We start from the raw sequence: 70701 nt of genomic DNA, 5'->3' as shown, positions 1-70701 counted from the left end.
TTTAAACTTAAGTTTTAGCATGCATGCAAGCACTATTTATATTATAGGTGGTAGTATTGTTTTTTCTTATTGTATTGTAAATGAATCAAGTGACAATGCAGGGTTCTTCATCAGCTGCTGGTAGGAAGTTTTCGAAAGATTGTTTGCATCCTCAGTTGCTGTCCTCTTCTCCATTGCCTAATCCCTTTCTTCAACTTAATAACTTATCAAACGCTTTACTTCACAAAAACAGCTCATTTAATCTACCTTCAAGAACGTATAGAGGAACTATATCAACTAAATCTTGGGACCTTGGTAGATTCTTGAAAACATTGTATTTTTTCAACGGGCCCCCATCTCCAGCTAAGGTATACATATCACGAGAATGTTCAAGTTTCAATTTCGATAATTGCCATGTTGATATTTGTTTGTTTTAACTGATGGGAATTTGTTGTTTGGAAAGTTTGTTGAATTCATAATTGACAAGTTATCGAGTTCGTTGCCCCAAGAACCAGTGAAGAAGATGGAAAATTCAGGAATTGTGCTTGTAGCTGGAGCTACTGGTGGTGTAGGCAGAAGAGTGGTTGGTATTTTGCTGAAAAAAGGGTTGCCTGTACGAGTGCTGGTAAGCTGGTCTTATATCTTTTTATGTTGTTTGCCTTTTGAAGATTTTACTAAGGAAAAGCCGCCTATGTAAATGATTAATTTGTTCAGGCAAGAAATGAAGAAAAGGCAAGAAGGATGTTGGGTCCCGATGTTGACTTGGTAAGAATGCAACCAATATAAATTCAAATTCCCTTTATATCGATGCTTTCCCCTTGCCAGATATAATAGTAGTTGCATTTTTATTTGTAGTTCCACTCTAATTCTGTTGATTGTAGTGTAATCTCCAAACTTTATTCTGATATGCATATTCACCCTTTTTTTGTGATTGATGGTTTGGAATGTTTCTAGTTCATGCTTGCTCATATGGCTTTGAGTATCTGAACCAAGTGATGCAATTTTTCACAATTTTCCTTGAGACCAACTATTCTTGTTTACATGGAATATCAGGTTATTGGAGATATTACCAGGGTTAGCACATTAAAACCTGAGTACTTTAAAGGAGTGAGAAAAGTCATTAATGCTGTTTCTGTGATCGTTGGCCCAAAGGAAGGAGACACTCCTGAAAGAGCAAAATACAGCCAAGTAATACCTCAAGCATTTCAATGTGGCAATCACATGGTCTTCCTGTTAATTTACTTTTATGATTGAAAGATAGCCTGCTACATATTCCACTTGTGAGTTCCTCTCTTCCAAGTTCCATAATATTCAAACATTTTGCTGTGCAGGGAATCAAGTTCTTTGAACCAGAGGTCTGAACCAACTGCTATCTTGTGTCTCTGGAGTCAGATCTGTTGATTGCTAAGAGTTCAATACAGAACTTCATCTGCTTTTACCATTTAATTTCTCAGTTGAAATGACATATTTGTTACTGTGATACTTCATTTGATTGATAAAAACAGATCAAAGGTGATTCGCCTGAAAAGGTTGAGTATTTGGGGATGAAAAATTTGATTAATGCTGTAAAGGGGAGTGTTGCACTTCGAAGTGGGAAATTAATATTTGGATTTGAAGGTACATTATTTAGTCAATGCTAATTTTTGATTAAATTCTTTGCATGCTTGCATCTGTTTAATTACTTCAACCATTTCTTTATTTCTAAATAAATTCATTGTGAAAATGAACACTAAAGAAACAAAGTGGTTAGTTAGGGTGGGGCAAAAGATATGGCATACAATAGCACAATGGGAAGAAAAGTTCATGAAGCTACATATGGTCATTTTTCCATCCTAACTACACCTTGGGTATTTACGAGCTACCTATGGTTTTTGTAGTAATTGAAAGTCATTTTCAACAAGTCTATCCAAATTGGTACTGAAAGGATATATTGTGTGAAATTGGTTAATATGTGCATCCAACATGAAAATCACTATTTTTTATACGTTTTGGTGCTCACATGTATTTCAATTGAGATTTTTTTTTACTTGGTTGCTTGCTGCAGATGATAGTTTTAAAGAACTCCCTTGGGGTGCTTTAGATGATGTTGTGATGGGGGGCGTTAGTGAAAGTACATTTCAAATTGACCATACTGGGGGTGAAAATGGTGGACCAACAGGGCTTTTTAAAGGTTTGTTCTTGTCATACCTCATTGCCTACAATGTGTTTTGGTGTAGTTTAGTAGAACCATGGTCATATGATAGTAATCTTTCTTTGTCTTATACTTTTGAGTGTCTACTTCAGGTGTTGTTTCCACAGCAAACAATGGTGGCTTTACAAGTATCAGAACAAGGGTAAACTGGAATTTTTTTCTCTTACCTTATCCATGTCCTTGCTATGTATGCATCACCTTTTTTTTTACCTGTGCTATTTTAGATTAATGTATCAATAAGAGGGCTCATTTATATTCTTTACCATTTGATTAATTTCATGATTCTGATAGATAACAACATCCTGTGAAACTAAGTAATATGGTTTTACTCAATTTAAACCACTGTAATCTGATTTTATGTAGCTGTAAAGTGAGTATCATGGTGTATTCAGATTAAAGTTTTGTGAAAAACATCCATCTGATATTTTTTAATATCAAACTAATATTCTGAACTTGAATTTACTCACAGCATAAGAATGGTTTTTTTGTCAGCAATTGGACAGAGGTGTTAGTTTTAATGTTTTTTATGAGGCCATGCTTGCTTGGTTTTAGAATTAGCTTGTATCATGTAATGATGACACTATCCTGTTTTGGAAAAAATTAACTTTTTGGTTTCAGAATTTTTCTGAGCCAGAGGATCTTTCTGCTTATGATGGTTTGGAGCTACGTATAAAAGGTGATGGCCGTCGGTATAAACTTATTGTTCGCACTAGTCCTGATTGGGATACCATGGGTTACACAGTGGGATTTGACACTGTGGAAGGCCAGTGGCAATCTGTAAGTAACACTATATGATTATTGAATTAGGGGTGAATACATTCTTTCTTATTCGGTTGTCTGTTCCAGGTACGGTTGCCATTCTCTTCTTTGAGGCCCATATTTCGAGCACGAACTGTACTAGATGCTCCACCTTTTGACCCTAGCAATATGGTGTCATTGCAGGCATGTTTTGTGTTTGCTATATTCACTACATTTGGCTTGTCAGTTATTACTATACCCCTTACATAATTCTAAAATTTTCAGCTCATGTTCAGCAAGTTTGAATATGACGGGAAATTAAATCCCACTTTTGTAGAAGGGGGATTTCAGCTTCCAGTATCGAGCATACGTGCTTATATAAAGGAACCTATCACTCCAAGGTACATATTTATTATCTAGAGTTGCTTATCTTTTATGTGATTGAACATGGTTATATACTAGCCAGGCATAAGTGTTGTGTTAAATTTCTCTTATGGGTGCATCACTTGTAGGTTTGTCCATGTGAGTTCTGCAGGAGTTACCAGGCCTGAAAGGCCTGGACTGGATCTTAGCAAACAACCTCCTGCTGTACGCTTGAACAAGGAGTTGGATTATATTCTCACATTTAAGTTGAAGGTTGGATTCTACTCAAAATGTGTAGTTTAACTACTACGCCTTTACTTGTAAAGAGGCCTACTAATTTTATGAACTTCAACATTTCCAAATCGCTGTTTACAAATTAAAAGCTGAGTTTTAAAACTTAAACTGGTTATTGAAATTCAGACACACCCCATTTGCCAATCTAAAAATATCTGATCAGGGGAAGTGTATACTTGAAAGAAAATATGGAAGGCGATGAACTCTGAACTACACTAGGTGAGATGTATCTTGTGTTCAGGTCAGAAAAAATAAAGCTATGACCAGTATGTGTTTAGACGCGAAAGTTTGGAGTTTGTGACATGAATTAACTATGCTCTTCCTGCCTGCTGTGTTATGAACTGAAGCAAATATCTCTTTTTATTGCCAGCTATCTTGGTCCTCTTCTTTGAATTATATAACTATGTGTAGTTGTCAAACAGGGGGAGGATTTAATACGAGAAAGTGGAATCCCATATACCATTGTAAGGCCTTGTGCATTAACTGAGGAGCCTGCTGGAGCAGATCTCATTTTTGATCAAGGAGACGACATAATGGTATTAACTTTTTCTAGGGCCATGAGTATTGCATCATTGTTTTACATTAATCCGGATATTGCTTCATTTCTCATTATTCACACATCACAAAATTTAAAAATGATGCTAACTTTCTCTTTGAAGTTGAAAACTTTGGAATTTTTTCTTGAATCCCCCTTTAACACAACCTTTTCTGTTCAATTTATGTTTTTACAGGGAAAGATATCTAGGGAAGAGATTGCTCGTATATGTATTGCTGCCTTGGACAGTCCATTTGCATGTGATAAAACGTTTGAGGTCATACAAACTTATCGTACATCATAAAGTGCTTAAGTCCTGCCTGGCTGCCCTGTCTATTAATAGTACATGATGATATATAGCTGTGAAATGGTTACTGGCTTACATTATTCTTTGTATTTCTTATGCCCCTCTGTTCTGTTGCAGGTTAAGAGTACCGTTCCATTTAGTGAACCCTTTACAGTTGACCCTGAAAACCCACCCCCAGAAAAGGACTACAACGTCTATTTCAAAACCTTGAAAGATGGCATTACCGGAAAAGAAAGTTTGGAACAAAGTCCAGTACCGGTCTGATGCTCGCATGTGGAAGGTCCACCTTCAACACTATACCTTGTTAGTACAATTCTCCCATATATAATTTTTGAGCAAAACATTTCTTCTTCAAATTATTTGTCGTATTTTATGCTTGTTATGGATGCCAACGCAATATATTTTGCATAATTGTCTTGTTGCTTCTGCACTTATTATGACTCATTTTAATCAATATTCTGTCTGGATATTCGATTGCAGGAATATTTTCTTACAGCGGTACACCATCAGAGCTGCTTAAAAGAGAACATAGGTTAAGAAGAGAAATTCAGCATCACTAGGTTAATGTTAGTTCATGTAAACATTGTAAAATAAGTTGGTTAAGTAGAAACAAGTTATATCATGTTTGGCATGGTGATAGGTAATGCTCTGTACATTTTCATGTATACATAAGCATGACAATGCTGAAATGGCAAAATTCCAAAACATCATATTTGCTCTTTCATTTCGTTTAATTTCTTGGCTTCATTACGTGCAAAAGATCAGAAAATGTAAAATATGAAGAAGCTTATTGTTAATTGGAGTAGCAAATGTATAATAAAATGACTGGTGGTTGGTAGTTAGAACAGGGATCAGATAAAAGAACAAAATGAAACCAATTTTATGAGTTAAAGAACACAAGGAGATTTTTCTTGGACAAAACAGCTGTCTTGTCCCAAGAATCCAGACATATCTCATCTGCATCTGCATGATTCTCTCATCTCCATATGGCCATTTCCGTACGTGACTCTTCATCTCTGCACTTTTCTTTCACATCTAACTAAACTACCCTTTATTTTAAATTCAACATCAACCTCTACCAATGAAACCAGAGCAAAATGGCAAAGGAAATTGAAAATGGTTAAGTATTTTTCCTACTTAAAGATTCTTAAGAATTAATTATTGTTGTTTCCAACATTTAGAACAAGGGAGAAAGTCAGATCATGATTCAACGCAGCACAGGCATTGTCCCTACAACAAAATTAATGACAGTAAAATTCGAAGAATATTAATATTAACCATCACAATGCATGTAGTTTTCTTAGATTTTCCCGTAGGGAGAGAATTGAAGAGAGACAAAGATGGACAGTTGAGTGTGAAAAGGGGAGCAGCAATGTAAGACTGTAGAGGTTGTCTGCATAAGCTGTAAAAGACTGCATTGAATTTCGGCCACCCACTCATGCACCTTGTTATCCTAAATGAGTAGGGAATCTGCAAGTGTGTGATGCTGGAAGATGGATGAAGGTACAATTTGGATCATTTAAAAGCCTGCTTTGCATCAACAAGTATTCCAGCTGGTGTTTTAAAGAGTTAAGCTAAGACAGACCATGGAGGTGGCTACACTACCCAAATTCTTGGATTCCCCAACCTGATTGCTACATTTTGCTGGCTACTTCTGTTTCTTGCATGCATACTTTCCACTCTTGTAGGACCCACTTGTATATTCCCCATATAAGATGATGCTGTAATATGACCATAAAATTGCTTTATTGATAATAGAATGATCAATTTTGAACAAAAATCTGAATTAAACTAAAACAGAAAACAAAAAATTTGAAATTTGAAGGAATTGAGTTTGAAAAAACAAAGAAGATCATGCAAAGTCCAAAGGAGATGATTTTAATTATCTTGTCATTATGAAAACAATGCTATAATGGTTGACACCACAGCACTTTCCAATTATTATCATTTACTGTATTATTCCATTGTACATTAATATTAACTTGAAATTAACCCTTTTTCGTATAAATCATAAAATTATACGTATTAAATTTTAAATACCTAATTAAATATAAAGATACTATTAAACAATTTTAAATTAAGAATAATATAAATTTAATCACATAATAACATAATATGTTGAGTTATTACTCATGTTCAGATCCATTTCTCACACCTAATTAACTTTATAAAGTGAAAATCAATTCCTAAACAAAATGATTTACACTGCATCAAAACCAATAAAATCAACCTTCTTTACAGATCCCTCAAACCATCTAGGGTTTACTTTTTGCATGGAATATTCATCATCATCTGGATTACTTTATTTTATATTAGTTTGGTGTGATAGACATTTTCTGTAATGATTTCAATTTTCAAGGAAGCATAAAATAATCTGTAGTATGTAAAACCTTGTACTGCACTAACTTGAATCAAATCATGGCTGGACCAGAGATGAACCAAAAACCTTGAAATTTTATATATCCGAAACTACTGTATTCATTTTCATTTCTATGTATTTTCATAGCATGGTAATTTATAAGCTGCAAATCATAATTGGTTTTAGCAGTTGAATCCTGGTAATGGAACACTTTTCCAGCTGACATATCTGAAGCAGTATTCATAATTCATCCATCAAAAGAAATAATTATACAATTACAGATTAGTGCAGAGAAACTAGAAAAGAAAAGCAGATGAAAAATGAAAATAAAAATATGTATTTCCAATATATATAAAGATAATGGATATATACATTATCCAGCAGCAGTGCGAAGAATCGAAAAGAAAAGTTAGAGTAATATTTGTATTGTACTTTAACCTGCAGCAGCTTCAACTTTGTCTCTCAGTTAAATTAGCAGCAAGAAAATCCCTGCAGCCAAAGAAGAAAAGCATTAACAAACAAAAAGATTGAATAAATCCCAATTTGGAAAAATGAAAATAGTTAATAGTATTAATTACCATTTTGAAACAAGCTTTATGTCTTCTTTTTGTACGAGAATCCATAACATTTCTAAGCTTTGCAAACATTTCTTGTTCAGTGAATATTCTTCCTGGGGAACTCACGAATGCGCTTCTTCTAATAGGAGGAGACCACAGCCCGCTTTTCTCATAATCGAAGTCAAATTCATAAGCGTCAAAGAACTTCTGGAGGAGTCGGTCAGATACAGACTTTGAAACCAGTTGAATCTTAGAAGAGTCGGGCTGTGAAGGTGAAGAAGATGAAGAGATTTCAGAGTTTGGCATTGACTCAAAATCAGGACGGAACAAGAAGATAATGATATACTGGAATTGGGAAGGCAAGGCCTTTATTTACAGAGAGAAAATGTGAGAGATTAGTGGATCAATTGCGATAAAGACGTGTATGGCTGTATGCAATCATGGAGAAAGAGAGAGAGAGAGATCGTGGGTAGCATAACTAATGGCTGGCTTCTTTTACTTGGTGTTTTGAATTTCAGGTGATATGCTAAGTTTAGATTTCAGAGGAATTGAATTTGAACCTCCCAAAGTTTTTGGCTAGCCACTCCTCCTACTTTAAACTGCGTGTCTTTTCAGACCAATATTAAGAAATTTTACCCATGTTCAAAGTATAGTAAATATATGTATGCCTATCACTAGGCCAACGCACTATATCCCGCGCAAGCTTGGTTGAAAGGGCAAATTTTCATCTTAAGTTTTCAAAAGATATGACCTCACCCGTAATCTATGCAAATTTTTTCAAAGAAGAATCCATTCAAACTAAATCACTATTTTTGGATCAAACAGATCACATTGAGAAATATAAACTCTGAATTCAGTAATCAACTTCATAATCATTAAACCAAATAAATCAAAAATTTAATTTTTATATATTCTTATAAGAGATTTAAATTTATACTATCCCATATATAATTTTTTTTTTTATCATTTATTAATAATCACTCATTGAATTCCCATAAACAAAAAGATAAAGAAAGACTTCTGCCATATATTTTTCATTTCTCTCTTATTTCTATTTTCTGTTTTCTCCTTTATTTTTTTATTTTTATTTTCTACAATTTTGATCCATTGACTTAGGCAGAATCTTCCATCTAACCTCGTGGGGCAGATCCAGAATCAGAACCTCTATACATTCTGTATAGTATTCTATCAATATATCTATCATCAATGATTGATTTGGATTATATCAACCATTAAAAGCTTTGCGTCTGTCGAAGAACGATCTGTTCATATCTAAGACTGTATTAAGTATCAATCAATAGTCAAAAAAATAGGAATTTGATTCCACAGGCTTGTTAATATCATCAAAATTATTGGTGATGATATAAGTATTATTATCGAGTTGACCCACATGGTGGGGAACTGTGGAGCTTAACCAAATCTTGATAATGGTGGCCAGCGTTGGCGGATTCTGTACTTACATGGAAGAATCAAAGGTGTTATAACTTGTCTCCATTTGCTCCGATGCATTTTCCCTCATGCACAAATCAGAAATCCAGACTTTTTTTACCTCACCATGCGCAACTTGTTTTTAGGGAAGGACCTGCCCTTGTTCAGGCTGGGGACATCACCAAGTACCCAACTCAAAAGGAAGAAAGGAAAATGGCCAAATGGGTCTGGATGGTTTCATTTCTTGGCATAACAAGAAAGAACTTTCTGGTCTTGATAATTTGATGTAGGTTGGTCTAAATTTTGAAGGATCTGCTCTAGTTTTGATGACTTAGGATGATGTTTACGGCAAATTAAAAAGCAGATATCTTCTGCACAAAGGTTCCCATACCTAACTTTACCAGAATTTCTTGGATGAACCAGCACTGTCACTAAGGGAGACTAGAAAAAATGAGAGGAATAGTGTATAGTTACAGAGATTGTGACCACCAGCTAGCTTCCACATCCACATTGACGACTAGAAAAAAGGAAAAGAAAATATTATTATCTAGTACAGTTATCCAAGAGTTGAATCGATCAATCAATAGCAGTTCCCACTGGCCCGACCTTTACCATCTTTTTTTATGTCAATTAGATTAGACGTTTGTAAAGGGGAATGGCTCTTATATTCAGTTTGCCAAATCAAATGGAGACTCGAAAATGCAGAACATTTTGAATCAGATTGGGAGGGCGACGACTGAAAGTCTTAAACCCAAGAGAACAGGGAGAAATGTTGGGCTATGAGTCGGACTTTGCATAGGTTTTAAAGGGAGGCTCAAATATTGCTTGTGCTGTGGGCTTGGGCCAGAGTTTAAAAAAACACTTCTTCGTTGTCCATAATCACCCCAGCTAAATTGTCGATTAAAATCACTAATAAGAAGTTTTTAAACCCATGCTATTAAATTTAAAAAATTTTAAATTTATTTTATTAAATAATTATTATTAAATTTTTTTTATTAAAAATAAGAATAAAATTTATTATTTTTTTATAAGTTTTAAAATTAACAGTTTTATCTTTACTCGAAGTTTTCTAACTTTAAAAAATTACATTCATCTTTTCTAAATTTAGGATTTTTTTTAACTTGTCTAACTACCATCTCTAGTATTGACAACGTTCTCTCTCTTTCCTAAACTATTGGTTGACGTACAGAAAGAGATTTGAGACCTCGACGATTAGAGATCTCTTCTCTGACAAAACGATCGTTTCTTTGTTGATGCCTCCGAATTTGTTTTCGTGCATTGGTCAATTGTTTAAAATGAAGAGAAGAAGTCGTCATCATTAGAGATGGTGATTGGAGAAATGAAAAAAAAAACTTAAAATTTAAAAAAAAAATATGATTTTTTAAAGTTAAAAAACTTTAAGTAAAATGAAAATTATTAATTTTTAAATTTTATGAGAAAACAGTATAATAAATTTTATATTTTTTAAAATTATTAATAAAATTTTTACTTTTTTTATTAATAAATAATTTTAATAATAATTGATTTATGAGTAAACTTGGAATCTTTTAAACTCTGAAGTATAAGTTTGGAAATATGTCAAAACTTCAAATAAAAATAATCCTCGGGCCTCGTAAATACTCTAATAAATGAAAATGTGGATATCAGAGAAAATTCTCAATGCCAGCCGAAAAAGGCGTTCTCTAATATTGATTGGGTTTGGAGTCCAGCTGAGCAGACCAGACCAGACCAGACCAGACCGGTAAGTCTCTAACATCAGACAAGTCTTTGTGAACTGTCAAAAAATAAATCAATATATAAATAAATAAATCAGAAAACGCTTTTTTCTTCGGCAGACGGATCTCACTTAACAACTCGCAACCAACTGTATCTTTGTTATTGTACTGTTGTTATACAAGCACTTCTTCTTGTTCATCTATGGCTGGCTTCAGAGCTGAAGATGACTATGATTACCTTTTCAAGGTAGTGTTGATTGGTGACTCTGGTGTTGGCAAGTCTAATCTGCTTTCAAGGTTCACTAGGAACGAGTTTAGTCTCGAGTCTAAGTCCACCATAGGTGTTGAGTTCGCTACTCGTAGTTTGAATGTTGATGGCAAGGTCATCAAGGCTCAGATTTGGGATACTGCTGGCCAAGAAAGGTTAGATTTTTACATGTTTTTTCGCTCTAATTTTGCTTTTTTCTGATATGGGTATCCTCTGTCCTTCTAAATTATTATAGTTTAGTATTTTTTCTGGGTGCGTGATCTCAATTTGACAGGGAGGATGTGTATTGTTGGATATTTTGGGTTTTCGTTGGTTTAGTTTTTTATGATCTGGGTAGTTCATGTTATTTGTTTTAAAAGTTTGGTCTTTTGACCAGTTCAGATAGCAGTCATATGGATAGAAATTGAAAATTATAATTTTGAAGATTTGAGGTAATGTGGTGCTGGCATCCAAACGCTCGAGTTAGATGTAAAGTTTGGGGTAATAGTGGTGCTTTTGCTTTTCGTTGATCTGAAAGGTCCAGGTTTTGTTGCAGTTAAATTGTGATCTTCCGAGTTTTGGGCAGATGAGGGTCAAATATTTTGGGTTGACTGGATTGGTTGCTTGATCTCTGCTGTATGCTGTATTATTATCGTGATCATGGTAATTTTTAAGTTCTTATTAGACATGGATATGTTTGTGCAGAAGCTGTTTTGAATTTGTTACACTCTATGTGCCTCAGTGCAGAATCTGATTTATGTGATACTCGTTACAAGCTTGAGTCATATATTGCACCCTTGCATATTTTTGTGGTCAGTAGTTCATGTAAGTAGATTTATGTACTAGGTATCTATAACTTTGATGTTGTATGTCACAATACCCAATGATTGATGCTCAATTCAAGTTCATGTCCTTCTGTTGATGGTGATATGTCAAATTGGCCTCTTGGCTTGATTCTGTGAAATTAGATTCTTGGTGTTTGGAGTTTCTGTCTGTATGTATAGTTTTTTGTATTGTCTTCATTTTTGCATTATGTTTGTTGCACATATCCACAAAAGGTTGATTATTTTGGCATGGGAAAGAGAATGGATATTCACACTGAATACTCTTGGGGTGCGTTTGGTTGAGGGTTTTTAAGATTACCTTGGTAATCTATCTTTTATTCCCTTGTTTGGTTTGTCAGTAATAAAAGATTACAGTAATCTTCTATTACCAATGCTGACGTGACAGGTAATATAGGTGGTAATCTGATTACCACCTTCACCTTAGGTATTTAAAGATTACTGGGGTAATCTTGAGTTTATTATAGAAAAATTATTATTTATTAATTTTTTGAGATAAAAATAAATTTATTTTTAATTAATATGACAAATAATATAAAAAATATTTAAAAATAATTATATTCAAGGACATTTAAGTAAAATAATTTACTAGTAATCTTTTATTACCTTTGACCAAACACAATAATTATTTATACCTATCAAATTTTATCAAACATAGTAATCATTTATACCCAGTAATCTTTTAAGTAATCTATCTTTAAGGTAATCTTTTTATTTTAGTAATCAAACATTACCCAAACCAAACGCTCCCTTGATGTATTCAGTTAAGTGCTTGGTGTGACTTGATTAAAACTGGATTGCAAGAATTAAATGTGAGATTCATCATTATTAGAGAACCATCATTTTTACATGGAGGATTGGTAGAGAAGACTTAAATCTTCTGTTGTTTTAGCCTTTAGTTTTCAATTCGTCATCGTTAATGCCTCTCTTTGCTGAAAAAGTAAATTGAATTTAAGGATGAGAAGAATGGTTTCAGATTGAGAATTTTAGTATTATAGAGTGAATGAAAGAGTTTCAATTAACTGAACTTTGTTTTCCTTGATGGCAAATTCCATTTTTACCACAGAACTCTGGTTATGTCCAAAGAACATTTATTTTTCATTTAAAATCAAATCAGAAACTTTACCTTCTCTACTTGGCTTGTTTCAAGAATTTTTATTGGAAATGGTTTAGGAACTTGGAGGCTTGAGTTTCTCCCTCAAATTCTGCTCACATATTATTCACTTTCTCAAAATTTCAGCTGAGAGTTATTCCTGGTCCCATTTTTAACCCCATTAAGCATTCTGTGATTGCAATCACTATAAACACACCACCCCTACTTATCTATAGATTGTATCGTGACTTTCTGCACTGCTGCAACCCATGTTTTGATTTCAGTGACCACCATAACCTCCCTAAAAATTGTGGATCTGTTTCACTTCCAATTCAACTTCTATTTCTCAATTGAGTATCATATGACTGGTGCTACACCCACAACTGTAAGACAATTCTGCATCAATGCCATCACCATCCTGATCATAGCACACTAAATTTTATACCTCAATCAACCACCTTTTAGACCATCACCAGGAACATTTTTTCCCTTCATCCCCTTCTATTAGCTTCTCTATCACCATTCCTAAAACATTTTCTAGAGCAAATTAATTTACTTGGAAATGAGAAGAGTTGGTGGCATGTAAATCCATTATTTATTATTTGGAGTACTTGGAGGAAAAGAAGATGACATTCTTTACGAATTTCTTTGTCTGGACATTAGGTTCTACATCCTTTGTAACTTGTGGTCCCTTTTCACTTTTTCAATTTTCCTGGAATTGCTGGACTACTAATTAGTAAACCTTGATTTTTCTTTTTAAATAATTACTTTTTTATTTTTGGAGTTTCACTTGTATGCATATTATGTTATTAGTTTTTGTAACTGATTGATGCTTTAAATTTACAGACAAAAGGCATGTTAGCTAAAGGCAATTGAAGGAACTTCCACTATTATGAGTTTTGTAATCTAATAATCTTGTCTCCAACCAATGTAAATGCTTTTGGTTAGTTGACTGGTATTTCAAGTGTTGGTACTAATCATGTGCAGTTGTTTCTATGTGAACTGACAGGAATTGTTATCTAGATGGAAAGAGCTGACATTTAATGGGGATCACAGATTAGTTGCAATTGGCTATCATTGATTTATGTGTATTGAATTATATTGGATGTCAAAGAGAAAATATCTGCATTTTGGTATTGAGTTGGGCTCAATAAGTTAGCCACTATCAATGCTGTGGTTAAGAAATTAATAATGGTATTCTAAATAGTATTTTTATTCATGAATGATGAGAAGATTGGGTTTGATATAAGGTCGACATATAGGTTGGTTGGTTAATGATACCCATTTGGGTTTACAAATTTATTCTTGCTTATAAATGAAGTTCTTTGTTTTTGTTGTTATGTTTACCTTGGTCTGACTTTGTTGAGTTTTGAAGTCAATGTCTTCACTTTCAATCTGTGTCGTGTGAACTCATCTCTTTGACTTCACAGGTACCGTGCTATAACTAGTGCTTACTACCGAGGTGCTGTTGGTGCCCTTCTGGTGTATGATGTCACTCGACACTCCACTTTTGAAAATGTAGAAAGGTGGTTAAGGGAATTGAGAGATCATACAGATCCCAACATTGTGGTCATGCTTATTGGTAACAAATCAGATCTTCGCCATCTTGTTGCTGTCTCAACCGAGGATGGAAAATCTTTTGCTGAAAATGAATCTCTCTTCTTTATGGAAACTTCTGCCCTTGAGGCTACTAATGTGGACAGTGCATTTGCTGAAGTGCTGACTCAAATCTACCGTATTGTGAGCAAGAAGGCTATGGAGACTGGTGATGATGATGCTGCATCTGTTGTACCCACTAAAGGTGAGAAAATTGATGTGAGTAAAGATGTTTCTGCTGTTAAGAAAGGTGGCTGCTGCTCAAGCTAGGGTTTTGAATTATTTTGAATGGATTTGGCTCCTTTGTCTGGCCGCATCTGTTCTCTCCACAACTTCATTGTGTAAAATTTTCGAAAAATAGCCAACAGTAAGAGATAAGGCATGGATTATTTTTTCCTTCATATTCACAAATTTTTTCCCGATGATTGTTGTTTTTGGCTGAGAGCTTAAGTAGGAGAAGCAAATTATAGTTGCTTTTGGTTAGATATTGAGTGGAGATTAAAAAAGTTGCAGTAAGAAATTGTTGATCTAGACTCAGATTCTGATTCACTCATGTCATTTAGATCTTTTTAGTAAGTTATTTGTTATGTCACTTGTGAACTTAAGCAGAGTGCGACTTCTGAACCGTGCAATGTGTGTTAAAATGTGAATGGTGTTTGGTTTGACTGGCTGCAAGGGTTTTAAGAACCAGTTGAGTTCTAATGTTTATACTATAAGGATCATGTTTATCTTGATACTTATCACATGCTAGTTTTTGGGTATTCTATTTTTGTCATGAACATGATTGAGTATTGCAGATTACTGACTTTGTTACTTGATGCCCAAACCAGAATATGTGAATATCGAAGTACTGTTCAGTGTTCTCGGCAGACTCAAACATCATTCATCATACATAGATTTTAAGTATGCATATTTGTAATGTTTAATAAGAAGACATAAGCATCATGTTTGCCTTGACGGGTCATTTTGAACATGTTTCCTTTCTTTCGAAAACGGTATCCATTTGTCTCATCAACTTGGAATCTCTGTAATATATGCTCAAAATGACATAAATTTTACCAGAGCAAGATGAGTTCTCTTTCTGTTTTAGTGGGCATATGCAGACTTCAAGAGTTTTGTTTGACCAAGCATTGTGGATATTTCTGAAGCTGACTGGGAATTGACAGTTGCTCATTTAAGTTCCATATCTTTTTCAAACTACCCATGGGGGCGTCATAAATTTTCCCACTAGCAGCTAGCTATATGGCAGTAATCTTGATTTAGAACTTTCTAGTATATCCCTATACAATAATGGATAAGGAAGAAGACAATCAAACTTCTCTTTTAACTATGAATATAATAAGAAAACTTCAACTTTAATATCTGCTGCTGCAACCACCCCTTGGATTTTAATTGAATAAATCTCACATTAAATGAAAACTGAGGTGTGAGCTGCTGTAGTCATCAACTAAAAGTCAAAGTTCTGGATCGATTAGACTTGAGGTTGGCCAATCATATGAGCCACATCCTATCTATCACGCCCTTTTGGAAATCTTATACAGAGATGGTAAATTTGTATAGACAGAGAACTGGTTCAAAATTTGAAGACCGAAATTTCAACAAAATAATATCTCGACACTCTTGAACGATTTTTAGTTCTCGCAGATAAAATGTTAACAGTGATCTGCTTCACCATCCACCTTGGTATTTCTGGAATTGTAATCTGGAATCTGACAAAAATTATCGAGTCCGGACGCCCGCCAAACCCAACTCATCCCGTTTTCCAGGATCTTTCTGAAATGCAGACGATTCAGAAATTTGACAAGAAAAAGGACGGCTATGTTGCAAAGTACAAGAACACCACGACATAATTTGGAATCGGAGGCTTTATTTTTATTCATTTACTACACTGAAATCAAGGCGGAGAAATGTGTTTGATAAATAAAAATAACTTTAAAATTATAAAATCAAGAAAAAAAAATAGTTTTTTGATTTTTTTTTCTGCTATCTTGTAGTGTACGGTACGCACACCTTTGAATCATTTACCAGCGGACGCGTGTCAGCAGATCTGGACCTCCGGTCCGACATTTCTATGACGAAACACCGAGGAACACTCCGGTAACTCGCCAAGATCGGCGAACAGCAACTCATCCTCTTCTCTCATAGGGAAAAACATTGCCACGTCGGACGAATCGCCGACAGTCCTCTCTGTAAAAATCGGACTCTCTAAAACGGTGGACGTGGTGGTTTCCATCTCGCTAAACCACGTGAATTCATCGGCGCTGGCGGATATAAGAGCGTGATCATCAGCGAGATCCGAGAGCTTGTCCTCGGCTTCACGCTCTGGTTCCGGATCGGGCTGAGGCTCCGGTTTGGAGTGCTTGGAATTGGAGTGGTGGCTTCTAGAAGGTAACGGCCAAGGGTGGTTGTGGTCGCAAGAGTAGGTGATGAGTAGCATGCTGGGATCCACACTGCTTCTCTCTACTTGCTTTCTCGCCGGACAGCCTTTCGAGCTACTACATCTATAGTATCCTCTGAAATTTTAAACAAATAAAAATTACAACTTTGGTCAATTGTACAAGATTTTAACTTGAAGTTGAAGATACTGACCTGGGATAAGGGGAGCCTTTGATGGGTTTCTGGCCATACTTCCTCCATGCCCAGGAATCAGACGGCGGAGCGCCGTCACCTTTGAGCTTTGAACCTTCAACGTCCTTGATCGGTACTGATACAACTCTCTTTTGCATGGCTCGCCTGCTGAATCAAACGACAAATTCTATTGATATTACTGATACTCCTTAAGCTGAATACATACATGTGTGTATATATACATATAGAGAGAGAGAGAGAGAGAGAGAGTTAGAGAGTTAACCTTTTCTTGGAAGAGAGAGCAGATGGGGTCTTCATGTCGTTGAACGAAGAAGAAGGAGGAGATTCGGAGCCACACTCTGGTGTATTATCTTCCTCCTGTTCACCGACAAAGCGATTGTTGGAGATGAACCTCGACTGCATGATCAACAAAAAGTAGTGTTGATAAAAACGTTGAGTTTGTTTTTTATCTTAAAAACTGAAAAAGAGAGAGGAAGAAGAAGAAGGAGGAGGAGAGATTGAGGAAGATGATGAAGGGAGGAAGGAGGGTGTTTAAAAATGAGGCATCATGTTGACAGATGGGTTAAATTGAGGGATTAGTTTATGAAGGACGTGCAAGAAAATCTGATAAATAATCAACTTGATTGATTTCCATTTCCCACTTTTCTAAATTTTGTTTACTTCCCAATCCAACTACTTAATAATTCCATCATGCCGCCCTCACATTCCAATATTCTAATCACTCTTTTTCAAAATTTTAATTTTCTTTAATTTTTAAGTTTGGAGTTGCCTTTATTTATTAAACTTCCCATCTTTTTTACTTTATAATTTAGAATACAATAAACTTGTGTGAAAAAAAGAAAGAAATTATAGGTTTTGTCAATAGTCTCTATGTTTCCTTTTGGGGTTTTTCTTTTTTTTTTTCAAATAAATTTACCATTAGTTTATGGTATAGTTGTGTTAATTAAGATGCAAATGTTACATGATTCAAAATTTTATATATTTGTCCCAACATTCCAAAGTGCATAATAATGGTAAAATAAATTGGTGAATTAAATAAGATGCAAAATATTGAATAATGGATGATGACTAACGGGTACTAATTATGAGGCGTCATTATTTGATTCAATGAAATTATGTGTACCCAATATTGAATATTTAATTGAGATTCAATCAGAATTATAGAATGATAGATTATCTATGTATTCAATTAAGTATACAAAACTGAGTCTACATAACATTGTTCTTTATATGATTTAATAATTTAATTGTTTATTTTATTTTCATTTCAAACTTGTTCAAATATGTGATGACACGTTAATACGATAATGTCTATCCGTTAGTGCAATAGGTATTACTTTGAAGGGCCATTTGGTTTTCAATTAATAAAAATTACTTTAATAATTTATCTTTTATTACTTGCATTATCTTGTTTGGTTTGTCAATAATATAAAATTACGATAATCTTTTATTACTAATGCTAATGTGACAGATAATAAATATGATAATCTAATTATCATCTACACCTTAGGTATTACCAAGGTAACATTAATTTTATTATAATTATATTTTATTTATTAATTTTTTAGAATAAAAATAACTACATTTTCGATTAATATAACAAGCAATATAAAAAATATTTTAAAATAATTATACTCAAGGGCCTTTAAGTAAAAAAATTTATCTGTATTCTTTATTACCTCTAACTAAATACAATAATTATTTATACTTATCAAATTTTATCCAAAATAATAATTATTTATATCCAGTAATTTTTAAAGTAATATATTTTCAAAGTAATATTTAAATTTTGATAATAAAACATTACTCAAACTAAACGTTACCTAAAATATTATACGGTTTAAGATGGGGATCAGGAGTTGTTAAACCAAAACCAATTTTGGCTTTTTATACAATAAATTTAGGTACAAGTCGGATACAAAATGACAATGAAATGGATATCATAATTTTGGAGAGCCCTTATGGACTGTCTCTATTAATCTAAGCCAAATGAAAAATAATAAGCTTGACTGATTCTTCTATGAGCACATCGAATACCCAATTATAATCTTCTTACTCATCTTTTACTCTGTCTTGGGTTCCATTTTATCTAAATTTTTTACCACCAATAAAAGTCCAGTGGATTCTAATAAATGAATTGTGAGAAATTTTTTTGAGGAGGGTTTGTCTAGAATTTATGTGCTTTGTTTTGTCATTGTGAGACTCTATCTTTTACTTGATTAAATTTTAATTTGTGTCCAAATCAACCGGCAATCAGCAACCCTAAACAAATTTTATCATGAATTTCATGGAATCGTCACTGTACATTATAGATAAGACTGAGGTTCAAGATCAATAAAAAGGTTATTAAAAAATATGCATGATATTTTAACTTGATAAAATAATAAAGAAGAATGGTTAGGTTTACTAATTTCTATGATATCATCAACCATTATTGGTTAATGGGATTATAATATGCTGTCATAGTGCCGTTAGATATATGATAATGTGATTAAAAAAAGAAGGCCAAAGAACTTTTTCCCACTTAAAGATTATTGTTTTTTCAAGTTTTCACCTTATAATTTAAAAAAAAAAAAAAACCCTTTTATCTACTTATAAGATGTTAAATTTGTTAGTTTTTAAAGTAAAATCATCATTTTATTTATAATATTAAAAATAAACTAAAATTTTATCTTATTTCCTCTCTAAACCCTAAAAAGTAACAATTTTTCCCTAACTCAAGTTTAAAAGAACGACATTTCCCCATTTGAGTTTACTCTTCAATCTTTGGTGTCATTTTTGACAGCCTCTCTCCCTCTAATCAGTGTCGATCCAAGCTAAGAAGATGAAACTCTTCGTCTTCTCAGACGAAAACAAGCTTCTTCCTCATTTCTTGGCTTGGAACAACACTAGTCAAAGGGAGTGATGAGGGGAGAGAGACCGTCGAAGGGAGATGAATCATTGTGAAGGAGAGGTTGTTAATAATGGCATCACAGATTGAAAAATAAACCTTTGGAAGAGAAATGTTTTTTTTTTTAACTTGAGTTGAGATAAAAATTGTTAATTTTAGGGGGAAAATAAAATAAAATTTTAAAATAATAAATTTAATTAATTTTAATAATTTATAAATAAGTAAGGGAGTTTTTCAAAACCAAAAATTGAAAATTTGAAATAACATCATTATTACGTTGTGAATAAGCCCTTTGACCAAAAAAGAAAATAATAATAATTCAATCCATCTCGTTTAGAGGATCCTTAATCTCAGAAACCTAGAGTGATAAGACAAAAGAGACAAAATAATGCTTTAGCTGGCCATCAATGGCGGATGCATTGAACTGCTAATCAATCATGAACAAAACGTTTCAACTTCCCATTTAAATATTAAATTAAAGAGAGAGAATTTAAAAAAATTGATTAAACAAAATGAAGAAATCTGTAAATTAATCGGATGCCATCAACAGAATTCATGATAAACCCTAAAAATCATTACATTAGAATCCAGAATTCTTGAAATTGGCATTTTTCAAGATGAAAAAATATTTGTAAATGCAACTGACTAAGTCAGTCATTGATCTTTCTATCTCTCTATAGTGGGGAAACGATTGAAATAGCCAGCTGGGCAAATCTTATTCCAGCATAAAAAAATTGAGTTTTCTAGGGTTCATTGATGCGTGAAGCAATGTGAATAATTTATATTTAAACTTTTCTTCAACTGGGGAGGATTTTCTATTATTCAGATTAGTCATGAATGACTTCAAACAAATAATGAAAACAATTTGTCTGACTTTTCCTTCAACTGCGGCATCTTTAATGCTCTCTTATAAAATTTCAAGGAACAGAAGCTTCCTCATTGCTTCTTCTTTAACAATTGAATTTAATCTCTTGGAAAATGCATGCTTTTCTTTTCCTATACGACATAAACCTACTTTTTTTTTTTTAAAAACTTAGTTTATTTTTTATAATTCGTGGAACATTATCTGACTAGACCTAAATTTCGATCCTAGCACCCAATGGAATGTAGTTCACATGCTGTCCCGATCCGTGTAATTTGGGATTTGAAACTGCACCAATTACTCCTATGGGCGAGCTCCTTGCATTTAGAATTATAATTAAATTGCTATGATGTCAAATCCTTCGAGGAATTCTTTACCATTTTCAAAACAATAATTATGAGGGTTTCGATTTTTTATTAATTTGGTTGTTTTGGGCAATGTATTTAAAATCGAATCAACTATCAAATCGATTATTTTACTAATTCATGGTTTAATTAGAATTGACCGATTTAATTTATTATTAAATTATAATAAATTTTTTAAATAATATCAGAGTAACCAATAAATTTTACTTAAAAATTTATAAAAAAAAATCAATCAAGATATCCAGATCTATAATGATTAAAACATATCATTTCTAAGGATTGATAATTATTTACCTGATTTTAATAAAATAATTAGATAAAAAATGTCTTAATCTCATGATACAGAAAAAAACATAATTCTGTAAATCATTGTTTATATAAGATTTTTTAAAGGATATAAGATGTCCTTTTTTTTCATTTTATTATTGAACTTATATTTTTCTTACAAATCTTTAAAAATTTATTCAGTTTAATATAAAATAATCAAATTACTAAAAAATAATTAAAATTTTTTAAAAAACCTAAATTTTGGTCAAACCTGATTATGTTGATTTTGACAGGGTTTAACCGAGTCAACAAATAAACCCTTTTTTAATGTTAAATAGACTGGACTTGGAGACAATTCCCAGTTCAATCGGTTGAATCGACCGCTCCGATTTAGTCCTATTTTCAAAATAATGGTCGTGGGTAATTCTGGTGCAACAAACTATCAATAAAACTATGTATTCTCATCTCACATTTGAATACATAAATAAGTACACATATAATATCATTATATAATGGGTGATTTTGAATTAATGATAAAATAATAACCAATCACATGATGACACATTATGTGTGTACTAATTTATGTGTATAAAAGTGTATACACATAACATTGCTCATAAACTATATGCACCTAGTTTTGAGTATACAATTGGGTATACAGACAATACGTAATTATTTGAGATTTGGTGATTTCAAATTAAAAATAAAATAATATTCAATCATATAATAACTCATTATTTGAGTATCTAATCCATACTTAAAACTTGTTGCAAGTAGCATTGGTCATTTTGGTGATGTATCTTTTTACAATAAAATCATATTCACAAATAATGACATGTTATAATATGAATAATAATTTTAAATTATAAATAAACTAATATTTAAATATATGATGATATATTATCGCTTACATATAAATTTATTTTAATTTGGAACAAACAACATCGAAAGTCAGCCATTGGATACATAGAATCCTCAATGAAAAGATTTTTCTTTAATTGCTAATCTTCGTTTATGATTGTCTAAAAAAAATCAATCTTTTAAAAGAGATAATTTAGAAAATAATACTCCAATTATCAGGCTAATTCAATGAATGAGTGGCATTTCATTTCCTCGCTTATTTGCTACATTTTTACTCGATGAAATCTAGAAACTTGAAAATTTTAACGTACGATGAATGGTGATAGATAAATAATTAATCATGCTTGCTCTAGGATCAGACACTTGGCTTGTTAAAGACAATCAACATGATATTTAATGAGAAAATTAGTAAAAAACTGTAATTAATTTCTCAATATGACAATATGGGGAGTTACATCAGTGGATTAAACTAATAATAGACCGTCAAGATGATTAAGACATCTAATCTAGACTTCAATTTATCTTTAAGATTTTTGCTTTCCGTGAATCTTGGTTAATTACCCAATCAATTTCCCACTCAATTTAATAATTTGATTTAATGGAACCGCTGAATGCTTAGTGATGAGATGCCTGCAGCACGGGTCATGCGAATTTTCAGCCAATTGGAATTAGCTTTCGCTCTTGCAATGGTTTTAGGGAAGTTCCATTGACTTCCACACTAATGTCCCTACAGATGGATATTAATTAGTTTATTATAAAAATCATATACCCCTCTTTAAAATTATATAATTTAACATATGACTGAATGATTTTAAATTAAAAATAAAATAATATTCAATCATATGATAACACATTATTTGAATATTTGATTGAATCAAAATTAAGCGAAGATAACAGTGTTCTTAATATGTTAAACAAATATGTTTTATAAAAGGTGATAAGTCAAATATTACAATGACACCAGACGGTTTAAGAATGCCAAAGTTGAGCTTCAGCTGATTATATGGTCTGGATTGTGATGTTCATTCAACGATAGAATTGAGAAGTATTGATAGCATTCAATCGGAATTAATTAAACAGATTATCATGAAGACCTTTTTATAATCTCATTGAATGGCTGGAGAGGAGATATTTTGTATAGAATACTATGAACAAATTAGAAGTTATAAAGGAAGAAAGGGAAGAGAGGAGAAGAATTGGGGGAGAGAAGAGAAGAAATAAAAGAAGAGACAGTAAGGGTTGTCAAAGGGTACAGCTAGAATAAATGGGAAAGCACGTATTGTATAGTTATCAGCTAGTAACATTTGGTATTGAAAAAGCACTGACTTTTCTCAAGTACAAATTCAGCACTGTATCACTCAAAACGCTTACATTAATTCCAACAATTTCCATGGTCAAATTTGTGGAGCTATGTTGGACTTTTATGATGATATCCACATGGTAATACCAAATGTTTTGAATTTGAAAGGCTATCAAAGTGAAACTCTACCTAAACTTGTGGAAAATGACACCGTCTAGCTTTGTTAATTGGCATCCTTTCTCCAGTGAAATTATGTACTACATGATTCTCTCTTTCTCTTGCTGTATTTCCATTTTTTTTTACTTCCGTTATTTTGTCTCTTTGAAATAGAGTAATATCTCTGCAGAAGCAGAAAGAGGATAAAATGAAAAGAATGCAATAAGTAAAATCAAATCAGGACAGTGCTGGTTTGGCTTACTTGGATATTCGTGCTCTTCTGTATATTGTTTTGTCACAACAGTTTGATATTTTAACCTTTAGGCACTTAAGTAAACCCGTGTGTGTGGCAAAAAAGGAAAATTTTATGGCAGTTTGTATCAGTTAATTAATGACATAACAAGAATCCATATGAAAATTTTCTGAATACAATCTCATTTCTATTCGTTCATTCTCTTGCATTCAGAAATGGAAGAGAGAAATTTAGTACATGGTTCTAGGAAATGATGATGATGATGATGGCATCTTCATTATTAATTACAGAATTGACTACTTTGAGTCATTAACTAAACTAGGAATATCTTCCTTTTCAATAGCCTTAATAACAAGTTGAGTGAGTTCCCTGACATCCATAACCTGTTGGTTTTGTGCAACGGCGATTGCATCCATGGCATAAAAAGAGTTGCATGAGGTTTGAGTACTCTCTTCTGATTTCCCCCAGTTTGTGCAGACGAGTTGGTGAGAGTTCGCAGAATGTGAAGCTTTCTGCGCAATGCAATCTTCTTGGACACCATGCATCTCTCTCTTTCTTTAATTTCACTTGCCCCCTTCAAGTTGTGGTAAGTAAGATTAGGTAAGAGTGACCTGGCTTTTATAGCCAGAATGGGAAATGGGAGAGTTTTCATTTGCGTAGATATTCATTGGGATCTTGGATTGTCAATTTAAAAAAGAGGAATTTTATAATTAATGAAAAAAAATTAAGAAATGAGAATGGTAAAAGAAGGCTATTTCCTATTGCTTAGGCATTCTAGAAAAACAATATGGTGGAAAGTGTGACCAGTGAGTCAGTGATGAGAGGGCTTAGAATTACAGAGAAAGAATTCGTATGCATGAAACAATTCAAATGAGTTCAGCCTGCCCTTCAGCCATGTACACCTACTTTTGAGTCCATTATTTTTCCTTGTAGCTCAAGGGGAAAAACTAAAGAAATATAGTTTTGTATTTTTGGAGCGTGAGATTCAAAGAGAAGAAGCCACATGTCGAGAAAAGATCAAATCAACATGGTTAAAGCATCATGAATTGGTATGAGTACATGTATGATTGATCGCACTAGGAATTTTAGAAAGTAGAAGGAATAAAGCTAGGGAAAGCCTTATCCCTACCAGGAAGGCATTGTTCCTTTGGATATACTACTTCTGCTGGCAAGAAGAGAGAGCATATAACATCTAGTTTCACCTAGAGCTAGCCTATATATACAAGGTGTTGCTATGCTATTTCTCAGCAGCTTAATTCAGGATTCAGTTGCATTACAGGCCAAACATCCTTTGGCATGCGGCCATGGAAACACCATGCAATGCAAGTCGTCTTGTACAACTCCTGGTGTCCGCACTGCCAAAGGAGATTTGTCCTGCAATACTTCTGTAATTTCTTCCACAGACAAAGCACGCACCTGCAGAGTCCAATTCTTCAACTGAAACTTGCTAGTGAGTAAGCAACAAAGTTTGTCAATATAACATGTATATATTATAACAAAGTATAGCATTATGGCATAAAACTCAACTATACATGCACTTATTTTTTTAGTTCTTTCCACTAATTTTTACAGTAGATATATTTCTCCCATTAATTTGTAAGTACACAGTACTGTACATGTCTCTACAGAAACTTCCAAGCCATTACTGATGACATCAAGAAGCTGTTCGATCGGACTCAACTCCTGTACTACCAACGACTAAAATCTCTGCACTACTTCTATTCAAACATCGATCGTACATTACATTTATTGGATTCAAGACAAATATCTTTTTTAATTATGAAATTAATTATATGTATGTTAAGATTTAATCAGGATTTACAAGAGAAAAATTGATAATCTCATTATTCATTTGTCATTACCAGTGTAATTTTATGTCAACGATCTTCCACACATCCAGATGTTTGTTTATTTGTATGAAACCCTTGTGGGTTATTTGTGATAAATATTGTTGATGTGTTTGCTCATTGAATCGATGGAATTGGGAAATACTTCAAAATCAATAACCTGATACATATCATATATGATATAATTTAATGTGTGTAAACCCTAATTTGATAAAATAGCAACATTTCCGGTGCCCCAAAACATAGTATCAAATGGCTCAAAAGGTTAACCTAATTAATATGTATGATGTTAATATATATCTGCCAAAGAAACTGTCTGAATATGATATGTATCATAAGGTAATCCTCTTAATTTATAGAATTTCTATTTGAGATATATCTCTTAGTAAATTCAAATTGTTTTGACAAGCAACCAACCTCCAAACAATTCTTATTCGACACTTTGTGAGAAAAAAGTAAAGATAACAAGTAAACTCTTGCCAGGGGAAAATATGACATATATTGTCCTCTCCCTCTCATCGAAATCGATAAACAGAAAGATATTCTTATCTTCATAACCACGATATTGTTGGTATTCACAATAATCTCGCTTTTTTTTTTTTTGTAACAAGAAACCAAATAGAAAAATATTCTTATCTTCATAGTCACGATATTATCGGTATTCATAATATTCTTACTTTTTTTTTTAAACAAGGAACCGAATAGAATAATATTCTTATCTTCATAGGCACGATATTGTCAGTATTCACAATATTCTCTTTTTTTTTAAATAACGAGAAATTTTACTTGAGCTGGATCACCACATTGGACCTTGGGTCTAGTGGTTAACCCCACAACTATTAAATTATGTAAGTCAAAAGTTTAATTTTGATATGTCGCTAGAGGATATTTGAACTCATGCTTTTTTATACATGCAGTCTCCTCTTATGTCATTCAAGTTACCTCTTGGGCGTATAATAGTCTCTTTCTTGTTCAAACTAAAAGAGGAATATATCAATTGTAATCTCACTAAGATTCAAAATCCTAATTTTACTAGTTTTAATGTAATTTCTCTCTAGAGATACTATTAATACAAAAAGAGTTCTTTTATAATACAACACAATTAATAACTATATTATGGAAATAGGTATTCTAATCATCAGATTAAATCACATAAAAAATCTTGTATTTTATTTCTCTATCTTAACATCGTATTTAATTCTCTTAATACAATAGTGGAGACATAAAAATCTCAATCAAATTCAAATCGATTTTTTTCTTGGTAAATAAATGTATATATAAACAAAAACAACAAGTTCTCCAAAAAAAGGATTTGAAAACAACCTATGCTCATCCTTCCATACAAGAGGATAGCACAAAACCACAAATTAAGCTCAACCTAGGCCTATACAACCAGGGCTAAAATGATAAACAACTATTCCTCTTGAAAACTTATCAAAATTCCGACAGTAATAGAGTTTAAAAATAGAGACAAAGTCAAAACAATCCCTTTACAAGAACTTGAGTAGACCAGCCTACTAATGCAAACTATACAAAATTATACCATTTATCCCAATAACAAAAAGGTAAGAGGGAACAAAAATAGTCTACTTACCTTTTTGAGTTTTATATTGGGAAAATGACTATTTCCCATCCAAGTTTTAACCCAATCTCAAACTCACATCAATGGGAGATGAAAAATCCAAACTCTCACTTATGACCAAATTGTCGTCCAAATTTTCAGTTAAAGACAAGGTAAAATCGTTATTTTACCTATAAACTTTAAAACTTTAAAATTTTTATCATTTCACCCCCTCCAGGTTTTAAAACTAACACTTCAACTTATTCTTAAAATTTAAAAAGTTTAGATTTCATCCTTAGAGTTTGCTTCCTTCTCCGATTGATGTTTTTCACCAATCTCTCATCTTTAGCTACAAAGAATGACGAAGGACGACCCTTCGTCATCCAAATCTAGACGATGAAGCGTTATCTAGATCTGAAAGAACAGACAAAGGATGATGTTTCATCGTCACGATTGGATGACGCAACGAATGACGAAGGACAACGAAACGTCATCCTTTATCTTCTATCTCTTCATCACGCTAGGAGAAAGAGGAGGCCAGAGATGACGTCAGAAGATGAAGTTGAAGAGTGGGGGTGAAACTGCTATTTTTGAAAGTTATGGGGGCAGCTAAGTTTGAAAAATATGGAAACTCTAAGTTTAAGGGTGAAAATATTACTTTTTAAAGTTTGAAAACTTTAGGTAAGGGTGAAATGTTAGTTTCTAAAACATGGGGGGGGGGGGATAATAAACTTTATAACTTTTTAATACAAATAGTAAAATAACTATTTTACCTTTCCTTTTAATAGAAAAAGTTAACAAAAGTTTGGTCATGGGTAGAAGTTTAGATTTTTCATTTCTCGTAAGTGTGAGTTTGAGATTGGGCTAAAACCTGGATAGGAATAGTCATTTTCCCTTTTATATTTTTTGTTTGTTTTATGATTGATATAGACAATGTAAACAATTATTTAATTAATAAAATACTTGTTTCTTTTAGAATTTTGGGTATATGCTTGATATATATCATGATATGATTAAATGATTTTAAATTAAGAATAAATAATACCTAATTACATGATACACATATAAATATATATTCATTTATGTATTTAAAATAAATTCGCATGGTATTACTATTTTCTTAAATAAAAAACGAATTTAACATTTACTGGTAGATTAAGTAGAGAAATAAATACTCTATATATAATATCAAGATTTCATGATTTAATAGTGTTGGGCTTTTACGAAAGTGCTATCAAACCTCTTTCACTTCAAAAACAAAGCCAACAAACTATTTTCCATCTAAGTTTAGGTGTTATCTCAAAGTTGCACCCACGAGATTTAAAAAACCTGAAGTTTCATTTGTTGACCAACTATAGTTAAAATTTTATATTAGAAATAAGGATAAAATCGTTATTTCACTAATATTAAAAAATAAAATATTTATTATATTTTTCCCTCTTAAGTTTTAAAAACTAACATTTCACCCCTTATAAAGTTTTTTAACTTTGAAAAATCATATTTTCTCCCCCAAAACCTTAGAATTCTTTTCTTCCTTTTCGGCCACTTTCTCTAGCGATTCGGAAAGAACGACGACCAATGGTTTAGGGTGAAAAAGAAAGATCGTCGGTGTTGGAGAGATGAAGCAAAAATTTGGGAGAAAAATGTGACTTTTCAAAGTTAGAAAACTTTAGTTAGGGGTGAAATTGTTAGTTTTTAAAAGTTAAAAAAGAAAATATTATGAATTTATATTTTTTAATATTATTAGTAAAATAACGATTTTACCTCTATCTCTAATAAGAAATTTTAATAGAAATTACGTCATGAGTGGGATTTCGGATTTTTTAAATTCTATAAGTGTGACTTTAAAATCACAACTAAACTTAGATGGGAAATAATCCTTTGGCCCAAAAACTAATATAAAATGTGAGAATTTCTCTTACGTTTGTAGACTTACACTCAATATAATTTTTATATTATTAGTAAAATGATTATTTTACCTCTACCTCTAATAAAGAATTTTAATGACAATTACGTTATGGATAAGACTTTGAGTTTTTCAAATTTCATGAGTGTGATTTTAAAATCACACCTAAACGTGGATGGGAAATAGTCCTTTGGCCCAAATACTAATATAAAACGTGAGAATTTCTCTTACGTTTGTAGACTTACATCCAATACAATTTTGAACCAATGAGGGTTAATAATCTATTCCACACCCAACTTAATTCCCAACTAATACGGGATACTCAACTACCCTTCCCCATTGGTCAACATCAGTTACAACAAACCCAATAACCTCCCTTCAACCAGGCCATCAGGGAAGTAAAGTGGCAAGAACCTCTTCCCTCAACCTGACCATCCAAGAAGTATAATCAAGCATTTGGTTGGAGATACCTTTCTATAGACGTTAAACCTTGAGCTCTAATATCTAGTGTTATAAAATCACAGAAGTGTTATTGAAGTTCTCCCACTTAAAAATCTAACTTAAAAGTGAAACTTTCCACCGCACTTATACAATGATATCCAACTTTATTCCCAACTATGATAGGATACTCAACAAATAGTCTAATTATAACATAATTGAACCCAATTTAAATCCCATTCATAAGCACCTATACTCATCAGGAAGAAATGTTTCCTGGAGTTCTATATGGCCTTAGCCTTTGGAACCCATATGAATTCAATTCACCCACAACGATTTTTAAATCTTGTGATCCATTCATCTTTTGCCCAAATTTCCTTAAATTAAGTGCATTGCTTTCACCTAGTGAATTTCTGAAACTTCCAATATACTTCAGTTACAGCATATTATGGAATATGCTTCTGCATATGCTATAGCACAATCCATACTTCGTTTTCACTTTATAATTGTCCTCTTCTTTCTATCTTTGTCTCTCTCTCCCACCTTCTCTCAGTCTCTCACGAATCTCAATCTGAAATTGATTTTTCCTCGCATGCTTTTCTTTTCTTTTAGTCGCATCCACTTCTCAAAGGGTCGAAAATTACAATCACAACGGGAATAATGTAAAATTTTACTTTGGCAGATGGAGTGCATTTCAATCATATTGTAACTAAGAAAAGGAAAAAATACGAGTTAAAAAATTAACTAAGAAAAAGAAAAGAGTAACCCATTTAACTCATTTATAATAATCAAGACAGCCTCGAGTTTCTGCATATATCAACTTTTGGGTCCATCTGAATACACCTGACCTGAGGTTACGACTGTAACGATTGTGGGACCATTTTCTGGTTCTTCCATGCCAAAGCAATAAGCATCCATCATAACTGGCTCTCTCTCTTTATGCTTCTTTTTTATTTAATAAGCATTGTTCCGAGGATATGCTGGGGTTAGGGTGGCATAAATAGCTAGGGCTCTTTGACATCACCAGAGCCAAGTGCAGTTGCATTACAGGGCAAAATCTCCATTGGCAGGCAGCCATTAGACATGCAATTCATCATCTAGTGTGCCCTCTGCCAAGGAGATTTGCCCAGCAATTCCTCTGCATTATCACTTTCCGCCATTCAAAGTAACAGATCGGGAACATTCCCTCTATTTTGTTTAGTCAGATTTCAAGGCTCTCACCTGTACAGTACGCAATATCGAGATTCACCAGCCAAACTTTACTGTTAAATATGCATATTTTTTCAATTAAAAACGTGCAGTATCATTAGCTTTCAACTGATTTCTTTTTCTTGAGCCGATGCAGATTGATGGATCGAGCTAGCAGTCTGTAACTCCAAGCCCACTGCCACCGAAACACATACTTCCTATCAATATTTTGATTTTCTTTTAACTGCCATTCCAACAATTGATTTAAATTCTTTAAATATAGTGGTAATATATAGTTCAACAATAAAACTATACTTACCCATTGTGTCATCTAGAGAGTGGATAATTTTAAATTAAAAATAAAGTAACACTTAATTATATAATAACATATTATATGTACATTTATTTGTGTATTAAAAAATGCATACACAGTATTGCTCATAATAATAATAAGGGCAAATAACTATTTCCCATCTAAGTTTTAGTTCAATATTAAAAAGACACCCGCTGCAGTTCAAAAACTCAAACACCCACTCATTAACTAATTTCTGTTAAAATTCTCTATTAGAAATAAAATTGAAATCGTAATTTTATCATTAAATCCTAAAAATTATATCATTTTACCCCTATAGTTTAAAAAACTAACAATTTCCCCCATATAATTAAGTTTTAAAAATTTACCATTTTCCCCCTAGGGATTGAAAATCTTTTCCAACCAATAAATCCGATGAGTCGTTGGTGGTCGAAACAACAGGGGAATGACGTTTAGACAACAAAGCATTGTCCGTCATTCAAACATCAACAAAGCATTGTCTTTAGATTGACAATGCTTTCAACAAAGTGTCGTCACATTGTCTAGATCAATGATGTTTCATTGTCCAGAAGCATCATCAATCTAGAGACGACAAAGCATCTTCCTTCTACGACTGGACAATAGACGACACTTCATCATCCAGACATCGTCTTTCTGACATTCTGACTGTTGAAGATTCTTTAGATTTATTGATTGGAAAAGATTTTCAAACCCTAGGGGGAAATAGTAGGTTATTTAACTGTTAATTATAAGAGGAAATTGTCAATTTTTCAAACTATAAAGGTAAAATGATATAGTTTTTTAGGGTGTTAGGATTTAGTGATAAAATAATAATTTTACTTTTATCTGTAACAGAAAATTTTAACAGAAGTTAATTAATGAATTGGTGTTTGAGTTTTTGAACTGCTATGGATATCTTTTTTAGATTGAGCTAAAACTTGGGCCGAAAATAGTCCTTTGCCATAACAATAATAGCTGCAACTTTGTGGATTATGAGTAATACCTTCTCTGGGATATGATAGCTTCGTCTCCTGAGTTTGTCGAAGACGCAGCCTCAAATAAATGTCGCTCTTCATTGACAATAGAAATTAAGTCGACACGATTTTCTCTTCATTAGGATTTTATTATATCAAACCAGCAAACAAGACATTGACTGACAACAAAATGATTCTGAACTATATATTAATTTAACTAATTGCACGTAATTAAAATATTGTAAAATTAATCTCCAACAGAAGTTTTGTGATACTAGGGAGGAGTACCTGTGCCATATGGAATTCCCACAATTGTAAGAACATCTGTCATCATCATTGAATTTTCAATAATATACCCAGGCTTTTATATTAGGAATTGGATAAAATTGGCCTAATTTGCTGTATTACATGTGATTTTTAAAGTTCTTAATTTTCAAAGCCAAATCTATCCAGATAAGGATTTGAGTTTAAGGCATAGAGATTTGAGAAGTTACGACAGAATTAGCTGTACTTTTCAGTATTAGAAACCATTACTAATGATATGATCGACAGGTTCTGGTAGCTAGGTACCATTGTTAAATTTATGCTTCAGATGAGTCCCTGATTCACTAATTTGTAAGAACAATGACACCATTTTTTTTGTCATGTTGAAAGTAGCAGTATCTATTTAATATGTAAGATTCTGGGCAAGTTTTGTCATTTTGGTCTTACAATATCTGTGCTCAGAAAATATTAAGTCGATGAAATTCATATAATCAAGTACTATAAAACAATATACACAATTAAAGAGGTGTCTTTCATCCAATGAATTAGTTTGAAGAAGGCATTGTCCCTTGAAGTTTCAAAGAAATAATTCAACTCAAGAAGTCTCTTCTAGGGCTGCAAACCCCAGCTTCACAGATTATAAAATGACATTAATTATTGCAGAACTTCCTGGTAAATAATTAAACCAGGCATTTCAAATTATTGCAGATCCTGATGGAAAAGAAAGGATACAACTTATTTGTATTGGAGTTTATTTTACTTCGTTATGGTAATGAAAACAATAAGCGTAGGATAAGATAATTAGCATAATTCATTGGTATATATTCAAATACGGGTTGAAATTCAGTGTCAATGCCACAATTAGTGCAGGAGCTCTAGTCTCTAGAGCAAGATATGTCTTTATATTTGCGTTCACACAGTTCACATGATAATAGCTCCTCTTGTTTCTGCAAATTTTCTATGTTTCGCTATGGAGTAACTCCAATTTAACATACCACAACTCATGCATCGATTTTCTCCGTCAACTAAGTCATCTGTTCCTCTCCAATCCTTGACCTGCAAGTAAATACAACCAAAAGAAGAAAATAATCGATACTTAAAATATTTCAAAGAAAAAAATAAGGTATAATTTGGCACTGACACTCCTAAATAACAATGGTAGTGTAGTTGAATGGCAGGGCAATTCTCCTTTGGCGGCAAATAGCACCTGTGATTAAGTGCAACATTTTCTGCCAAAGGAGAATTGCACTGTAATTCTTCTCTACCCTTGGAACTCCTCTGCCAACTCATGTTGCCGGAAATAATTCTTTTGCGAATTTTATTGTCGCCGGATTCGCACATTCATCTGGATATTCGTTGAAAATTCACAGGCATATGCTGGGGATAATTCTTCTTTTAGCTTTCCCTTTATTTCTTTGTTGCCATCATGGTCCCCCTCCCCTCGAAAAGGCCTCTTGAAACTTCCTTTTCTCGTAGCTCGAGGCATATTACAAGCATATGAAATGGATGATGTGATGTTTTAGGTTTAACACATCCCATTGTCCGTTTAATTTCCATCATACTATTTAATTTCTTTAAAATGTTGAAGTAAATGAGAACGTCGATATCTTTATCTATGAGAAGCAGATGCATAATTAACTACATTCTGTGTTTGTATATGGTATATAAGGTTTATCAACTCAGCAAATTCGATATGCACATTGGTGAAATGCTAGTTCCACTGGTAGGCAATGAATTGTTAGTAAGTAAAGTTCATGAGCAGTTTCTGTATCAACTTTTGCTTACATAGTCACAGACGCCATAGGATTAAGCTAATTAATTAATTAATTATACAGCTTAAAAAGATAGGATTTTTTGAGAAGATGCTAATGGATATCTTCCCTTATTCTCCTGTCTATCTTTCATTTTATCCTTCAGGTTGGCTTTGCGATAATCCACCTGTAAAGTAAACCACCAGTTTCGATTCTCATCTTAAAAAGGTGAGCAGCCAGCTCAGTCTTCACCTTAATTTGCCATGATATGGAGTGACCTTTCTTTGGAATAAGGACCACTTAATATATGCGGACCACCTTCATGGAATTTTTCATGCTTATAATTCTCATTTATATCTTCTTTCTCGGTTGTCTTGTACAAATGTTATATTCAATGATGTTACATTTCAGGAATTTTTTTCCATGCAAGGTTTCAGAATTGATCTGCTTAAACGAATTTCAGGGTACGAGGATGCTGTATAGATAAGAGAATAAATAGAAATTTCAGTGATTTTTCTATTAACAATACGTACACCTTTAATCAATTATAAATCTGAGACTCTGATGGATGCTCCGCATATAGATTTTACACACACTGCAGTGAACTACTGAGCACTTCTCCTTTGGCAAACCGACGCTCTACCGTAATTATGGAGACAATGATTTCTGTGAAGTCTAGACTGTTTGCCAAAGGAGATTTGCTCACTAATTTAGCTGCAGTATCTAGCATTCATCGAAATGGAAATCTATCAGTTGCATTTGTGCTTACGATCATGGAGATTTTGGCTGTGTATAGATCATTTAGATGACTTAGCCCGACCAACAAGGTACAAGTACCACATATAACGTTCAAGTAGTCTTCTGTTGCATTGGTTTCAATAGATTACATTAAAAATTTGCTATTGATTTCCAAGAATTTATTGTTGCTATATTGTTCTCTAAGTTTAATCTTTGCTGGCATGTATGTTTGACATATCTTTTTTCATAGAAATACGCATATGCATCAACCAAAAAACAAGCCTTATTCACCACTTGTAATAATTTCCCAAAACTGGAAAGCACAAGCGAGGAAAGAAAAAAATCAGGTGAGTAACAGATCTGGCTTATTGAATTTAATTAGGAAAGAAGAAATATTGAAGCCATAGTTTACTTATGATCTTCTGGGGATTCCTAGGGTTTCAGCTATTTCGTATAACTAGATAAGATTTCTGTTCTCTCTAAATTTTACCATTATTTTTTCCTTGAGCCCTAGAAATATTTGAACCAGGTCTAGTGTTGTATAATAGATTAATTCAATAGTGAAGGATTATACATGTTGGAAATCTTTATAAGCTAGTAAAAATTTTTTTCTATTGCCTTTTAATTAGGGATTCCTTACTGTTTCATTACTTCTATGGCTAAGAATTGAGATTTGTATGTTTAACTCCACACAAATTTAACTGGATCGTGTTGTTCCTTCAACTTTTACATGATGTTGTGTAAACATGTTAAGGTTAGAGGTTTACATGTGATGTTATAATTAAGTGTTTTATAATGACTGTAAAATCATTTTTCTAAATAGTTTTGCAAGACGCATTTCAACCCCCTAACTCCCATAAGAATGTTAGAATGTTGTGGGAATAGAGGATTGGGATAGATCCTGTCATGCTGTGCATAATATGTTAATATGCATTTTTTTTTATTGTCTATATTTAAGTAATGATATGATTTATTATTACATAATTGAATCATTTTTAACTATAAATAAAATAATATCTAATCACATGTATATAATATCTAATCACATGTATATATATATATATATATATATATATATATATATATATATATATATATATATATATATATATATATATATATATATATATATATATATATATATATATATATATATATATATATATATATATATATCATTAGTCTTTTTCACATATAGTTGTAACAAATAGAATAATTTCAAAAAACAGATTGTATTATTAATATATACAAAAAAAATTATGTTTTATATATTTATAACCCACTGCGTTATTGTAAACCTAAACATTTTGAAGTCAATCTTTGAAGCACAATCAGATGCTCATGTTAGATCATACATAAGTTTAAATAAAGGGAATGGCAAAGGCTTCAACAAAAGGAATGATAGACTCTAGAGATTAGTAAAATTGATAGAGTATTAGAATATTCAGAGAGAAGATCTGAGATCGAGTCTTTGTCATGTTTGTGAAATTTTAATTTATTTGGTACAGTAGTTATAGGTCTGATTACTGTATTCCGGATTCACCTATCCCACTATTATGGATGGGTCCCAGTTAAAAAAAAAAGAAACCACAGGGAACGACATAGTCTATATGTATATTGTAATTAGGATGCCTAGATCAACGTTTTCATAGAATCCGTTTTAATAATGAACTGTTATACATCTGTATGCTGCTTGAATGAACTTCTACCATTGTTAAACCCAAAGTATACATACCGAATAATTCAAAATGAGCTATCCTCGATTGAGTCATCTCATCTCCATTGATTAGTGTAGTAAATAGAATAAGATCGATTTTGTGACTCCGGCATGCAAATAAGGAGAACAAAGGAGGGACAAAACCACTGTGTGAGTGAATGGCAGGGCAATTCTCCTTTGGCCAAAGTGTGTGTATATATATATTTGTATGCACTGCGTCTGCATGAAATTCCCTTTCTCTCTGCCAAAGGAGGATTGCACTGTTATTCCTCCACCACATACATAATATTTCTTGCTTACAAAAAAACCCGAGAGCCTGAGTCTTCACAGTGATATGCCGATGTAAAGCTAATAGGATATGCCAAGTAGAATCCTGTAGATGTTCTTTCTTTCTCCTAAAGCTTCTTCAAATCCGTCTGTAAACACCAAATAACCTATCAACATCTTAATTTATGCTGCGAAATGAAGATCTTTTGGTTGTTACAAAGATATTTTGTCTACTCACAAAGCAGCAGCAGAATTTTCTACCTTCGTTCTTTACTCAAGATTACGCACGTTGTCAAAATCCATTAATCTCCATCTCACATTATTTTATTGAATTATTTAAATCACTTAGGGGATTGAGCCATTGACTACTGGTTAGAATTTCATATGGCCACAAATTAACTCTTTGACTACTTGAGCGTGTAAAGGGCATGGGTAACATAATTTAGGGAAAATACATATATTATTATACAAAAGTCTTAACTTCGTAATATAAGTAGGTCCCTTAACCTTTTTTATATAATGTTACATGTATATCATATGTGGTAGGAGCAATTCTAAAGATGTCCTGAATTTAGGGGTGAATTAATAAGATGAATAACTTTGGTTTGAATCTATATTCAGATTAAACAAGTTAAATTTGTATTAGAATTTTAGTTTGATAATATGATTTATTTGTTATTTCGATAATATTGTTTATCTTTCAATAATATCATTTAAACAATGGACAATAATATTGTTTACCATGTTACAGTCTTCCAACAATATTATCATATACTAATTTGAAGTCGTTCAAATTAAATATTATGAATTCGAATCGAATTGGATTTGATTTTATTTAATTAGAATCCATCCCCAATATTGATCCTTAAACAAAAAAAAAAAAAAAGTAAATTAAGTCCTATCTTTTGTATGAGAAAACTATAATTGTCCTTTCCAATTTAATATTAATTTAATCTTTAATTAATAGCATTTTACCTAATTTTATTTAGAAATATATATTAATTTAATTAATATTTAATAAATCGGAAAAATATGCTGGAGTTAAAATTAATAAAGCCCTCACCAATCACGAGCATACCAGCTCAATATTCTTATATTTTGTCTTCTAAATTTATAAGATTTATTTAACCCTTAAACTAAATAATAATAGGTAATGTCATTAGTCTAAGAGGGACTATTATCTCATTTTCCGATTCCATTAACTGAACTTGTGTGCTGTCTCCAAACCTCAGTAATGAAATCTAACTACTCTGCAAAATAAGGAGACGAGAGCATAAATTGAAGGTCGCGATTGAAGATACGGAGGACTAAAGCATATATGGCTAGAACGGTCTTCAGAAATGTTGCGTTTACCCTTCAGTATTTTCTCCCGGGCATATCCAATGAACAATAGTGTTAAAGGTAATCCACAAAAAATCGATGCCTTTCTTTCAACTGCGTACTGAGAGCAATCCACTAAATTTTTTGTCTTTTGAATAGAAACGCATCGGCTATCTATCTACCTCTATTTATATATATATATATATATATATATATATATATATATATATATATATATATATATATATATATGCATACCCATTATATACTCCAGGGCTTCGTCCATGATAAATTGAAGAGTTTTTTTTGTTTCAAAATATTATCATCGTGCGTAACATAGTATTTTAGTGTTTCTTAATTATATTTTCCCTGAAGAAAAAAATTAACGTTGCCAAAATCTAATACAGATTTAAGTGGTGTTGAAGGTTTGCGAATAAAAGAAAGGACCACTAACCTTGTGCTATTTTCCAAAGAGAGAGGATGTGCTTCGAATATGCTTTTTTGCATGGCAAACACCAGACTTTTCTAGCCGCCTATATAACCTATGGACCCTGAGAACTGTTCATCAACTCAGTTAGCTGAGTGGATCCGAGTCACAGGACCAATATTGGTGATATATATTAGATGGAAGAAATGTGTATGGATGCATTACTGGGCAATTACTCCTTTGGCAGTTGCTACTCCTACTCTCGACTGCTCGTGATTAAATTCACAAAGCAGGGAGAAACTAGGCCAATATGCTCACTGCCAAAGGAGATTTGCCCGGCGATTCATCTCTGCAACTGCAAATTAATTTATCATCAGGCACCCACCAACAAAAGGTAACGTTTTTTGTGGCTGTGACGTGTTATGTCATCCCGTATTATGTATAGATGTTGTAACATCCTCATCCAATAGTTAACGGTTGGTCCAATAGTTTCATGGTTTTGCTTTAGTTTAATGGTTGGTCCAATAGTTTTATGGTTTTGCTTTTGGGTCATAAACTATTTAACCAGTCAAATATTTTCATTCTTAAGCGATTTGGAATGTGCACACATAGACCAGGGACCCAGGACTCAACATCTTGGCTGAGGTTGCTTTAGTTCAATGGGTGGTCTAATAGTTTCATAGTTTTGCTTTTGGGTCATGGACTATTTAATCTCATCCAAATCCGAGAACAATGTCTTCATTGAGGTTTGTCCTACCATCACTCAAGAGGATATGTTTTGGATTTTACAATCCAAAATATTGTCTTGATAATTTAAGAAGTTTATAAACTATTTGACTAGTCAAATCTTTTCATTCTTAAACAATATAAGATGTACACATAAAAACTCAATATCTCTCATGCGTTTTGCTGATGTGGGGTGTCATAGAATTAACCAAAAGCAATGTTCACATGTACATCTCTAATTTATACTATTTTATGAGTTCTGATGGGCGTAGTCTATGACACTTGCGATTACATGCTTCTCAATCTAGTTTTCACGTGAGAATATTAAAGTTACTTTACAAACAACAGCAACAAATTAAAAGACAACAGAAAATTTTATTCAGTTCGATAAAAACCCTTAAATTTTGGTCGAATAAATTGTATTTATACTAATACAACATCCTACCTGACAATCCTGCTCAAAATCAGTCCGAACCATTTATTCCAGCAACAAGATACACAAAAAAATTCAAAATCTATTCAATTATATATACAAAACTTGAATTCGTACAAGTGGGTAAGATCTCGAATCGAAAAATTATCTTTTGGCACTTTAATTTAAAAAATATATCTTTTAACCTATGTATTTTTGTATAATTACCTCTCATACATATTTAGAATAAAAAGAATAAAAAATGAAATAGTAAGATTTATAATTTTTAAAAAATTTATGGATATTTTACCCAAGTTAAAGTTGGTATGCGCACAATGGAGATGTAAGAATATATATATATATTTGTTTTTTAGTTTCCATAGAGTTTAAAATATAAGTTAACCAACTTTGTATGTTAAATCTCTTATAGTGTATTTGATTTGAATAATATTTTATTTTATTATTAAAAATTAAAAATTATATTAAAAATAAATTACATAAAAAATTATTAAATATAAATTATTACTATATTTAATAAAATTTAATAAATATAAATAATTGTTATCTTTAATTAGAAGAATATATTATTTTATTTGAATATCTTTAAATATAATTAAAAAAATATTTTTTTATATTAATAGTTATATTAATTAAAAATAATATTATTTTTCATAAAGAATTAATAAATAAAAATATAATTATAATAAAATTAAAATTATTTAGATAATTTTTTAATATTTAAAATAGAATTAATAATAAAATCATCTTTTATATAATTTATTATATCACTATTATTAATAAAGTATTATCAAAATTGTTTATTATTAGTAAATTAAATAAGATAATATTAATAATAAAATATATATTATTATGATAACTTTATTTATTTCTAAGCAAAGGCCTCTTAAATGTTTGTAGAAGTTTGGGTTTAGAAGTCACTTTTCAAAACCTTAGGATTACTTCATACTTTCTAAAACTTAATGGATCGCCCGTACCGAAATCCATTTTGTCGACGTACTTTATAACTTTATTTTCTGACTCCGTAGAATTCCGGTTCCCACACCGCCCACCGTCTATTGCCAACAGTATTCTTCATGAGACCGATTTACCCTCTTGTATCTTTCGCAACTTCCAGAACAGATTGGGATAACTTTGTCATTTCTCACTGCAGAGCGAGGAATACGTGCTTGTATGTATTCTTTTCCCTCTTCACTGACACTCAATAAATAGAGTTAGAGTCCGTACAAAAACTCTGTGGCAAAGTACAGAGCCACTTACTCATGCCGATAGGTTCTTGATTGTCATGGATTTTCCCAAGTTCATCGACAGCTTAGATTCTTTATGGTTCTTCTCCAATGTGCTGTCTTCAACAACTCTACAGTCGTGTGACTCGGGTCACGCCAGTGGTGAGCAAACAGTTCCAGAAGAGCCAGAAAATCAGAATTTGGGCAAAAAGTGTTGCCTTTCTGGTGAAGTTGAGCCTCCGGTTCTGCATTTGGAATCTGTAGATCTGAAAAATCCGGAGGAGAAGATAAAGAGTAGAAGAACGAGGAGGAGAAGCAAGAGAATTTTACATGAGAGGAGAAACATGGGTTCAAGTGGGTATCATTATTTTTTTTTTGGAGGCCAACTAGATGACATGAAGATGCCTCCTTTCGAGGATGGAAAGGCCATGAAAAAGCATCTCAAGTCTTGGGCTCATGCAGTCGCTTGTACTGTCAGATGATTTTCATTCTAATTAACTCTTGTTTCGATTATGCTTTCCGGTATATGTGGGTAATGGTGATGATAATATTTAGACCTCGTTTCTATATTTTCTTGCATTAATAACGTAAAACTGTTAATATCAAGTTTTGTTTACAAATCTAAAACTGTTGTTGAACCTTTCTGGACATTTTCTTAAACCACGGCGGCCATGTGTTCGTTTACTGCTACAACTTCCTCTCCTGCTTTATCTAAGTAGAGAAGCAATAAATAATGAATGAGTTCAAAAGACAACGGCATTACAAAGAAAGCTTTTTCAAGTCCTTCAACTTATGCAAACTCCAAAACTTGTTCACATTCAACCATTTTTACCTTCTTGGTTCAAAGAAGACAAGATGGATTTTCTTTTTAAATAAAAAAGGGAGACGATTTTTTCAGCTGTTCATTGTCATTATTGATTTGGTTTGATTCTTATTGGTCCTTGAGTCAAAATTATTTTATATTCCTAAATACAAGTTTTATTATGGGATTGTTGGATATGAATGAGGGGTATTTTGTTGTAGGAAATTAAAATTTTCTTTATAGTCTCTATTATTAATATTGATAAAACAGGTAATATAGATGATATTCTGATTATCATATTTATATTAGGTATTAAAATATTATCAATGTAATATTGATTTTATTATAATTATATTATTATTTATTAATTTTTTAGGATAAAAATATTTTTATTTTTAATTATTATAATAAATAATTTAAAAATATTTAAAAACAATTATATTCAAAGATATTTAAGTAAAATAATTTACCAGTATTTTTTTATTATATTTAACCAAACACAATAATTATTTATACCTATCAAATTTTACCAAATATAGTAATTATTTATATACAGTAATTTTCTAAATAATCTATTTTTAAGGTAATCTTTCTATTTTGATAATAAAATATTACTCAAACCAAACACTTCCTTAAGATATAAAAATAATTATTGTATTTGTTATTTAAATGTTTTTAAAAAATTATTTTTTGTATATTAGTATTTAACTAAATTCCTTAAAGCATTTGTTTAATATTTTCTATATTATTAATTTATCTAAAAATAAAATTATTTTGTATCTTAAAATTTTAATAAGATAAAATGGTAACGTTGATAATAGAAAATTATCAAAATCTAATATCCTCTTAAACTAGATGTCTTGTTAATGTAAACTTTATAATGGTTGTTTTATGTTTTAACTTCATTAAGTTATTATTTGTACTAGAAAGATGAAATGATCATTTTGGTCTCATATTAAAGTGGTAGAGTAAAATGGCGATTTAGTCATGAGTAATATTATTATATGTATCCGTTTTGGATACATAAATATATACATACTTATATATATTATTGCATAATTAGGTATTAGTTTATTCTTAATTCAAAATCACTCAATCACACGATGACACATATAAGTATGTATATATTTGTATACCTAAAATAGATATATATAATTTTATTAATTAATCATATAAAATAGGTTGGGAATATTGTCTGTATTGGCAAAATTCAATTGAAATTTGACCTAGAGATTGAAGATAAATTTTGATAAACACCCTTTTATCGGTTATTATCAATCATGGTTCAATTATAGACTCTCTCTATATATATAAAAGATGACATTCGTCAACTTAGATTTTATCTTAATGACAAACATCCTATATTGGTTATCGTTTATTTTATATTTATGTATTTTCCATATAGAATTAGATTTTTTTATATAATTATTATCGATCATGATCTGGTTAGTCATAACAAATATCTTATTTTCAGTTTTTTTTTTTTTTAGTAGAACTAGTTATATTGAATTTATTGCTATAAGATTTTTTTCTAATTAAATTAGATTTTATATTTATGTATTTTCCATATAGAATTAGATTTTTTTAATTATTAAAATTATTACTGTGTAACTAGTTAGACTAATTATGGTAAATTGACCTAAGTTTTTGGTTGAATAATAAATTAAGTTTCTATTGTTTCTTATTAATATTCTGCATTTCTTGGTGAATAAATCATTTTTAAATTGTGTGATTTTTTATATTCATGTCGAATTAACAAAAATCTATCTAAACCTCCTTTAATTAGCCAGCAAGGCTAACCTGGTGAGTTTCTTCTTCTGGTTGATTTTCAGAGTCTTCTAGTATTTTCTCTTTTATTGAATGAATTATTTATGAATTATTTTTTTTTGTTATTTTAATTCTTTAATTTATAATTTTATTTTTTGAATTTCCTTTGTCAAGTTTTTCTATGTTGGGTTTTTCTTGGCTTTGTTTTTCAAGATTTTCTAATATATCTTTTAAACAATAAGTTTCATGAATTTTTATTTTCTTTATAGTTCATTCAATGGTGGGGATTACATAGTCTCTCACTAGAAATTTTTTCACAATTTATTCGAGAGTCATCTAATTACTTCAAATGTTTGTATTTTCTATCGACCCTTTATTTCTCATATAGGTTTCATTTACTACGGATCTTGTCATGGGAGAATGAAATCATCGGATTATATAACCAAATTTCATATCTAGCAAGAAAATTCAAAGTAAAGTATGGGGATATATATGACCACACTCATGTCACCAAAGAAAATGTCTAACCATCTTTATCCAATATCGTTCAACTAGAAATGCAATTAGTCTTAAAGTTGTCAAATTTTATAAAGCAAATCAATGACTTCATCATCTCTTATTGAAGCCCAATAAAAGCGATAATTAATTTTTCAATTGAAAATTTTGTTGTGCTAGGTGCAAGATGACGAAGATAACAATGATTCAAATATACCCAAAGCAATAAGGATGACTATTTCAAAATCTTTGAATATCTTCAGGAAAATTCAATCAAGAGAAATAATTCAAAAGAATAATGGCTCGAGACAAATGTCTAAAGATCTTCTCAAGCAAGATATCAATTTTAGAATTTTGATGAATACTGAAAGAAAAGACTATATGGCATGGAAAGAATCATGCAAAAATCCCTCGCCATTTGAACTCATTCAAATGTTACCCATTGGGTCAAAAACAATTTCAAAGTTAATCAAGGAGGCTGACCTTCATCTGGCTACCATACAAGCAAAAGCTCATGAAATAGAATCAAAATATATAACTAAGTAACAAATAGATTCCCTCCAACAAAGCTCATAATAGCTTAATTAAAAAAAGGTCTTTGAAAAGTTGAAGATTCTCTACATGGTTAAAAACAAAGGTTGGAAGATTTCTGCTCTAGACAAAACCTGCAAGATTTCCTACAAAGTTGAACCCGAAGGTCCAAAGCTCAATAATCAAGTTTTTCTATAAAAGACCGAAAATTCTTTGAAAATATGCTCAAAAATTTTAAATAATGTAATAATTGTATGGTTGATTTTAAAAGGAGAAATAATTGTAATAATTCAAATTTTGTAGTATAAATAGATGTGTTACATTTTTGCTTAAATAAAAATCTCCTAAATTCTCTCGTCTCTCGATCTTTAAAGAGTTTGGAATAACAAGCCGTGAGTGTTCAAATTTCAATATTTTTTTTAATACTTTAGAATATTTTAATTTTATTGTATGTTTTAATATATTGCATCGATTATTTTCAAAATCATTCATACTTGCTTTCTATTTTGCCAAAACGATCCGTATAGCTGGAATTAGAACTAAAACTCAGTACTAAAAACAATTAATTAAAAAAATAATGAAAACATGTATTTTAAATACATAGATAGAGAGACAGACAGAGAGAGAGAGAGAGAGAGCTTAATATATGAAATTTAGAATTTAAAAGTATTATGTTTTGTTAGTAGTCTGAGTTGGGTTGGATCGGGTTGAATTGGCCCAAGCCCAACAGGAAAACATGAGAACACAAACCCAACGGAGACTGAAACAAGCAACGGACGTTCAGGGATGGCGAAGGCGGAACACAAGCCATGGCCAATGAGATGTCACACGGCGACCACCACGTGCTTCATCGCCTGACGTGAGCGCCTCGGAGTTATCGTTACTTCCGGCCAGGTCCTCGTTTACTGGTTTCAATCGATTTATCATAATAATAATCTTGTTTACCTTTGTTTTTATTGGTTAACTGATGAAAAAATTAGGATGGTTGCATTTGCTGGTTTGATTTACGATGAAAGGATGTTCAACTTATCATTGATGCTGGAAATGAACCTGTTACATCATTATGTTTCAAGTCAGGTGAGTTTCTTTACGGTGTTGTTGCCTTCTTTATTCATATGCTGTTATTATGATTTCCAATTCACGCATTATATCTCTATACGAATTTTCTTGTTATTTGTGGTGCTTACTGTTAATGATTATTATGAGCGTATTAGTGATTTTGTAGAAAACTTCTGAGTGCATGTGCTAGAAAAGTGTCCATCAAGTGCTTCCGAGAAGAGCACATCAAGTATCATTTAAATGCATTTTAGCAAATTTATACGATAAAATCTTCAAGAAAAACGTCTGAAGTGTTTATTTTTCACTAAAGCATTTGTTCGTATTTAGTTATTCTTTATAAACTAAATCAAAAGCTGTTTTGGCTATTTCACAATGCTTTTCACAGTCAAAAGCATTTCCACTTCTTAAAAAAATTTTATTGATAAATCTTTTGTACAAGATTCTTATAGTCTTGTGTTTTAAACTAAGAAAGTAAGATGTTTATGGTACAGTGTTTTTAAGGTTGAGGCTCAAATAATATCTATCTTTACTACTCAGTTTCTTGTTGGATTTCAAAAATCTGCTTAATGATCACTGCTTGACACAGGAATGAAGATATTGTTTATGCTTCCTCTGGAAAGGAAGTCAAGTCTTTTGATGTCGAAATGGTAACTCTTTTTGGCTGAATAGCAATGTTGAGTAATTGTCCCTTTTTAAATGAGTTTCCATTTGTTCCTTCATTGCTACTGAAAAACCTTTGTACTTACTCATTTTTATGATTCATCAATTGTATTCACGGCATTTTCTCTAACTGTAGTGATGTGTTGAAAAACTTTTAATCCTGAGCCTGTTTTTATATGCAGATTGCTTGCAACTCTAAGTCATCTTTTGTTGCTTGTGCCAATAATAAAGATGATGTTAAGGTATGCAGATCTATGAATTCAGTGATTTATTTTTTACTTGAGTGGAAGTTTATGAGTTCACCTGCTGTTAATCATTGCTGTGACAGATCATTGATACTCGCCAACATTGTCTTTGTAAAACATTGAGGGCTGGTCATTCAAGTGTATCCTCTTGTTGTATGCCTCTCAACATGACCTTATATATGCTCCATATGCATATAAAATGTGCTCACTTTCTCAAAGTTGCCTCTGTATATACCATGGATCCCAGCTTGCTATGTCTATGCTCAATAGCTTGTTTGAAGTTCACTAAGATCCCTGTTATTTTTGCTACTGGTGTCATTATTTTGTCCCCTTAATTGAACTTAATAGATCTGCAGTACTATGCAATTCATTCCTTGGAGACCTGGGAAGATGAAGTTCCTTTGTAAGTTTTATAATTATTTTTTTGAAATGAAATTCATATCTCCTCCTCTCTGATATATTTGTGTCAATGATAACAATATTGCAACACATTTAGATGGAATAACTAGTAAAAGGTGTTTGGATTTCTCCTAGGTCTTATGATAAAGCATTTAGTATTTTTTTTCCATTACTAGGAATTGAATACAATTGCTATTTTTCACCCAACTAAGCTAAGACTTCTTTAGCATAAAATGTGCATTTTATTTGACTACATCTTGTAATTTGAGCTCTCTGCAGATGCTGTTACTTTTTACCACTTAGCCGACTCTTCATTGGCCATATTTAAGTAATATTTGGCTGTATGGTGCCATTTTAGAAAATGCCCACCACCATTCAATATATTGTGGACTATTATTCCTCCTATTCTCTTGCTAAAATAAGGAACCACTCTAATATCGTGGAAGCCTGAGACCACCATTAGGTTCTGTCTGAAAACTGAATTATTCGAAGCTTAAATGGTAGGTTATTGCATCTGTAAAAAAATAAATTTGTGGACTGAAAATATGTGGAAGTTATTATATGATGGCACATTTGCAACAAATTTGCTGGTCTAATTTTTTGTTTCCTGCAGCTGTGTCTTAAGAAGCCATGTCTATTTAGTGTATTAGCACCAATATCAGTGAACTTGGGAGACATGCTGAAAATTGCTCTTATGTAGAATGTCAAATACCCCTAAAAGATTGTTTCATTTTGCCTTATTTATACATTTCTGGAACTTGATTAATTAAAGGTAGGGTTTGTACCATTCTGTTATAAGCAAGTTGGAGCAGAAGATTTGAGAGACAGTGCAGGTGTCTTGTATTAGTGCATTGACTTCATTAATTATTGATTTCAATATGCATTTAAGTCTGTAATTCCTTTTGACGATATTTCTCTCTGGGTAATTGCAGTCATTACTGGAGGTCTAGATTCAAGGCTTGTTGTGTGGGATTTTTCTAAGGGGCGTCAGCTAAAAATCATTGATTTTGGTATGTATTTCTTAATTTTGTCTCTCTATTATTTCGTTATCTACTTCCACATCTTACTGTGTTTTAATCGGTTGCCTCTTGGCCCAGGCAGACATTTATTTGGGATGGTAACATAGAAAATCCTCTGTCAAGAACCCTGCAGTGGATGTGTTTTTATCATATGATAACACATGTTTTAAAATTACCTAATTACATAATAACACATTATTGTATATATGAATTGTGTATCAAAAATAAATACACATAGCATTGCTTATATTATATATATTAGACAAACTACCATGGCCCTGCTTCTTTTCCCTGCAGACATTTAACTTAATATCGTCAACTGAATCATTTTTAAATATGTTTCGAATGTTCTGGAGCTCCTATGAAATAAGAAATTTTATATATGACTCGAAAAAAGTTAAAATAAATCTGGGTGAATCAAATTCATGCCACGTGTCCAAGGTTTAACTTAGTGGTAGTTGACAATTATTTAGGTTTTTCTTGTTTCAGGCTTACCAGACATAAATAGTACTACAGTAGTAAAGCTGGGCAATGTTACAACCCTGCTTTTGTTCATGCAATAGCAGTTCCGGATGTTGGTATGTTGGACAAATCAGACAAGATACTTGTGGTTGCTAGGGGTGATGTGTAGTTGATGTGATTAATACCGGATCAGAACTTCCTACAATTAGGTCGAAAAATTCCACAAAAGCGCTGAAGGGATCTCCGTCAATACCAAAGGTAATACTCTGGCTGCAGAAATGGAAACTTTGGATTTAAATGGTGGGAAGAGGTAGCATTTTTACTGTTTTGGGACAAGGGAAAGTACTTGATCTCAGGACTATGGCAGGTAAATTGGCTGTGCACCTCTCCAACTGAATCAGAGAACCTCGTCAAAACACTTCCAAAGCAGCAAAGGTCGATACAGTTTCATAGACCAGAGCTGCAGCCATGACTCCTGTAATTGATACTTTGATATCCCTCTTTGGGATTTTTGTTGTAGAATATGTCCTTATATGGGGAAGACAGTGAAGTTTTCGAAGTTGTATTTTTTTTATTTTCCTGATTTTTATTTTTCAATGAAACTACATGCTAACCGAGTTGCTTCATTTGATTTTCTTCTGATTTATACCAAATGTGGGAAAATTTATGTATGTGAAATGGCCAATGATTACTTAGCCAATGTCCATGGTCATTCTTTTCAATTATTAAAATATATATTATATCCATTAATAATTAATCCAGCCACCAAGAGTGAACCTGAATCTATCAAATTTTGGTTATCAGGCAGCAATTGAATCCCCCTTTCTCCATTCTAGTTCTTTCCTAAATCTTGCTGCATTTACTTGAATTTCAATCCACACCATGCCCATGCAGTGCCCGCAACTTCAAATCAAACAATGCATCTTTCATTACAATAACACAACAAACTCTAAAATTCTTATCGGGTATATATTTTTAAGTATCTAATTAATAATATTATGTGTACCTATTTTTTACTATTTAATTGGGTATTTAGAGGATATATTATTATATAGTTGAATATTTTTCTTAATTTAAAATCATTTAATTATTTAATAATATATTATTTATGTATTTAAAAATATAAAAATAAATTCATTTGAACGTACAATGACTGAACTTGAGAGGGAAGATACGTAATATTAGTTAAAGATGTGCCCCGCTCAACCAAAACCTTCCTTAGACTTCCCGCAATATTTCAAATCTTTCACCTGCAACAACGCAGACATTGCTTCTCATCTCTCTTTCCCTGCAAAACACCTTGGCAGTTTGACACCAACACCTCAACCTTCCATAAACCTGCCAACCACCACCTCCTTATTTACCATTACAAAAATGCCACCACCATCTTCTCACAACAAACGACTTTCCGCCCTATAGCTTTGCTTGGGGTCTTTCTTATAAAAACGTCTCGAAAACAAGGCTCCAATCAAGGTTGCGGGTATTGGGGTTGTTCTGGGAGGTGAATTCACCATGATGCAATCTGGGGTGCCTGTATGCAACACTTGTGGTGATCAAGTGGGACTTAATGCTAATGGGGACGCGTTTGTGGCTTGCCATGAGTGTAACTTCCCCATTTGCAAGGCCTGCTTTGATGATGAGATCAAGGATGGTCGCAAAGCTTGTTTGCGCTGTGGAGCTACTTATGATGGTAAATAAAAAAACAATTAAAAATGTTCTCTGTTTTAGTTTTGTGAGATGGGTTCCATTGTGATGCTTCAATATTAGACTCTTGTCATGTCAAATTTTGTTGATGTTTGGTATTTGGCAATGGCAATATTTGGTTTTTTTTGGGCTTTTATTTACTACCCTTATAACATCTTGGATGATTATATAGATTCGTATTAGCAATTGTGAATGCACAAATTGGTAAGAAGCTAGAACCATTGATTGCTCAAGCACTTTCCTCTTCTGATCTAGGGATTCTAGGCAATTTTCCTAATATCTGTTTAATTCTTGTGAAGCATGGAAGGAAAGGGAGAAAATGTTCAAACCTTCTCTAATTCATCTTTGAGAATTTTCTTTCTTCAAGGATCAAAACAGAGCATGAGCAGTGACTTGATAACAAGTCTTGTTAGGGACATTTTCTAGAATGAAAGTCAAAATCTTCCATTTGTTAGATGTTTCATATATTGCAAATATTTTTCTTTTGATTGTATCTCATTATTTAATATTGCTAAGACATTTGCATGATTCTCTCATTATTCAATATGCTAAGCCAAAGCATGATTATGAACTCTCCAGAGAACTTGCTAGATGATGCTGAAACGAAGGTATCTGCCAATCGATCCACAATGGCTGCTCATCTTGGTGATTCTCAGGTATGATGGTCTTCATAAGGCTCTCCAATGCATGTGCATGTCATAATGGTAGAAATATTAGTTTTTACTTGCTTGAGAATATTATATCAGTAAAAACTGAAGATCTTGCTAATTTTCTTTTCATGCATAAAGCTTGAGAAAATTTTGGATGCTTACAGTTTTTCTGCCCTTCACCTTGGTCTGTACAGGATGTTGGACTTCATGCAAGACATGTCAGTAGCGTCTCTACTGTGGACAGTGGTAAGTAATTTTGCTTTCTAATGTTGCATTTTGCTGGTCATATTTTTTCAATTTTTAATGAACTGTCATTGATGACCTCTGTTCTTTCATTGAAGAATATAATGATGAATCTGGGAATCCAATTTGGAAAAATAGAGTGGAGAGTTGGAAGGAAAAAAAGAACAAGAAGAAGAAGGCTGCACCTAAGGTTGAAAAAGAGGCTGCTGAAATCCCACCAGAGCAGCAGATGGAAGAAAAGCAGCAGTAAGTATAAGATTAAAAATTTTAAATTAGTGCAGGAATACGAATTATATCAGATAAAGTAGGTAGAAATGAAATTTTTGTTAGGTCTAATGTCAGTCTAATTTCCAAAGAAATATTGAACATCTTCTACACAGTATTGAAATTTTTGTTGGCAGCATCTTCAATAGGTAGATCAGTTTGACTTGCTATTGTTTAAATAAAATCCATTCCATTACTGAGATTGCTTTTTGCAGGTCCACAGATGCTGCGGAGCCACTTTCAATTACAATTCCAATTCCAAAAAGCAAACTCTCACCATACAGAACTGTGATAATCATGCGACTGATCATTCTGGGTCTTTTCTTCCATTACCGAGTGACAAATCCTGTTGATAGTGCTTTTGGTCTTTGGCTCACTTCTGTCATTTGTGAGATCTGGTTTGCTTTTTCTTGGGTGTTGGATCAGTTCCCTAAATGGACTCCCATTAACAGGGAAACATATATTGATAGGTTATCTGCAAGGTATACCCTCGTGAATGCAAACTTTCAGACATGTTGCCGGCAGTATTCATAGAGAAAGCTATAAGTTCTTAGAAACCAAGAAAAAAATTTTCTGCTGTTTTCATGTTGAATGTGCAGATGAAGTTGTTGTATTTGTTGTCATGCCAGGTTTGAAAGAGAAGGTGAACCCTCTCAGCTTGCTGCTGTAGATTTTTTTGTGAGTACTGTTGATCCATTGAAAGAACCTCCCTTGATCACTGCCAATACGGTGCTTTCCATTCTTGCTTTGGACTACCCCGTGGATAAAGTGTCATGCTATGTATCTGATGATGGTGCTGCCATGCTTACATTTGAATCTCTAGTAGAAACAGCTGACTTTGCAAGGAAATGGGTTCCATTCTGCAAAAAGTATGCAATTGAACCACGGGCACCTGAGTTCTACTTCTCACAGAAGATTGATTACTTGAAGGACAAAGTGCAGCCTTCTTTTGTGAAAGAGCGCAGAGCAATGAAAGTATGCATTTTAAGCTAAATCTGGCTATAACTCTAGAATGCTCATGCCACTTCAATATTGGAAGTGAGAGGAGCCTTTCTTACATTTTTTTCACCTCTGATTACAGAGAGATTATGAAGAATACAAAGTTAGAGTAAATGCTCTAGTTGCGAAGGCTCAAAAAACACCTGAGGATGGATGGACTATGCAAGATGGAACACCTTGGCCAGGAAATAACCCTCGCGACCACCCTGGCATGATTCAGGTTAACTTATCTCTTCGTTTTAGTTATCCGTGGAAACATGTTTGTAAACGTTTGAGTGTTCATTTGCTACATGCTTGTGTTTGTTGATTTGTACATACAAGCTTTCCTCTCAATGAACTTTTCACAGTTTAAGGTTAAAAATTTTGACAAGGCCTATTTCAACCCTTTTCAGGTTTTCCTTGGACACAGTGGTGCTCGTGACATTGAGGGAAATGAACTTCCTAGATTGGTTTATGTTTCCAGAGAGAAGAGACCTGGTTACCAACACCACAAAAAAGCTGGTGCTGAAAATGCTCTTGTATGTGAACACTACTTAAGCTCATCAGTATTTCATTAGTCACTTTGATGTCATATATTCTTATATTTCAACGAATAATTTCAAACAGATAAGAGTTTCTGCAGTTCTCACAAATGCTCCCTACATCCTCAATCTTGATTGTGATCACTATGTTAACAATAGCAAGGCAGTTAGAGAGGCCATGTGCTTCATGATGGACCCACAAGTTGGTCGAGATGTATGTTATGTGCAGTTCCCTCAAAGGTTTGACGGTATTGATAGGAGTGACCGATATGCCAATCGCAACATAGTTTTCTTCGATGTAAGCTTCAAGTTGGCTATTCTCTCGTTAATATTAACTAGTGGTTAGATTGGGCATAATTTTTAAATAATTCTATATACCATCTTTCTACAAAAGAAAACATCTTTCTATTGAGAAAAATAATGAAAACATTCTACGGTTGTTTTTACAATAATCTGAAATGCATTCTTAGTATAGGTTTTCACTTTTTGAAATTTTATCTGCTAATTACTTTTCACTCCTATCTCAAGCTACATAATGAATTTCTGCTTTTGAATATATATAAAGATATTTGGCAATAATTTCACTGAAATACAATAACTAGGAGTTATTTGAGTTGTAGCCATCAGTTATGTTGAGGTTCAACTCAAAATACATTCCCTTCAATTCCTCAGAACTTTTTTTTTCCTTCAGCATATTCCTTCCTGCATTTAATTTAGAGATACCAGAAAAACTTGGCAATGATCATTGAATGCTAAAACCATTACCTTTATTATAGGTGGCAAATTCCTTGATATCTTGAAAGCTTCACAAGTAGCTGAAGTCTGAGCATTCTTATTCTTGATTATTCTTTGAATTCAAATCTCAGGTTAACATGAAAGGACTAGATGGAATCCAAGGACCAGTTTATGTGGGGACAGGTTGTATGTTCTACAGGCAAGCTCTTTATGGCTATGGACCTCCTACAATGCCTAGCTTACCCAAGAAATCCTCATCTTGTTGCTCCTGTTGCTGCCCCTCTAAGAAGAAGCCCACTAAAGATCTCTCTGAGATTTACCGAGATGCAAAACGCGAAGAGCTAGATGCTGCCATCTTTAACCTTCAGGAGATTGATAGTACGTCTGAATTTTATAGGCAATTAAAAGTTACTAATATTTCAAGTAGTTATCAACTTATAGTATATGCCTGGGTTTTCTCCTGCAGATTATGATGAGCATGAGAGGTCAATGCTGATCTCCCAGATGAGTTTTGAGAAGACTTTTGGTTTATCTTCTGTCTTCATTGAATCTACACTGATGGAAAATGGAGGAGTGCCCGATTCTGTCAATCCCTCGGCACTTATCAAGGAAGCAATTCACGTCATCAGCTGTGGCTATGAAGAGAAGACTGAGTGGGGAAAAGAGGTAGACTTCTTGTTCTTGTTGTTATATAACTCTTTCCTTGGATTGGATGTTATGTGCACTCAGTAGTCTCGGTTCAAAGCAATTTCACCCACTCAATGGGCTAATTCAGATCTTTGTTTTGTGTCCCCTGTCTCTCAGATTGGTTGGATATATGGTTCGGTCACTGAGGATATCTTAACAGGATTCAAGATGCACTGTAGAGGATGGAGATCTATTTACTGCATGCCCTTAAGGCCTGCTTTCAAAGGGTCTGCACCCATCAATCTTTCTGATCGGCTCCACCAGGTTCTCCGCTGGGCTCTCGGGTCTGTGGAGATTTTCCTGAGTAGACACTGCCCCCTCTGGTATGGATACGGAGGAGGTCGCCTCAAATGGTTGCAAAGACTGGCATATATTAACACCATTGTTTACCCATTTACGTCCCTCCCCCTTATTGCTTATTGTACATTGCCTGCAATTTGCCTTCTCACCGGAAAATTTATTATACCAACGGTAATTTCCTTCAGAATCCCTTTTCTCAGCATAGTATGAGAAGACTAGAATAATTTGTTCTTTAAGCATGAAGCATCGTTTGAAATACTGAAAAAATTTGTATATCAGCTCTATGTGTAGAACTTGAACTTAAAATTGATCACCTTTTTACTTGTTCAGCTCTCAAACTTGGCAAGTGCCCTGTTTCTTGGTCTCTTCATGTCCATCATTGTGACCAGTGTGCTTGAATTGAGATGGAGTGGAGTTGGCATTGAGGACCTGTGGCGTAATGAGCAGTTTTGGGTCATTGGAGGTGTTTCAGCCCATCTCTTTGCCGTCTTTCAAGGATTTCTAAAAATGCTTGCAGGCATTGACACCAACTTCACCGTCACAGCAAAGGCAGCTGACGATACAGAATTTGGGGAGCTCTATATGATCAAATGGACAACACTCTTGATCGCTCCAACTACTCTTATCATTGTCAACATGGTAGGTGTTGTTGCTGGTTTCTCCGATGCATTGAACAAAGGATATGAAGCATGGGGACCCCTTTTCGGAAAGGTGTTCTTCGCCTTTTGGGTGATCTTCCATCTGTATCCATTCCTCAAGGGTCTCATGGGTCGCCAAAACAGAACCCCAACCATTGTTGTTTTATGGTCAGTTCTCTTGGCTTCCGTCTTCTCCCTTGTTTGGGTCAAGATCAATCCATTTGTGAGCTCACACGATGGCTCAACGGTTGCACAAAGCTGCATCTCCATAGACTGCTGAGTTTTCTGAAGTTCTCCAGGTTTTGGACGCTTTCAAAGGTATACAATTGTTTAGTTGTCACTGTACTTCCTGTGACCAGCTTGGTGCTTTAAATTGAATAGTGAATAGTTTGCATTGATCATGTTTTCTTTATGAGTGATGAAAATTCAACTTATAAGATCTTTAAGCATTGCTGTCTGTGAACGATATCATTGCAACTACAGGATGTAATATCTCTGCCTAATGAAAACAGTAGAAAAATGAATCAAATGACATAATTCCTGTCCATTTTACTCAGTTTCATGTGCCATTTGTTCAATTAACTTCATGGATTTTCTTGAATCACATGAACGTTGTTCACCATTGGAAAAAATATTTAATTTTGCTGAAGAAACAAACAATGCCATACTTGCAGGTAGGTAAGGAACTATGCATTACTACTACGATATTCTAATAAATAACAAAGAAGATCACCACATATGGTACTTTAAAATCCACCAATTTAAATCTCTTAAGAGAAATCATAGACTGCTCAAAATGAATCAGACAACTGACCAAAACTTTAAGTAACTTAACAAATCTGTAACACAACTCCTTAAGCACTAATGTTTTGGGCCTTGTTAAGGATTACTCCTTCATACTTGACCTGGAACCACTTCATTGCATCCTCCTTGGTAACTCTATGCTGAATTCCAACGCGTGACTTGCATCTGCGGCGACGACAAACACGATATCCTGGGCGCTCAAGAACAACGTAGAAATCCATACCATAGATACCAGTTGATGGATCATACCTGACAGGAGAATATACAATACAACAGTTAATTTTACAATCCCAGGGTGAGACTAAAACCTGACACTGAGATTCCTAATAAACTCTTAACTACCAAGCAGAAATTGGAAAATGTCGGCACTTTTATTTTGTAATGATCTCTTTCTACAAGCATATCAGTAAATTTATATGCTGTTGTCCATAACAAGATCAATGTTGATAGCTTAGACCAAAATATGGAATCCTCGGAAAATACAATTTTCAACAAGAACTTCAGTCCCTACAGTCTTCAATAATTAAAAAAAATAGTTACACATAGACAAGCTTAGCTTAGAAAGATTGAACTGGAATTGTGTCTGTAAGCAATCCATACTTGTGGAGGTCAACCTTAAGCGTTGGTAGCTAGTTAAGTGCACCTGAACCATGAAGGATATGCAAATTCCTGACATCTCGAATTGCCAGGAATTTTCAGTGTTCCTTTTGATCTTTCCCCAACTGTTTTCCTTATTTCCTTTCCATTTTTGTAAGCCAAGAGACTGATTGAACCCCTCACTTCCTTCTCATTATCTTCTGATCAATGAACAGTTTCTTATGAGGTAAAATTTCAGCCTGTGCATTTGCTGATGTTTCAATTTGTGTCACAAATTATCTCTATCAATTATGGGTTTGTAACAACAAACAATACTGCAACTGGAATTTCTTTTCTTTTCCTGATTTACCATGTCCATTACTTGCAGTACGCAAAAAAAAAAGACACAATGGAAACGAAAAGCAACGAAAAGAAAGGAACTTACTTGATGCCGAGATCAATGTGCTCCTGAATGCCGAAACCAAAGCAGCCAGTTTCGCTGAAGTTGCGTCTCAAAAGCTCGTACTCCTTGACCTTCAAACCGCTTTCCAAAAGCTGCATCGCCTTGTCTCCTCTAACTGTAACGTAACAAGCAATCTTTTCGTTCCTCCTGATACCAAATGACCTGACAGTGTACCTAGCCTTGGAGAAAACAGGTGTTTGGCCACTGAGTTGTTCCAGGACCTTGGCGGCACGTGTGAGCCGATCGCCGCTTTCACCCACGGAGATGTTGAGTACCAGCTTCTGAACTTTTATTTCCCTCATTGGGTTCGCAAGCTTCTTCTCCGACGCCTGATTCAATAACATAAAACGTGAAACCAGTCAATAAAATTAATATTAAATTTTCATACAAAAGAGATTGAGAGAGTGGAAGACAGAACCATTGCAGTGTTGAGGTTAGAGAAGGCAGATGGATGGAGCTGTTGAATCTGAGTCGGGTTGAAGAGGCGGGCAAGCTTAAAAATGATGAGGGAGCCAGTTAGGGTTTTTGTAATCGTCGCTTTATTGATAGACGAAAATACCCTTCGACAAGGATCAAAAAACAAAAGCAAAAATTGGCCCCGAAACTGCTGCTCCATAATCTTCGACCTTTTGTTTTAAGAAATAACAAATTCACCCTATTTTAGTAGAGTTTTTATCTCTCACATCTAATGAAGATTTGAGGAAAAAGTAGCAAAACCTCTATGAAGGAAAATGTGAAAATCATTCATATTTAGATTAGGTAAAGTAAATTAATTATGTTTTAAAATATAAAAATTAATATGATTATTATATAAATTTAGTATATTTTTCTCACCATCTCGCTCATAATTTAATATTTGTGCACAATGAAAAAAAAAAGTGAGTACTTATTGCTTTTTTTTTGGCGGGGTTTCTTGCACACATAATATTAGATGGTGAGTAAGAGAAAAAGAGAGTTTTCCTAAGACCCTCACCAAAAATTATAGCCAAGGATCAAAACAAAGAAAAAATCATTTTATGATACATACGGGTCAAAAGAAACCTAGCAAAAACTTAAAAAAATAAAAAGGTTAAAAGTAATAGCTGGTATCAAAATGGAATAATTGGGTGTCAACAAAATGTGGTGTTTCTTGTACACATGTTAGATGGTAAGATAATGAGAAACAAAATTGAGCTCTCCTAGCATTCCCTTGTAATAGAAGTTATAGTCATGGGTAAAAAAATCTGTTTTGTGATATATAGGGGGTCAAAAAATTTATTTTATGATATAAAATGGCTAGCGGGGGTCAAAATGGCATAATTCGGCGTCAAAAAGAAATTTGGTGTAAATATTGAGTCAAAATAAAGTTATGCACGAAAACTTCCGTTGCCGGGACTTGAACCCGGGTCTTTCGGGTGAGAGCCGAATATCCTAACCACCTAGACTACAACGGATTGATGCTTTTATAAAGATTTTATATAAATATCTGTGTTATTTGCAGTGTAGTTAGGCATCACCTTCTTCTATTAACTAAGATAAAATGTAAACTAATTGTAAGAAGTTATGAAAGGAGATACATATTACACAACCAAATGCTATTTCCCAAAAAAATACATGGAAATAATAACTTTGACATTTTCTGTGCTTGTGTTTACAAAGGCAACTCCTGAATAAATATCATAAATATTCCATGTGTGAAAAGCAAGATCAAAGAATAAGTGAAATACTGCATGATTTGCAGAGCCTGGTTTTCATGGTGGTCTCCAACCAACAGTCCTGAGTCTGAGAATGAATATATCTACTAGGACTTGGTTGATTCAAGACCATATCAAAACAAATTTACGCGAAAAAACCATGGCACTACAAAAGCTATCACTAGGCATGCCATTAGGAAGTTGCAAAGCGGCTGCCCCTGCCACCAACAACATCCTCTCCTTTCTGATGAGCTATTACTGCTGTCGATATATCTATGCTCATTCCATTCCTCCATGAATCTGAAATCCCTGACATCAGTGACATTTTTCGCGGTCTGGCCACAAATTTCACACAGCCTGTGCATGATAAGAAACATATCTACATGAATGACTTCAGTATTTCTATGACAGAACTGGTTAATATTGACACATAACCAGAGAGCAAGTTAATTCAAAACAAACCTAATGGCTCTGCCTCTGGAATTCAGTGCTCAAATGCACATGGGCATGAGGCAATTCATTGACATTACCAACTGTGAAGCTAACATGAATAATATACACGCATAATGATGTGGGTAGGATGAACACAAAGTACAAATGCACAAGGAAATGAGAATGCCAGAGATGTTGCAAGCCTTAAATCACCACACATGATACATTTTGTTACTATGAACCATAAAACTGAGAGTTTACTCAACAGGTAATCAATTTGAGTTTCACATAAAACTCGAATTAAGTTCTCTTCTGACTAGTGATTGCTTCTGTAATTGGCTTCCAGGAATCCTGAGTCCAGTTTTGCATATAATTGAGAGGCCATCGAGACTATAATTTACATTCAGTGTACTCAAACTTAATAAATAACTTGATTCCTAAATGGTACATCTTAATCTAACATCAAATCAAAATGCATACTATATCCTAAAACTTTTATGTAAAATTAAAAAAAGAAAGGTCATTTTTTTACAGAAGCAAGAAATTTTTACCTGTTTCCTTTTAGCTTAAACCATGCCTCAGCACAGTGGCTATGTGCAATGCCAAGCTCATTTTTGCATCCACAACCAAGCTGAATTAAATCCATGGTGGAAGAATCAACTGTATCTGTAGCATCTGTGGTTTCCAATGATTGCTCAGAGTCCAACTGACAAATTCTACAAACCCTTTCCTCAATCCCACTCTCCTTAGTTACTTTTTCATCTCCACTGCCACATTTAATATCAATCACACAGGATTGCTTCTGCAGTATAGAATTCTTTCTCTCCACCAATGCTTTACTTGAGGTCATTTCAGTACCTTTTACTTCTACTAATTCATTATTGTCTCTGCTAAAACCCAGAGTCTGATCCAAATTTACCACAATAACAGTCTCCAGCACTTGATCAAATTGACTCCCAACTCTTTGCTGACAATGTGTATCCTGTGCTTCCACAACTGCATCACCAGTTGACTCTAATTCATCAATTTTCAATCCAAAACCCCCCTGTTCTCTGCTGTAACTTGTACTTTCATCTGAGTTTCTTAAACACACTGTATCTACCCTAACCCCAGAAACCAAATTGTTCAAATTCTTGGCAATTATTCTCATATCATCTGTCTCATGATGTATAACCCTCTCTTGCCCTTCTCCTAAAACTTTACCCAACTCAATTTCATCAATATCTCTTCTAAGACTCAAAGTTTCAACTGAAGTTTTCTTCATAACAGTGTTTAGCACAACCCCATCAACCAGATTACTTGAATTCTCACCTGTTGCTCTACTAACTTGACTAAAATTCTCAACAATTCTATCACTCTTATGAGTTTCTTGATCCATTAATCACCAAAATTAGAAACCAAAACCTTCTCAAGAATTTTCAGAAACTAATATATATATGCACCGACAGCACTATCTGGCTTGATTGCATAACATGAAACTATTATCATTACATTCCTTAAAAGACACAAAAAATTTGTAGAGAAACAAGAACTGATGAAAATTAACAGTTAAATAACTCAACAAAAACCGAATCTACTATTTGAAAAAAAAAAAAAAAAACAAAGAAACCAACAAACCCAGAAACCAGATCATTACCTACTCCATTATTCATTTCTATCCCACGCAAAAGACAAGCTCCCTCCAATCATCCATCATAAGGCATTTACTTTAAAACTTAAACCCCACAACACAGAATAAAAGTGGTTTCTTTTTCCTTTAGTAAAAAGCAAAGCAGATAGATCTCAGGTTGTCTGAGAATTAACTAAAACAAGTACTGGGTGGACGTCATTTACTCATTTAAATTATTAAAAGAGACAAAAAACTGAAATTGTATACACAAAAGGTTAGGTGAGGAAAAGGAGTTGGAGTAGGAATAAATCAAATTACAAAATACGTATAGTTCAACCGTGGATGAAAGATTAGAAACGGAATTTGAAATACGAAGAATACAGCCGGGAGATTAATGGTTATCTTGTATTGTTGAGTTGCAATCCATGTATTTGGCTTCTGCATGGAAAAATATCTTGATTCATTGATGTATTGAATAGGTAAAAACGTGGCCTTACCTTATTATTATAATATCTAATTATTTTTATATATTTGATTATATACGATTGTTTTACATAAAATTATTAAAACAGGGATTTGATTTCGATATTATTTCCACTTATAGCTTATCTGGTTGGTCAAGTAAAATGTTTTCATAGCATTTCCATAATTGATTTTTGTGCGGTGTTATCTGCAAATATATAATTAAATTCATAAATAATATTAAATATTATTTTATACTTAATTTAAAATATTACGTATATATATTTTTTATACATAATTTAAATACACAAACGATATATTATTATATAATTAAATTACTTTTTACCTTTAATTTAAAATCATAATAACGCATTATATATATACTCAAATTATGTATTTTTTTTAGCAATAATATATACACTCAATTTTGAGTACTTAAATAAATACACAGATATTTTATCATTATATGATTAGATGCAATCATCAAATACATGATAATATATCATTTGAACATCTAATTAAGACAATTTTATTATTTATTTTTTGAGTGATAATTCATATTCCAGATAAAATTATCTAATTATATAATAATTCATTTGGATTTCCTCGGAAAAATTGATTGGAGGAAACGTAAGGGTAGATAAGGTAGAATGAACCTTTAAAGACATGAAATGCATATTCGTGGCCTTATTTCATTATCATGGCACCCACTATGCGTGAGGCAGCAGAAAAAAGTCATCAAACTTATTCTTCTACCCAATAAATTCAACAAAAGTTGAAGCAATTCTGTGATCACATGTAGATTCCATATTCCAAATACCCATTATCCATTACTTACAAGTCACACCTTGCTAATAATTTCGCAGGAATCCTTTCACAGAACAAAACCAACAGAGTTCCCCCAAGAAATCTAATAAATAAATGGCAGATCTAATACAAAGACAAAGGGTGAAATTGAGTGGGGGTAGTTGCCAGTTTCTTGTCATAATCTAAGAGCCACCTGCCTCATTCTCAGCTGATGCAAAAATGTTACAGCATACTTAACCAGCCCTGCTTGTTCAATCTGAATGTGTAGATATTCCTAAATGATTGAAGGTTCTATTTGCACCTGACTAGAGGGATGCAAAAAGGCAATAATGCTCTATGTACTAACAATGCGTGTAAAATATAAATACAAATGTTAATATATCATCATATAATTAAATAATTTTAAATTAAATATAACTCGTCTGCATTTATACCATGTTTGTTACTATTGTTAATGCATATAATATCACTCATTATAAGTTATACTATTCATACAATTAATAACAAAGACTGTCAGCTCCAATCGGCCAACAACTAAGGCGTCATGTGCCAATTGATAACAGATGCCAGATATGTGTTTAAGTGTGGTGAATGTACTCTAATCAATCAATGATATTGCCAAAAAAAATCAATCTATATATTCTTTCAAGGAAAATCCCTGGTCATTTTCTAATAAAAGAGTCCACCTAGATGGAAATGGAGATTTAATATCCATTTTATAAACATAACAGCTTGGGAGTTGGGAGGAAATGTCTTGTACGTCTAAGAAAACACAATGTAAGTTGCAATATAAAATTTTCTGTCAGGTTAAGGCTGTCAACAAATAAAATAATAGGAAGTCACATGTCTAAATCCATATTAATACTTGATTCACAAACTAAATCATGAAAAAATATATATATATATATATATATATATATATATATATATATAAGAGTTCTGCAAAAAACTGAAGGTTAGTCAGATGAGAAACTCATTTACAGTTAGATGCAGAAATGATTTTGTTACTGTGGTTCAGAAAGTTCTGATTCTTCTTGGGCATCACTGTCTTGCCTTGCCAAGATTGGATCCACCTTGTGCCTCTTCAATTCCTGCCTGCTCAACAAGAACTTCCAGGACCTTCAAAACTGCTCACATCTTTGCGCAAAGGTTAGGATGTGACTGAGTACACAGCAGAGCCAACTCTACAGCATTTTCCAATACCATTAAATTGAATTGTCCCTTCAGATCCCTATCTACTAGCAATTCTAGCCTCCTTTCTTCGTATAAGGTTCTAACCTGCATAAATTATGTGAAAAAAGTTTAATAAGCAAAGGATAGAACTTGAGTTATCTTCATTTCGGTTTATAAACTGAGACACATTGTGGCATTTAAGAACAGAATACACCATTACGAAGATTTAATAGTTACTGGTATCATTCTTCCTTCCTTGGGCTGGAGATGTGTTTAATTTGTGGAAGAATGCAGATGAGAATCTATCAACTATTCCGATCATATTTATAGATAAGATTTCTATCCAGAGAAAAGAATATATTAATAATCTGTACCCATGAAAAATATAATTTTATTAATTAATCACTAGATGCTATAAGCAATAAACATTAGCTAAGAGAAATTGAGTTCTCTAGAATATTCAAAAATTAGCCTAAAGCCAATATCCTTTAATGGAGAAAGCACATCAACAAAATTAAACTAACCTCTCAAGCAAGCAGCAACACTCAGTCCCATTTTGCATATGAGGATAAACAAGCAACCTTTCCTCAGGCATCAAACAGAAGCCATTCATGCATAACAGATTCCGATGCAATGCTAATCCAATCATCTCAACTTTAGTCTGAAACTGCATTTCTCAGGTGAAATTTGGATCTTTTAACCTTTCAACTGCCATCACTGTCCTATTTGGAGGACATTTTTATAAACTACTCTATATCCTCCCTGCCCCAGAATGTTTTTGGCACTAAGGTTACAGTAGCAATTTGTAATTTATGAAGTGAGAACCTCTTCTCATGAACAATATCAAATTCATGATCTTGCAGCACTGCAAATTTCAGATTATTAAAGTGCTTGGTAAAACAGCAAAAAGTTCAGAAAGTACCATAGGATGTAAAGAGAAGTTGAGATTTGTACCAATGCACCTAACAAACAAGCAACATCACGGAAACAACAAAATTGCAGCTGATGCATACATTAACAGAAATCATCCATCGGCAATACCCACCGGCTTTTGGAGTTAAACATGTCTCTGCAGTTACAATCATCATCAATACCCATTTGTATTATTGAAGCTCAACATATCTAAACAGCGTGACAGGTTAGACGTACATTACCCTTTGATGGTTTAGAAACACCCAGGCAAATTTGCTCAGATGGAGAAGTGCAAAGAAAGTTGTTCCCAGTAAAACTAGATCAAAACGCACAGACTTTAAGGCCTATCAAAATGTCATCAGTTTATCATTAAATAAGTAAATGGCCATTGTAGCAGACTTAATCTTCCCTTTAGTTACTATCAAAATCTAAACATACCACTGCAAGTTGCATTTTCATTTTGATTCATTAGTGAAGAATTCATAAACAAGAAATTCAGGAAATTGTTGCATTAGATAAAGCACAATCCTTAAGTACACACCAATTGTTCACCGTATGTTCTACTGCATCACACATCTTTGTAACTCCAATGAAATCCCAGCATGCCAACAATGAAGGATAGTGAATAGATGATAACAGGCTAACAATTAGTCAAAGAACAATAAATTTATGATCAAAATCTCTTTCTACCAAATATCTCACCTATTTGCTTTTGCTAATATTTTGGGTGTTGGACCACCGAAATTATTGAAAGATAAATCCTAGCAGAGGATTTAAATGTATAAATCATAATTGTTATATGACACAATCTAAGAGAGAGCAAACACAGTTAAAATGAAACACATACTTCAAGAAGGAAAGACTTGTGAGATTGGCTACAAGGGGAGGAATTGGACCAGATAAATTGTTCTTGTCAAGCCGCCTGAAAAAACTAGTCATGGAAAACGCCCAGAACATGAATAACCAGAGCTCCTCGACATTATTAACGTAAAAACTCAGACATATCAACGCTATGTGCATAATAACGTAAAGCCATACTCACAAGTAAGTTACATGAGTAAGAAACCCCAAAGAACTTGGAATTTCTCCAACAAGTTCGGTTACCGGAAAGGTCAAGCGTTTGAAGTCGAGAAAGCATCCCTATCTCAGCTAGGATAGAACCACTTAACTGATTATTATACAACAACCCTAAAGTAAAAAAGAGATTGAAAGCATTGACTGGTACTAATTCGCGATAAACTACAGTAAAAATTTACAATTTGTTTCAAAATGTCAACATACAGAAACCAATTAAAAATAAATTATTTAGAGCCAAACATTAATACAAAGAGTGTAATACTGACACTGTTCTTAGGAGAGTTAAGTTGCCAATACTGGGAGAAAGAAAGAGTTCTAGATAAATCCATACGAGCCATTTCACTACAAAAAAAGCAAAGCAACAAAAAGTAAAAAAGAAAAGAAAATAACTTTATTGCAATAAAGTAGAAATAATTGGACATTGGAAACTTACAGCAGGGAAATGAGGAAACCCTCAGTCGAGCAACCAAGCAACCAGGTTCCAAAAGCATGGATCCACAGAATTTATATCCCAACCTCCCATTACATGTAGCTGATTAACGCAACACAAAAAAAATGAATAGAAAAACAATTTAACAAAAGTCAAAACTACATAAACGACAATATTAAAAAACACAAAAAGAAAAGGCAGCACAATGACCTTCATATCATAGTTCACGCCTTTAGGAGAAAGAAGACTGTCAAAGGCAAAAACTTTGGAGTGCCCACAAAAGAAAACGATGAAAAGATCCGCAAATGCTACCAACACCATTGACTTGGAACTCGGTAAAAAGCAACACAACAGAAAACGCACTAAACTCACTTTTTCCGCTTACTAGTGAAACCCAAACGAGCGGAGTCCCGAGTCGTAATCCACTGAGTAGTTTTTGGTTGCCTCGATGAGATAACTAAATTGATAACATTTTAAGATATCGTAAGACCAGGACCAGGAGAGCAGCAGTGATATGAAAGCGGGAAAATAATCTCGACATTCGTAAAAACAGAGATTGTTGCCTTGCCCTTGTCCGATATCTGATTTTTTTTCCCAGGATGGTGTTGGTGCCGTTGATGTATCTTACTTCGGCCACACTTTCGGTGGCCACCCAAGCTTTAATGTATATATCTAAATATATATTTTGTCCAGTTTTAAAAATTTAAACCGTTTTATGTGTTAATTTTAATTAAAAATAAAACCATCATTTTAATAATTATATTAAAAAATTTAAACTTTATTTCATTTTCATCTATCTAAATATTTTTAATTTTAAAAAATACATATTTCTCCACTCTTATTTTTTTTCTGTCCCTAGCCACCATCGGTTGAGAATCTCTTCATCAGAGATTTATAGATATACATCCGTGACTATTTCTCACCCAAGAAACACAGGCCAACAGTTCAAATCTCTTCCCCAACAAAGAGATTTGGACCAAAGCTCTAATCTCTTTGCCGACTCATGTTTCTTTAGGACATTGCATTAGATGTTTCTTTAGGACATTGCATTAGAGGAGAAAGCACATCGAAGGGTTGCATAAGCATTGAAGAGAGACAAAAGACGACACTAACTCAATTGACGAAGGAAGAGATTACTTAATTTTTGAGTAATCTAAGTTGAAGGTAGGTTAAATGAAGTTTTAAAAAATTTGGGATGATTAAAAAGAAAAAAAGATAAAACCCAAGATTTGAAAGAAAAAATATAACTTTTAAAACCAATAAAAATCATATAATGAATGACATTTTTTAAATAATATTATTAAAATAATAATTTTATTATTTATTTAAATTAAAAATTTTAATAAAAATTGATATATAGATAAATATTTAAAATTATCAAATTTCATATATATATATATATATATATATATATATATATATATATATATATATATATATATATATATATATATATATATATATATTTATTTATTTATATTTATTTTTGCGTTAAAATGTGATCGAGAAATAGCCCTTCCGCCTATTTTCAATCCACAACACATGTAGAATACAACTGTAGATGTTTCTGAAATTTGGACTTTGAACAAAGACGATGACAAGATACGAACAGAGAGAAGACAGCTCAATCCACCATTTTTTTCCTGCATAATCAGTTTCCACGTTATTAATGCTCTTTGAGCAGGAAATAGGTAAAAGCAATCCTGAGAGTGTTGAAACGAAGAAATGATGAAACTTGTAAAATAAAACGCAGCAAGGATAAAGCATATTGCAACAACATTACTTTACACAAATAGCAGGTGGGAAGTCAGTCATAATCACAAACCACAACAAAAACCAAATGACATCAAGAACCAAACCTGACCACAAACAACATTGCCAAACCCCTTTCTTCGCCGGGCTTTTCTTCTCCTAGCTACAAATACATTTCTCCTCAGTTTAATTTTCTCCCTCTACTGGCAGCTGCTTTCTGATACCTTATCACCTTAGCCTATCTTTTACTATCAAACATGTACATAAATAAATGGGCACTTGGACAGAAGAAAGGGGGTGGAAGAAGAGAAAGCCTGGCCACCCAGCTGACAGAGATTGCCCGGTAGACCAAGAAATGATGCTGGTCAAGCCTCAATGCGTGGTAGTTAAAAACCTGGATATAATTCCCTTCATGTAACACACATGAACAAGTAGACATCACTTCCACATTACTGAACTGAATCTATGTCCCAGCTGGATGCAAGAAATTTAGACCTAATTGCCGTTTCACATGGTATGGTATCAGCTTATTAACAAGCTCAGGAGATGCCCCAGATAACTGTTATAGGAATAAAACAATTGCTAAGCCTTTAGCATGCGCTTTATCAGAAACTTTGCAGAAAATTGTTCATAATGTAATGAAAGAAACAAAACACTCTTCACAATCAAACCAAGAAATTTCTCATGCCTTCGTGTGTCATTATACTAACAGAGAGATGATGCTCAAAAACAAAATAAAGATATATATGTTAAAAAGGTTAGAAACATACTTCATGCTTAAAGTTGAATAGAGGAGGTAGAGGGCGTCCGTTTGGTAGGCGCACATTGGGTTCGCGCAGTTCGTCAAAGAAAGGATGTGCACATGCTTCTAGCTGCAATGACAAAGGCATATCTAATCAGAATAGATATTAAGCAGGAAATAGCTTAGTTAAAGAGAAAAATCATTTTGCAAAATACAACTTTCTGGACCAAGAATTGAACAATGAGCCCCCCTTGACCACTGAGCTATATTAAACTGATCCTCATCATATCCATATAGTGAAAATGTGATTCAACTCACCGCCGTGCATCTAAGACTCGGCGAATATTGAAGCAGTCGAGATGCCAGATCAATTGCCTCTGGAGGCATCCTTTTGTGGAAAACCTAAAATACAGGAAGAAATATGTAAATGGACACATTGAAACAAAAATGCAAATCACCGAAATTCAAATGATTCATGTATATATCAAAAGGACCAAAAAATGCAAACCTTGTGCCAGGGATGAGCTTTAATCTGTGGAAACCTAAAATCAGTATAATTTGGATTCATACAGCGAATTTCTTCTCGGTGGGTGTACCAAGAACCTGTAGGACAAAATGTAGGGTGTTGGATTATAATTACAAAATGCATTATTTCAAAACAAATAAGCAAAATGTACCTTGATAATCTCTACAAGCTGGTCCACAGCATTTTCTCCAGGAAACAGTGGCTACAAAAAGTTCAAAATTATTAAAAGTCCGCCAAACACAGCTTCACTAGAGAATTAAGAAGTGCTAGTTTCTCAAAGAACAAAATTCGAAAGCAGTATTGAAATTGCTAACCTGCCCCAAAAGAAGTTCTGCAAGCACACAACCAGCTGACCAGATGTCAATTGAGGTTGTATATTCTGTAGCACTAAATATGAGTTCTGGAGCTCGATAGAAACGTGAACATATGTATGAAATGTTAGTTTCACCATTGACCTGATCATAAATGGTTTGATGGTTAATGCATGAAACATAATACAAAAAACAAGCATCAAAATAACAGGATCGATCAATAAAATACTATATTCCTTAATATCACTTGCAAATGTACAAGGAAAAAAAAATTCATTTCCCTAACAGAGGCTGCCAATTTCTGAACTAACTATTATCAGCTATACCTATACAAGAATTTATTGCAGCTTAACCAAGCAGGGACTCCAAAAGTGGACCTTAAGATCAAATCAAATATGTCCTCATCAACTGTTAAAGATCACCATTACCATTGTCAGGATAATTGCACTTCCATAGAACATTAGATTCTTTCAATTGTGAGGAGAGAGAAATCAAAACAACATTAAATCAAAGTACACTAAGAGGCACCTGGCCAATACTGACATGACCCTCTTCTTTGAGTGGAAAGGAGAAATGTAATTAACTGATTATTTCACAGCCTCTACAGACAAGTGACTTGAGAATGATAAATAATGAAATTACGATGACCGACTAAAATGCAACAAAATTTCAAAAATGGCAAAAATGAGAACAAAGATACACGCTCAGCCAAATTAATGCAGGTGAAAACTTCTATGACTTTAACACATGAAGAGGCCAAGGAAGTTCTTATCCAACAAGAGAATAAAATAAATGCCTTTGTTCCCCACCATCCCTTAGGACAGTTTGACACTAATAATGCATTCAAAAAAGCTTATTGCAAAATTATTCTATGGGAGTTACTTTTCTCAAGATGATAACATTACATAATATTTATACCCTGGAACAAATTCTGAACTTAAAGTGCCATGCGAATGAAATCAATCACATCAGTTATGGCCTAATTAAATTGTAGAAAGGAGGGATCAGCATACCAACTGTTTTGCACTTCCAAAGTCGCAAATCTTAACCTGGTGTGTAAGAGGATCAACCTGTTGACACAACGTTACCTTCAGTAAAAAAGCAAAAACAAACAAACTTCCTTCAGCAACTTCATGGTAGGAGAAGCATACCAAAAGGTTTTGAGGCTTCAAATCCCTATGGCAAACTCCAGGAACAGTATGAATATATGCCAGTCCTCTGAAAATCTGAAAGATATCCCTAATTGTCATAAGATGTACATATGGTAACAAATCAACCTCATCAGAGAGCACGTTATATACCTGATACATGTAAAGCTTTACATAGATGAGAGGCATTCTCTGATTGGCACTGCTGTAATGCTTCAATACTCTATACATGCTCTCAGGTACATATTCCATTACCAAGTTGAGGAAAAGTTCATTCCTACTGGTCGTTGAAAAGAAGCAGTGTTTCAAAGAAATCACATTCGGATGATCCATCACTCGCATTAATTGTAGTTCACGATTCTTATATCTTCTGTCCTGCAAAACCTTCTTTATCGCAACAGTCTCCCCAGTTTCCAAGCATTTTGCCTGTGAAGAATCAAATACAGTTAGAACAAGAAACGAGACTCATAAAAAGTCTTCCATTTCTTAAAAACACCACGTTTTCTTACCTGGAAAACAATCCCAAATGACCCGGTTCCCACAACACGCTCTGCCATGTAGCTGATTGTCTGAACAAGCGTCAAACCATTAACATAAACTTCAACTTCAATTGAAAAATAAAAGTAAAATTCAGTTTGGAGGCAGGTACTAAGCCGAATCTGGTTAAGAATATATAATTTTCAACTCATTAGATAACTGAAAATAGACAAATTAAAGCCCAAAAAAACCACATAAAGGGATAAA

At 33.1% G+C, this 70701-nt stretch overlaps 7 protein-coding genes, 1 long non-coding RNA gene, 1 other non-coding gene and 2 pseudogenes across 24 annotated transcripts in view; 4 read left to right on the top strand and 7 right to left on the bottom strand.

Moving 5' to 3' along the window:
- The window catches only part of LOC123207909 (protein HIGH CHLOROPHYLL FLUORESCENCE PHENOTYPE 173, chloroplastic-like), a 5410-nt gene extending 279 nt beyond the window's left edge, over positions 1-5131 (top strand). The window contains exons 2-17 of one of the 3 annotated variants that reach the window (XM_044625409.1): positions 91-347; positions 443-604; positions 694-744; positions 1033-1167; positions 1311-1334; positions 1485-1596; positions 2024-2149; positions 2263-2312; positions 2789-2947; positions 3017-3112; positions 3194-3309; positions 3421-3544; positions 3988-4101; positions 4297-4377; positions 4525-4710; positions 4888-5131. In XM_044625409.1, the coding sequence (XP_044481344.1) occupies positions 96-347; positions 443-604; positions 694-744; positions 1033-1167; positions 1311-1334; positions 1485-1596; positions 2024-2149; positions 2263-2312; positions 2789-2947; positions 3017-3112; positions 3194-3309; positions 3421-3544; positions 3988-4101; positions 4297-4377; positions 4525-4671 (1749 nt within the window). In that variant the 5' untranslated portion in view covers positions 91-95 and the 3' untranslated portion in view covers positions 4672-4710; positions 4888-5131. The remainder of the gene's footprint in view (positions 1-90; positions 348-442; positions 605-693; positions 745-1032; positions 1168-1310; positions 1335-1484; positions 1597-2023; positions 2150-2262; positions 2313-2788; positions 2948-3016; positions 3113-3193; positions 3310-3420; positions 3545-3987; positions 4102-4296; positions 4378-4524; positions 4711-4887) is intronic. The other 2 variants (XM_044625408.1, XM_044625407.1) reach the window with 2 other exon arrangements.
- Positions 5132-7087: 1956 nt separating this feature from the next.
- Positions 7088-7902, bottom strand: LOC123207917. Its single transcript, XM_044625416.1, has 2 exons — positions 7345-7902; positions 7088-7255 (listed from the first exon to the last, which is right to left on the bottom strand). The coding sequence occupies exons 1-2, from the start codon at positions 7627-7629 to the stop codon at positions 7238-7240; spliced, it is 303 nt and encodes a 100-aa protein (XP_044481351.1). The 5' UTR covers positions 7630-7902; the 3' UTR covers positions 7088-7237.
- A 2466-nt stretch (positions 7903-10368) lies between these two features.
- LOC123207908 (ras-related protein RABA1d-like) lies at positions 10369-14980 on the top strand. The gene is made up of 3 exons (XM_044625406.1): positions 10369-10492; positions 10587-10889; positions 14079-14980. The coding sequence occupies exons 1-3, from the start codon at positions 10380-10382 to the stop codon at positions 14512-14514; spliced, it is 852 nt and encodes a 283-aa protein (XP_044481341.1). The 5' UTR covers positions 10369-10379; the 3' UTR covers positions 14515-14980.
- A 1111-nt stretch (positions 14981-16091) lies between these two features.
- On the bottom strand, positions 16092-17482 carry LOC123207913 (probable WRKY transcription factor 65). Of its 2 annotated transcripts, none has more exons than XM_044625412.1 (3): positions 17096-17482; positions 16834-16977; positions 16092-16757 (listed from the first exon to the last, which is right to left on the bottom strand). In XM_044625412.1, exons 1-3 carry the CDS (start codon positions 17233-17235, stop codon positions 16283-16285), a joined length of 759 nt encoding a protein of 252 aa, XP_044481347.1. In that variant the 5' UTR covers positions 17236-17482; the 3' UTR covers positions 16092-16282. The 2 variants fall into 2 exon arrangements, with proteins under 2 accessions (XP_044481347.1, XP_044481346.1); XM_044625411.1 differs by having other exon boundaries at positions 16834-16980; positions 17096-17469.
- A 27649-nt stretch (positions 17483-45131) lies between these two features.
- On the top strand, positions 45132-48945 carry LOC123207915 (annotated as a pseudogene).
- Positions 48946-49704: 759 nt separating this feature from the next.
- On the top strand, positions 49705-55616 carry LOC123207914 (cellulose synthase A catalytic subunit 8 [UDP-forming]-like). Its single transcript, XM_044625414.1, has 13 exons — positions 49705-50009; positions 50603-50679; positions 50868-50919; positions 51015-51162; positions 51396-51662; positions 51810-52155; positions 52262-52399; positions 52572-52697; positions 52786-52998; positions 53567-53813; positions 53902-54101; positions 54240-54593; positions 54753-55616. The coding sequence occupies exons 1-13, from the start codon at positions 49832-49834 to the stop codon at positions 55338-55340; spliced, it is 2934 nt and encodes a 977-aa protein (XP_044481349.1). The 5' UTR covers positions 49705-49831; the 3' UTR covers positions 55341-55616.
- Positions 55617-55728: 112 nt separating this feature from the next.
- On the bottom strand, positions 55729-57480 carry LOC123207916 (60S ribosomal protein L11-like). The gene is made up of 3 exons (XM_044625415.1): positions 57322-57480; positions 56886-57232; positions 55729-56113 (listed from the first exon to the last, which is right to left on the bottom strand). Exons 1-3 carry the CDS (start codon positions 57322-57324, stop codon positions 55915-55917), a joined length of 549 nt encoding a protein of 182 aa, XP_044481350.1. The 5' UTR covers positions 57325-57480; the 3' UTR covers positions 55729-55914.
- A 783-nt stretch (positions 57481-58263) lies between these two features.
- TRNAE-CUC lies at positions 58264-58336 on the bottom strand. The gene has a single exon. It is a non-coding gene; the product is annotated as a tRNA-Glu (tRNA).
- A 124-nt stretch (positions 58337-58460) lies between these two features.
- On the bottom strand, positions 58461-60997 carry LOC123207912. The gene is made up of 2 exons (XM_044625410.1): positions 59560-60997; positions 58461-58933 (listed from the first exon to the last, which is right to left on the bottom strand). Exons 1-2 carry the CDS (start codon positions 60384-60386, stop codon positions 58711-58713), a joined length of 1050 nt encoding a protein of 349 aa, XP_044481345.1. The 5' UTR covers positions 60387-60997; the 3' UTR covers positions 58461-58710.
- A 1807-nt stretch (positions 60998-62804) lies between these two features.
- LOC123207910 lies at positions 62805-66660 on the bottom strand. 13 transcript variants are annotated; one of them, XR_006500554.1, is made up of 10 exons: positions 65689-66240; positions 65482-65580; positions 65315-65390; positions 65014-65159; positions 64819-64902; positions 64674-64732; positions 64214-64547; positions 64014-64128; positions 63584-63924; positions 62805-63164 (listed from the first exon to the last, which is right to left on the bottom strand). It is a non-coding gene; the product is annotated as an uncharacterized LOC123207910 (long non-coding RNA). The 13 variants fall into 13 exon arrangements; XR_006500558.1 differs by having other exon boundaries at positions 64214-64315; positions 65689-66230; XR_006500548.1 differs by adding an exon at positions 63297-63398 and having other exon boundaries at positions 64214-64902; positions 65689-66660.
- A 584-nt stretch (positions 66661-67244) lies between these two features.
- On the bottom strand, positions 67245-70593 carry LOC123207907 (annotated as a pseudogene).
- Between the last annotated feature and the right edge of the window lie 108 nt (positions 70594-70701).

Source organism: Mangifera indica, unplaced genomic scaffold, assembly GCF_011075055.1.
Source record: "Mangifera indica cultivar Alphonso unplaced genomic scaffold, CATAS_Mindica_2.1 Un_0116, whole genome shotgun sequence".
Lineage (NCBI taxonomy): Eukaryota > Viridiplantae > Streptophyta > Magnoliopsida > Sapindales > Anacardiaceae > Mangifera > Mangifera indica.
Note: the sequence above shows the minus strand (reverse complement) of the source record. Positions and strands in the feature narration are given on the sequence as shown.

What these genes read in the sequence shown, in the direction of transcription:
- LOC123207912 (XM_044625410.1), bottom strand. Translation starts at nt 60,386, where the DNA reads ATGGATCAAGAAACTCATAAGAGTGATAGAATTGTTGAGAATTTTAGT. An exon ending in TTTAAGCTAAAAGGAAACAG is followed by an intron (nt 58,934 to 59,559) that starts GTAAAAATTTCT and finishes TATCATGCACAG; the next exon opens with GCTGTGTGAAATTTGTGGCC.
- LOC123207917 (XM_044625416.1), bottom strand. Translation starts at nt 7,629, where the DNA reads ATGCCAAACTCTGAAATCTCTTCATCTTCTTCACCTTCACAGCCCGAC.
- LOC123207914 (XM_044625414.1), top strand. Translation starts at nt 49,832, where the DNA reads ATGATGCAATCTGGGGTGCCTGTATGCAACACTTGTGGTGATCAAGTG. An exon ending in ATTGATAGGTTATCTGCAAG is followed by an intron (nt 51,663 to 51,809) that starts GTATACCCTCGT and finishes TTGTCATGCCAG; the next exon opens with GTTTGAAAGAGAAGGTGAAC. An exon ending in CTGGTGCTGAAAATGCTCTT is followed by an intron (nt 52,698 to 52,785) that starts GTATGTGAACAC and finishes AATTTCAAACAG; the next exon opens with ATAAGAGTTTCTGCAGTTCT.
- LOC123207908 (XM_044625406.1), top strand. Translation starts at nt 10,380, where the DNA reads ATGAAAATGTGGATATCAGAGAAAATTCTCAATGCCAGCCGAAAAAGG. An exon ending in GACCAGACCAGACCAGACCG is followed by an intron (nt 10,493 to 10,586) that starts GTAAGTCTCTAA and finishes TTTCTTCGGCAG; the next exon opens with ACGGATCTCACTTAACAACT. An exon ending in GATACTGCTGGCCAAGAAAG is followed by an intron (nt 10,890 to 14,078) that starts GTTAGATTTTTA and finishes TTGACTTCACAG; the next exon opens with GTACCGTGCTATAACTAGTG.
- LOC123207913 (XM_044625411.1), bottom strand. Translation starts at nt 17,235, where the DNA reads ATGCAGTCGAGGTTCATCTCCAACAATCGCTTTGTCGGTGAACAGGAG. An exon ending in GCTCTCTCTTCCAAGAAAAG is followed by an intron (nt 16,981 to 17,095) that starts GTTAACTCTCTA and finishes CGTTTGATTCAG; the next exon opens with CAGGCGAGCCATGCAAAAGA. An exon ending in AAAGGCTCCCCTTATCCCAG is followed by an intron (nt 16,758 to 16,833) that starts GTCAGTATCTTC and finishes TTAAAATTTCAG; the next exon opens with AGGATACTATAGATGTAGTA.
- LOC123207916 (XM_044625415.1), bottom strand. An exon ending in CACATTGATCTCGGCATCAA is followed by an intron (nt 56,114 to 56,885) that starts GTAAGTTCCTTT and finishes TTCTCCTGTCAG; the next exon opens with GTATGATCCATCAACTGGTA.